We start from the raw sequence: 67,810 nt of genomic DNA, 5'->3' as shown, positions 1-67,810 counted from the left end.
ATTTCTAATTATACTTTTAAGGCTACAGCTTACATCAGATTCACTCTGTGGCATGAACAATCCCTGCAGAAGAGAGATTTCAACAGGCAAACACTGCATGCCCTTAAAATTGCTCTGGCAGCAAGCCTCCGTTATTCCAAAGGAAATTATTGTAAACCTTATATGCATGTATAACAAACATTTGTAATAGCAAAGTCAAACATAAGTAGCCAAAAGAGGTCCTTTGTAGTCCATTCTTCAAGCCAGATTCGTAAGCAATATGTTCCGAATTAGATGAGGGTCTGCTCCGGGACGTAGCACCCCCCTTCATGCGTAGATGTTGGCTATACGGCAGGGGGAAATGGTCTCCAGAAAATGTGTGACAGGCCTGCGGGTGACTCCATCTGCCCCAGGACATACGGCTGACAAAAGCTCCAGTGTGACTAAGGCGCAGGCTGTGACATACTCCGAGAGGGAATCTGAAGCCCATCCAGCGCGGGAAGCGATTTGGGACTGGAGAGGCTTGCCTTTGTTCAGTACACAGCTGCATCTGTGACACAGCCCCGCCGACCAGCAACTGTCGTCTTCTCCCTCTTTGTTTTCAGATCTTTATCGACACAATCCCAAACATCATGTTTTTCTCTACGATGAAACGACCGTCCAGGGATAAACAAGACAAAAATATTTTTGCAGAAGACATTGATATTTCTGAAATTTCTGGGAAGCCAGGTTCTGTGCCTGTCAACTTCTACTCCCCGCTTACCAAAAATCCAGATGTGAAAAGTGCTATAGAGGGAATCAAATACATTGCGGAAACGATGAAATCAGACCAAGAAGCCAGTAATGTAAGGCATTTTTTGTGCATGATTCATTTCTTGCTTTCAAATTGCTACATCTTCCCTCTCTCTCTCTGTTTTTTTTTCCCCCCCTCCTCCCCTTCTTTTTTTGGCAAAATATCCATGCCTCACAAAAACACTCCAAACCCTGTTTTGGCTTTAGCAGGGGATAGCCTTCTCCCCTTGATGCAGTCAACAAGGAGCAACAGATAATAGTCACAGATGGCAATTGAATCTTGGTCAAAAAAAAGAAAAGAAAAGGAGAAAAAAAAAGTGGCAGTGCTAAGGTTTTCTAAATGTGGTGTGTGAAGCCATAGAGATGGAGTGTCTGTGAGTAGCAAAGCAGTTTCAAGAGCTGTAAGCAAGTTCCAAAACACATTCCTTCTGTCTCCCACTCGGGCATCTTCCCCCTGCGGTAAGCAATCTCCTGTCACTTTTGAAAAGCCAGGAAGCAAGCCGGCCTCCAAAAGGCTAGTAGTTTTATCTGAGAAGTGTTAAATGTAATTTAAATTAAATGATAATTCCAATTTCAATAAGGTTTTGTTTTATTCCTGAATGCTACAAGTAGTCCCTGCAAGTTAAGCACGTCATGAGCTACTCTGATTACTGACTTTTTCCACATTGCAAGCCAAAGGAAGGATAAATGCGTGTAGAGTCACATATGGCAGTGTTCCCCAGGAAAACCTAGCTCTCCTCCTTCTAGCCATTCAATGCAATTAAACCCCCTCTTTTATTTCAGTTATCACAGCTCACGCGGCTTTTGCACGGATAATTCAGTACTGGTAGTTCACCTGTCTAAATGATGATGATGGACCTTTCCTGCTGAGCTGCAGGCTAGCCTGAAGACGGGGAGAGAGTCCTCCGGGACAATAACTTGGCCCGTGCTCTCGGGAAGGAGGCGCCTCTTTCCCACGGGCAGAATTTACACCACGGTGTTTGTTCCTGTCACCAAATTCCTGGAGCATGTGGAATGGCTCTGGCTGTAGTCTCATGTTCCCCGTGACTCCTATGCCTCTCTGCAGATAAAGTGTTACCCTCAGCAGGGCTGGCGTGGCTTCAGCATCTCTGGGCTTCGCTTCCTCCTAGACTTACAAGGAGGGTCTTCGGGTTACTGGCAAGTGCTCCCATCGGAAGTGGAGCCCAGCTGCTTGTGTCATCTGGGCTCTGGTGATATCACTTCCAGGGGGTTTCAAAAGTCAAGTTCCCCAAATAATCTGAAGGTTGCGTCTTCTGAAGGCTGCCACCTCATTGCATTCACTTATGAACCACCTCGGAAGAGTACTGATTATCAGTGTCCTCTAGATAAATTACAACAGCCTCTTCTGCTTGGGGGGCAACTAAGGCAAAAGTAGAGGGTGCCTTAGGCCAGTACGTGTCGCTCCGTGAGGCAGAGTTACAGGGTGGAAATCCAGGCCCTGCTGCACTTAGCACCTCGCACTCTGCTCACTCTTACGGTGCTGGGTTCCCAACAAAAGCATCCAGTGAAAAGGCAGTCACAGAGCAAGTGGTTCATGGTGTCCCACCACTGGAAAAAAGACTAAGGGAAATACCAAGAAGGTTTTCCCAAACCTTAGAGTGTATACTAGGCATGGAAAGCAGGGCTAGAGCTAAATTAATGGAAATTGCTTAGATATTTCATGAGAATGAAAAAGCCATAGAAAAACAAAAGCCAATTGGGTCAAACTAAGCATTTTGTTTTCAACATCTTAAACTCTCTTTCAAAAGCAACCATTTGCCTAAAAATTAAGCTTTTCAACATTTCTTTTTAATGAAATTGTTCACCAAATTGCTAGGGTTTCTAAACAGTTTAGTCTTGAAACTTGCATTTCTAGGTTGATTTCTAGGTTGCTTAGGCTTTCTGAATCACTGACCTGCTTTTGAGAAGAAAATGAGTATTTTTTTGCATAATAATAGCAGAACTTAAGGAAGAGCCTTTCTGTTGTTCAAGACAGTAAATTACAAGAATGCCCCTAACAAACATGGCTCTGCAGAGATTTTACCATCTCCTTTGTTTCTTTCCCAGGCTGCAGAAGAATGGAAGTTTGTTGCGATGGTGGTTGATCATCTTCTCCTTGGCATATTTATGCTAGTTTGTGTTATAGGAACATTAGCTGTATTTGCTGGTCGCCTTATTGAATTAAATCAGCAAGGATGAACATCAACTGGAAACTATTTGCTACCCTGGTCAGTATCTGAAAGCATCTTAACTATCAAAACCTGGCCAGCCTCTGAAAGTTTCACAGACAGGAATCGGTCCCTGCTGGGAAAGAGCAGGAATAATAAAATGTAAGGCTCCATACTTAGCACTTCTGAGCTGCTGCTCAGTGGCATTTCGTTGCCAAAAAGAAACACTTGTGTAACTGGTAGACTGAATGGCTGCCAGCCAGGTTTTGATCCATTTTACCATTTATTAAAAATGTTAATGTATTAGTAAGACTGTCTGACTTTGTAACCCACGGATACAATTCCAGTGAAATCAATAGCAGTGTAATAAGCGTTAGCTGAGCTGTAAATCTGTATCCAACTTCAGCGTTCAAGCTGGTTTCAATATCTGCTCTGTGGTTTTTGTATTGGCAGAGTCACAATGACTCCTCTTGTAACACTAGATGTAACCACCAGAAATATCTCCAACTCCATGCTTAAGCACTGGATTTTCATGCACAAACCTGAAATGGCTGTCATATGTGACTCTACCTGTAGAAACTCTTGACACAGCAAAGAGGAGAGACTGTTCCTTACTGTGGGAAGGATCCAGCCTCAGCCAGTTGGGTGCCACTGTTATTTTTTGCTATCAAGTCCCATGGAGGGGGACTTGTAGAGGAGGATTTTTTGCTCTGTTTTATCACCGAGCCCTGCTCTGTGACAATTAGGCATGCCAGTGACTATGTTGCAGTCGCTGCCCTCTTATTTTTACCTGGTAATACTCATTATAAGAAGCCCCACATTCATTATGTATTAATGCTCAGGGTTTTCAGTTGTCAACGTGTTCTGCAATTGCATCCTAAGGGAAAAGTTTAGGCCAGCGGGGAAAGGATGGTATCCATAGGATAATCTCTGTACTCAGCCTACTCTGCTCTGGGAAGGTTGGTTTCCACTCTCCATTTTGAGTGATGACTAATGCGGGGGCAGCTTCAAATTTGGGGGTGCTCAGTATGACATCTTACACACAATTCTCTCTGTTCCCTGAAAACTGTCCCCTGCCCTGCTGAAATAGATCATGAGCATTAAAGTCAGACACAGCATCACAAAGATCATTCCTAGGGAAAGTGTGGATCTCAGTTTTCCTCATGTATGACAAAATGACAGGACACCTCCTCTTCCCAGCAACACAAATAATGACCCAAACTTTATTCAAATGTTGAACAGCAGCTCGCTCTAGTGGCTAAAACAAAGTAGTGCTGCTTTTGGTCAAAGACCTGTAGTAAATACTCAACATAAGCAACAAGCCCATGTGTGTTTCAATAACACGGCATGGAAATACTAGCAGTGCTGCCTATTTTTCTCAAAAATAAATAAGGAGAGGTGAGGCAACTGATACAAGTTACTTATCTTTCCCGGCTGGTTGTGAAGCCCATAGGACTACTTTGCTAACACCCGTAAATAATTTGCTGTGAGTTTAATAAAATAATTTGTATTATGTAAATGCTCTACAGGAATGTGTCATGTCTGCAGAGGACAGACATTTGAAACGCTCTATAGGGAAAATTAGGCCCTTGTGCAATACTTTCATCATTGCGTAGTGTTTGCTGGACAATGTTTTGGTGAGCTGCAGTCCTAAGCAAAGCAAACAGTTTGTCTGGGGCAATCGATCACTTGTAACACTCTGCTCAGCTCTTACGGTTTAGATGATGGCAATCTTTGCCTCCCTGGAAGATCATTAACCCTGTAAACGATTGCTGAAGATGTATGCTGGGCGAAACCTCTGCTGACAGATGGAGTGCTTGCTGCAGCTCTGTTTATCTTCAGTGTGAGTTCTCAGCTCTCAGCCCTTGGAGGGAGTCACGCAGCTCCCTGGCTCACAACGAGCTAAGCTGCAGCCTAACGGTGCCTGGGACTTAATTTGGGAGACTGTGCTTGGCACTAAAATCGACAGAACAATCCTCTTAGAGCAGCATGTGGTTGAAACTTAGCATTAAAAATAAACATCAAGTAACAAGATTCATGGTGAACATCCACAGTATCTTTGTTCAGCTTCCCCAGCTTCCTCAAGGCAGTTCTGGTCTTGGCCTCCAAATTCCACCTATTTGTGTGCCGGGCTGCGTGCGTGCACACATGCGTGCCTGCCTGCTCGCTTCTCCAGCTTTCTTCATACACAGCTAGCTACCACGTTGCAGTGTTTTCCTTCCACTTCCACAGAAAAAGTTTTGAAATTATTTATTTGAAAATTTTTATTTGTGATAGTTTGAGCTGTCTTATGGGCACAGCAAATCTTCCGCCTTGCCATCGCTCTGAGTCTTGATGAACTACTCGCATCTCAAAAGATGTGACACCAGGCAAAAATAAATGCTAACAACTTCACTTCTTAGGTTGTAGAATTTGGGCATTGTACTCTGACTCTCCAAAGAGATGGTCCTCCAAACACCGATAAGCACACTTCAGGAGACAGTTCATCTTTTTTTTGCTTTGCTTTGAATACTCAGACTGTCCCAGTCATCTTTATTCTCTGTTCCTAGCTCACCTTTGAGTGAGGATTTCTTGCATACCACTAACATTCCGTTACCAGTATCCATCTACTGAAAGGGAGTACCCTTACCTACATACAGACTATTTCTTCTTATCTGTTACTGTCCTTTTAACATGTCAGCACATCCGTACACCTGCTAAAATAGTAGCTTTGGAGGTTGTAAATGTGCTGCCTCGGTCACTGTCAAAGATAATTTGCTGTCAATGTGTAATCATTGTCTAATGATTTCTCATTTACAGCACTATAGTCTCTCCCTGCAATCTTAACAGTAAACTCTCCTCGCTCCTAGGCAGGTAGCACCAGCAGCCCCAGGGAGATGGCCCTGGGTAACACTCGTGCGACCTGCACGTGCATCTCTGCTGCCTCGTTGCCTTCAACAGGCAAATTTCGGCTCTGAGCTTCGACTAACAATCCTCATGACAAGCAAAACAAGAAACAGGCCTCACACACTCATTGTTAAATTTCTCTAATAAGTATGAAAAATAATGAAATGCAAACACCGTGGTGCTGAAGTAAGCAGACCTCATTTAAATGAAGGCAAACCAGGGGCCTCTTGGTGAGAAGGTGTCGCTTTTATAGCGATAGTACCCTGAGCAGTTAACCTGTCCCTCTTTTAACTGCCATCTTCTTGCTATTCAAGCTGCTTTTGTTAACTTTGAGCTTGTTGATAATACCCTATTTATGTCCTTAATAGAATAGCTCTCTGGAACATCTCCATCTTCAGTCTGATTCTCTTTCCAATGTTTAAACACTTTGGCAATTAACTTTCCCCTTCCCATCCCTTTAGCTGACCTTCAGCTACTTTCTACTGTGCCAGGGATATTTTGCTCTCAGAGATGCAGTCACCCCCAAAACGCTTTCTCTTTTGGCACTTGCACTGTTCAGGAGACCTGACCCTTCCGAGGGGATTATTTGAATTTTTAAAGTCCATTACCTTATACCAGCTCCAAGGGAGCAATTTTACCTCTGTGTGAGTCTGTAATCAGAACAGACTGCTGCTCTCCATCGTCACCAGGCAGATGAGCTGAACTTGACGGCCTTATTCTGTCTATTCAGGCAGTTGGATCTCAGCTTTGTAAAACATAGTTGAGCTGATCAACAGAGCGAGCAGAAAAATGACATTCCCTGAACTCTAAACGTTTGATCATGAGCTTGCATATGCCAGGTGTGATAATTCACCTGCAACTACTGCTCGGGTCCTAAAGCCTCCTTCAGTTTGAGAGGTTTTAAGAAATCAGATTGTTGTTTCAGGCAACTGTAAGACAATTTAAGTACTCATTTTTTCTCCAGGATATAAGTTGCTGCCAACCTCCTTGCTGTGGCCATCTCCCGAGAGAAGTGTGAAAGCAGTGTGAGTTTCATCAGCGTGCTGACTCAGCAGTTCCTCTTTCCACAGCTGAAGCAAACCACAGTGGGTAGGGACAGCAGGGCAAAAGAGTATGTGTAACACAGGACCCGTGAAGTGCATAAACACTGTGTTGCTATTGGAGAAAGGAGGCACATTACCTCCCTGGAAAGTTTGTTTTCTGGTATGGTGGCATGCGAGATGTCACCTTTAAAGTCACCAATAGTTTAGCACATCAGAAATGCTTTTGACTTTGGACACTTTTCGAAGATTGCTGTGCTTGCACCCAGTCGCAAGACCTCACATTTTCATGTGCGTATAGTGCTAGATAAAGTCTAGCACAGCCTCCAGGCCCCTAGGCACGCTCCTGGGTGTAAATTCCCTCCCTCCCTCTTTCTCTTCCTGAAAAATTGTGAAATGGGTACGAAGTCTCCCAAGCTTCTCTCAGATGAATGTTGCACAGACACTGACTTCTAACAAAGCTCTGGAGTACTTTCTCCCTTTCTGGAAATCAAGTCCCCACCACAGACAGGGTGATCACGCACTGCTTTGCAAAAGAGTCTCTAAAACAATTGTGCTTCAGTCCCTAATAAAGTATAAAAGACTGGCAGAGCTATGGAAAACAGCCAACCTGCTAACAACCATTTCCATGCTCATTGCGCGAGCCCTGCTGAGTGCCGTCGGCTGTAGGTGGGTTATCTACAACAAGGACAGGACAATTTCACTTGTTACCATGAGACAGGCCAGACTGACCAGCAGGCAACAGCCCAAAGGAGTTTGTAGGCTACTGCAGCGCAGTGGTGATGGGCACTTGGTGGATTCACCATAAAGGGAGAACTCTTTCCTAGCAAGGGTTGTCACCGTTTCCCGTCATCCCAGCACAGATCCCCCATCGCAGCACATCTTCCCAACTTCTAACAGCCAAGCAGATCTGTATCAGTGTTTTCTATTTATCCCATATGGAGCCTGAAATAAAACACACCACATGGTATTTCCCCAGTACGTAGACAAGAGGAAGCTGTTTGCCTCTACATGACATTTCAGCTACCCAATGACCCAAATGCGGTATGCTGTGCTTAGGAGCCTCATGTGGATTTGTGACCCTCTTTAGGGAGCTTTAGGTCTGTAAAGGCAGTAAACACAGAGTACCTGCAGTTTTTCCATTTGTGAGCTCCATAATTTTTGCTTGCAAGCTAATCTAGGTTGCGTGCATGGGTCAGGAGAGGGTAGAGAGAAAAAGTTTAACATGTTTTTGTGTCCATCTTGTAATGCTCCAAGCATGCAATGACACAGAAACAGAGAAATTACCTACATGAAAGCCTGGCAAGGTTTGAAACCTTACACTGAAGGCAAATCAGTAATGCCATTGCTCTTAAGGCAGCATGTCTCACCGTAATGCTGTCTTTGGGCAAATGGTCATCTCCTGGTCAAAACATGAAAGTAAATTGTTAGCTCAGGTTAGCTCAGCACACAGGTTACTCAGTCTTTGACCTTGCTGGGACATGTTGCTACAAAGGAATCAAGAACATATTTAAGTTCTTCAGGACACCTGTCCCTAACATTCATATATTTTAGACAACAGTGTTATGCAGCTGCTCAGCTGGACCACGTCATGCATGGAGTAAACAAAAAACATCCAAATACCTCCAAAATGTGAAATCCTGAAGCGACAAAAGCACGCGGGATCAATGTGTTGGCTCACATAGGCACTCAGGACACAGTTCTCGCCCTTCAAACCTTGCTCCTATCTGCCCAAGCTACTCCCTTTCATATAATTTGGACATTTTTCCATTCAAGACCTCAGTGCTGGACCAAAAACATTAACAGAAGTTTTGTTTCTAGAAAACTTAGTCAAGCTGAGACAGAAAAGGAAGCAGAATCTATTGCTTGTCTGGCAAGGCAATCTCTGCGTGAGTTAATTGAGGTAAGAAACACAAATGTCTTTTGGGGCATCATGTAGAGAGGGGTAATTGACCTTTCCACACCTCTGCATACTGCAAACCTTAAAAGGGAAAAAGCAAGTACCTCTTTCCCACTGTTTAATTACGCTTCTACTCCACCGTGTGTGTCTCTGCCTGCTGCCTTGCCATTCCCCAAGCTCCACGACTCCTCTCCTGCTCCCCTATCAAGGCCATTAGAAGCAGGTAGGGAAAATGAAGCGTGTTGACAGCTCTGTGGACAAATAGCGCATCGGGAGCCGGGGGGAGAGGAGACCCTGCTTAACGGCCTTTGGGGCTTGCGGCTTTCCCAGACGGCCGGGACCGTGCTGAGCAGGAGCGGGAGGGCGCAGCGCACCTCTTCCGCCGGCACTGCCTGCCAGGGGGTGCAACGGGGGCCAAGAGGTTACAGCAAGCGGGGCTGCCGGTGCAGGTAATGGGTACAGCCAGGGAACCGATGGTGAACAGGATGAATCCCTGGAAAAACTACCAACATTCACAGTTCAGGTCGTTAGCACCCGGGGACCTGAAAACCTTTCCCTGTAAGGTGGTTATCTCGTTAACGCTGACTGGTTTTAACTTCCACTGAACACCTGGGACAGAAGGACCGCAGGTACGGGCGGGGGGCACGGCCTTCACCGGCACCCCCACGCCGCCTGGGAAGGACCACCCCGCGCCGGCCGGGCCGGGCCTGCCAGCCGGGCGCGACGACCCCGGGAGGCGGGGGAGGCGGGGCGGACACCCACCTACCCACCGCCGGGCCGGCCGGCAGCGCCCCCGCCCGCCCCCCGCTCGGCGGGGCCGGGGCATGTGCGGCGGCGCGGCGGCGGGGGAGCGGCGCCCCAGAGCCGCGCCGCGCCGCTTCCTGCCGCTATAAATAGCCGCCCGGCCCAACATGTCCCGGCCGCCGCAGCGGCTGCAGCGCCGGCGGGAGCTGCCGTCCCCTCCCGCCGCCTAGCCCGCCCGGAGCGCGGTAAGGGGGCGCGGGGCCGGCGGCGCCCGGGGGGGAGGCGGACGGGGCTTCGCTTCCCGCTCCCGGCGGGGCGCGGGGTCTGTGCGGGGTGGGCAGGGCCCCACCGGCGGCGGCGCTGGGGCGGCTCGGCACCCCCCGGGGCCAGCGCCCTGCGGGTACAAGGGTCGGGGCGGCCCCTGCCCCGGCAGCCGAGTCTCGCTTCGTGCCTGTTTTCTCTTTCTCTTTCTTCCAGACTGCTCTGTCTCGGGCTGGGACGCGCTCCTCCTGCCTTCCGAAGCCGTACTCCCTCCCTGCTTCCCCCTCGCTTTCCCGCTTTCCCCGGGGTTGGATGCGTGCCCGGGATGGAGAATGGCGTTGGCCTCTGGACGCAGCCCCTGGTCCCTCTTGGCAGCTCAGACCGTGCCTCTCCCCGGACCTCCAAGGAGGTGGCTGGCGGCATCCGTGTCCATCCCTGCTGTGGTACAGCCAAGGCTGTGAAATCCCAGCTGGCATGGCAGGGTGGGGAGAGCCACGCTGGGGCTGTGGCACACACCGCTGCCCACATGTGTGGCACCCAAGCAAGGCGCCATTATGGTCGCTCGTTCACGCAGGTGTTTGTGTTGCAGCCTTCCTCCCTTAAGTGCTTTCATCTGCAGCAATTGTTGAGGTGAACCTTGTAGTTAGGCTTTATGGTGGAGGCAACCGAAGCAGGTCTCTGCCCTCTGAGCGGGCTCTTGGGGGCTTTTCAAAGGAGTCAAGTTTGGGAACCTAAAGTAAACAGTCTTAGAGTTTTAGCTTGTCTTCCCCTTTGTTTGCCTCTGCTACTCTAATGGCTGCGCTTCATCTTTTAATAAACACCTTCTGCAGTGCAGGACTATACCCCTTCTCTGAGAGTAGGTGTTCTTCAGCTGCTGCCACGTGCCCTGCTCAGGCCTCTCATTTAAAACAAAAGTGATACAGCACTTGTCTCTGGCACTAAGGTGTGCTTGTTCGGGAACCCACCGTGAAGTACTTCTAAATGGCTTTTTTATTCTTGAAGTGCTTTCTCAAAGAGACGGCTGTAATAAGCAGCTGTTCTCAGTTGTCTTGACCTCTGACGGGCAGTGTTTTGCTCCTTGTTCACACCCGTTTTCACTCTCTTTCTACTTTTCCCTCTCTTTCTTCTGTCCGTTAGCTCCTCCAAGCCCAATTTGGGAGCACAGTGCAGACGCCCAAGAGGCCATGTGAAAAAGAAGAGGTCCTCTCGGAGCCTGTTTGGCCTCTGCACGTTACCCACAGCGTGCCCCGCCTGGGAGCCTTGCCTTCAATAAAGGCAGGAGGGATGGCAGTGCTGCCGTGGAGGGGCCCGCTCTGGCAGCGCACCTTTCCGAGTGCTGTGAAGCACGAGGCAGGCTGAGCTGGCGTGTACTTTCCCCTCTGCCGGAGCGGGCGAGGGGAAGGAGCATGCGAGGAGGAAATACAGCTGTTCCAGAGCGCTTCATCCCTCCGTGCAGCGGGAGCACGTGAGGGGAAGACAGATGCAGAAAGGGAGATTCAGGAAGAGAGTATGAGAGAGAATTGAAGGGGGGGACAGAGGAAAGCTACAAATGGAGAGGAAAAGCTTTTTATATGTGCACAAGTGTTGTTTAAAGATCTGTTTGGCTAGGGCAAGAGCAAATATCCTAAAAATATGAGACTGTATCTCTTGAGTCCCTGTTATTGTTCCTCCGGAAAGCGCTGCTTTTCATTCCTCAAGTATTATGTGTGTCATTCTGCCTCACTCTTCTAGGCTCTTCAGCATCCTCTGACCTCAAGCTGAGCAGGACGTTGCCCTTAGCATCTGCCTGTCAAATGTGCAGTTCTCCATGTTGTACACGGAATGATTATTTCCATAGTTGGTTAAGGCAAGTTTCCGAGGAATGTGAAGCGAGAAGCACGCCAGTTCCTGTGGTTGGCTTTGACTGGAGTGCGAGCTCTTCGGGGCAGGGGCTGTGCCCTGGAAGCTGCGGTTACTCTATGCATTGCCCTTGGCAGCTTAGGGATTTCTGCCTCCACTCCTGTCCCCTGCACCCCTCTCTTATTGCTGCTCACCTGTTCTTCCCCCTGTGCTGCAGCTCATTCAGCCTCTCCCAGTTATCCATGGGGTTGTGCTGTAAACTGAATTGCTGAAAGGTTCAGCAATTGCTGAAAGGTTCAGCAATCTGGGTCAAAAATCTCTGGAAAAGGAGAGAGGGGAGGAGGAGCAGCTATTCCCTCTGTCTGTACAAAAGTCCCCTATCAGCCCTGTGCTGCCTCTCCCCTGCCTCCTGCTTTGAGCTCACTTACCCCAGCAAATGGGAATTAGAACAATTGAGGCTCTCTAGCTGTGTCTTAACTTCCGCTGCTGCCTTAGTATTTCTACTGAAATTACACTTTTAACTTTCTACAGCATTACATTACTCTCTGAACGGCATCAGGTAACAAGATGCTGTCTTTGGGGGCTGCATTGCTGCAAGACTATTAGACCTGTCTCTTTTTTTTTTTTTTTTTGTAAAGAGAAAGCCAGAGTTATCACAAAATTGCATCAGGGCTTCAGTGCTTTTACGCATGCAGTAGAGTCAGAATTGAAAGTGTGCATCTAGGAAAAGGTATTAGCTATAGAAGGAGCAATTTCCCAGCTGTGACAACAGGTATGACCTTTACATCTGATGATCTCCAGACCCTCTTCAGTGGAGAGACCGCTGAGGAGCACGAGCAATGCTAATCTCTTTGCGAAGGGAACACGCAACTGTGTTGCTCTCCATTACCTACAGTGCATAAAGTTCTAACAGCTATTAGTTTTCTGCCTTGCTTGTATAAACACCAAGCTTTCCTGGAGGGAGAAAAGAGTGTATGTTGGTGTTGACAAATGTGACATGAGGACAGGAATTCGTAGGTTTCCTTTGGAGGCAGATACATTGTTCTTGGTGTATATATACAACTTAGTAAAATGTCTTTATGCAGCAGTCTTTAGAAATGTTCTGTGCTTTTAATTACATTGAATCTCCATCTGGATAATGGACTTATGTATAGAAACCATGAGAAATAGTGATGCAATGGAGAGGGGAGGATTTCTTTAAAGTTTGTGCTTTTGCCAAGGTACACATATCTTAATTGTGGCTTCTTCACAACAATGAAGTGTTATCAAAATTCAAATCTAATTAAATGCGTTTGTGTTCTTTCTGCTGACTTCTCTTATTCTTGGCTCTAATGCAGACACTTTCTCCTTTTCGTCATGTGGTGCACTCTAAGACTTGGTCTGTTGGATCTGTTATAAAAAGGAACTGTCGAGTATCTTGGTTCAAAATCCATGGTGCTAGCTGTATTTGAGTAGGGGTGGGGAGAGCGTTCTTTACATGAAGAGATAGTTAAGTTTTGGGTTGGTGGAACAGATCTTGGTAGTCCCGAAGATGAGGATACTGGAAGTGGCCACAAATCTTCAAGGCAACTGTCTGTTCTGTGTGCCATTGGGTGTGCAGTTAACACCTACTTGTTGTTTAGCTCCTTACTTCAGAGATATACGTGAAAATCTGCCTGCTATTCAATAATAACTGCTGAACTGTTAGTTGGCAAATAACCCAGAAAAGGGATTATTAAAAACTAAATTAAATAAAGATGTCTAGAATTGTACTTTAGTAGAAGGTTTCGTTTAAAATATTTCGGATGCTTGTGGTGACCAGTATGATAGCAGTGTAATGCTCTCGTGTAGCACCAGCTACATGTATGCATATGTCTAGGTATCTGAAGAAGAGGAAGGGGAAGGAAATCAATGAACTGTTTACTACGTTAGTACTCTGTTGTGATTCTCTGCAAGCACTATGCCACCGCTGCTGAGTTGTAAGTGAAATCTGAATTGTGTAAAGATTATTTTTTTCAGTGGAGATAACCCTGAACATCAGGGCTCTGAAACATAGTGCAGCCGCTCTTCAGCCTTGCAGGCACACGGGTCTGAAAGAGCAGCTGTCCTTGGGCCTCATCCAGCTCGGTTCCAAAGATCGGTGAAGAGTGTCTCTAAGGCTGGAGATGCAAGTGGTGAGGGAGCAGTTTCATCTAAATCTGAGAGATCAAAGGAGTTCAGAACAGAAAGTTTTTCCTTATTCCTGGAAGGAGATAAACGGGAAGCACAAGGAGTAGTTCAAGAGTCTGTTTTGTAACACTTAGCTCTGCTGTAACCTCGTTTGTGTTCTTCTACAATTGGTTCCAATTACACATAAGTACACTTTGAAGTTAAAAGGTACAATTTTGTAACTCCTTAAGCTACTAATGTTGCAGAAGCAAAAGTTCCTAAGATTTAAGCTGTTTATGTGGCACCCCTCATCTTTAATCTCCTCAGTGTGTGTATGTGTGCAGCTCGTGCCATTTCTTTCCCAGGACTAAGTTCATGTGAAAGCCCCTCCTCTCCTCCAGTGCATGTTTTCATGAGAGGGCTCTCCTTCTCGTTTGAGCTAAACTTGAGTACATATCTCCTGCTGAAGAAACTATGGGATATTCTTTAATGGGAAGTAATACAGAGGTTAAAATAAATGCTCTCAGCAGCTTCAGCAAGCCCAAAATAGCTTGTGCATGTTTCTCTTGTGATAACTTCAGGAAGTGGGGTGATTCCGTCTTCCTCCCTCTCTTTAATATTTTTGGTAAATGCTGTGCTTGAGTGCTGACATCCCCTTGCCATGAAGAGCAGGCAGCGTGGAGCAGGCTTCTCTCTGAATTTTCCTGGACCCTGACTTAACAGGACCAGAAGTGAGCCCTAAGAAGAAATTGCATTCCTCAGCTCCTTGTACTGATTCCTATGAAAATTGCCAGTAAGGTCCTCAGTGGTGAGGGTGGCTAACCACTGAAACTGGTTGTCCAGAGAGTGTGGAGCCTCTGTCCTTGGAGATGGTCTAAAAACTGGACTGGACAAGGCCCAAGCAATCTGCTTTAAGCCAGGTTAGTCCTGCTCTGAACTAGATGAGATCCAGTGGTTCCTTCCAGCTGGCTGTATGCTATGTTTCTGCATTACTGGATAAGCATGGCTGCTTTTGTCTGTCCCCAGAACATCTGGGAATAAAAGTGCTCTCAAAACATCCAAAAATGGCCTTGAGAAGTCTGAATAAAGACTTCAAAAATTGGACTGCATAGAGAAGCATAGTGTGGGGAAGTGACTTTGCCCAAAGTCTCATAGCAGCAGGTCAGTAATAGTGCTGGGAGAGGATCATAAATCTCCTGACTGGCAGACTAGTGCCTTAAGTAGCTAAAAGATGTTGTCTTTAAACATAAAACCATATCCTTTCCCTACTCTACTTTCAGATCACTTGGCAACAGACACTACTTTTACCCTCCGAAAGATCATTTTCTGTTTTTTTTTTTTTTGCTTTATCTGTCATATTTGTAAGTTTTCTTAGTATTAAAGAACAGTTTATTGCATTGACTTTTTCAGGAAACAGTGAGAACATCAGATCTGGAAAAGAATTTGGTGAAATAAAGACAAGAGCTGCAAAGGAAATTTTTAGAAAGTGATGTTATTCCCAGTTTGCTGCATAACAATTAATCTCTTATTTTTAAGAGAGGAAAAAAGCAGAGGAAGCTGTACACTGAATCCAAGTTTGAATCTCTCTCTGTTTAAAAAAATAAAAATCACTTGAAGAAAACTTTAAAATCTGGAAGCTGAGAAGAACACAGATCAGCATTTTAAAGAGTACCATGGAAGGAGTTAAGCTGTGAGTTAACTGCATCTGTGTTTCAAATCCAAATGCTATGAACAAGGCACCATTCAGATCTTCAGTTATAAGTTATGCTGAATTCGTTACGCTGTGTTTGTTTGAATTCTGTTGAGAGGAGAAAAAGAAAACCATGGCAGATTAAAAAAAAAAAAATCACTACTCTTGTTTTGGTAGCTTGTTTTTGAAGTAATGAAGCAGGATTCTCCTTTCCCATCTCTTTTTTGTCTAGCACTTATGCAGGTCATCTGCTAATTATTAGCAGCTGTGACACTATGGAGTTACATAAGCATAACTAAAAGTCAGTGGAGCCTTGCATCATTCAGCAGATCTGTCCATCACTTATGCACCACAATAACAGACCGGTTTTGTAACTCACTTGACATGAGTATCTAAATATGAAGAGGGCATCAGCAGGCATGGAAAGTTGGGAAATCCTTTAAGTCATAGAAATCAGGCAGGATAATGTGTTATTTTATTGTCGCCACAACCTGTTGTCCAATTATACATGTGCATTGCTGTTCTGTGAAGAGAGCTGTGTGTCAGAGTAAGGCCCTGTAACAGCTGAGCCTGCCAGCTACAGAAAGCTGAATTGTCTGGGCAGCTTTGCTTGGAAGATAGGTATGGGTGCTATGCCTGGCTGCAGTGGAAGCAAGACAAGTGTGAGTGCTTGTGAACGGATCCCAAATTAGCCATGCTCAGTGATATGGCTGAATACAACAAACTCTCTTAAATGTTAAAAAAGGCGTCTTTACAGTGGGACACGTAGAGCTGAGAGCTTGAGATTTCTTGGCAAGGGAAATACCTGCAGCACACATGAGAGCGTGCTGGCACGGACAGCCCACGGCTGGCAGGTCCAGACTCTGCCCCCAGGTTTATAACACTGGCTCCGCACACCGCAGGATTTGGTTAGCAGCATGAGTTTCTTCCCACTGAACCTTGAGGGTATATAAAACTTAATCTCCTGTAGTTCTGAGTATTAAATCATAGAGTATGTAATGAATTTTCTGATCCAGGCTCTGGTTTTGTTTTCAGGTTATTTTTTTGTCTTGTCTTCTCTTCTGCTAGTTTAAAGATCTCCATAGGCAAGAGACTGTGAAAGGGTGAGTGCAGTGTTATCAAATGTGCAAAATATGATCCTTAAAATACTTCTTCTTGGGAATTAAGAAGGTAAAATGAATTCCAGCAGATACGGTGTCCCTCCAGGCCAGTCTGTGCACCCAGTGGCTCAGAGCTGTGCCCTGGCCCCTTTTTCAAGAAGTGAAAGAGGAGTTTGCCTGAGCTTCCATTTTTTTCCCCCAACTCTTTTCTCTCCTTTTTTCTTTTTTTAAAAGCAGTGATGTGAACAGTTAAGTTTGAGAGCTGCTGCCCTAGATCAGTGGTATCTCTGCTATTTCTGCTGGGAACAACAAACGGTGCCTCATTAGCTCACCTCACCGGCAGGCTCTGAAAATGGTGGGTACCTTATAGCCGCCCTCAAATTACCCTGGTCCCTGATGAAAGATATAGGTGCTTGGAAGCTTGCAAGCTCCAGCTGCTGAGGTAGCACTCCAGAGATGTAAGAGGGTGGCATGGATCGGGAACCTTCCTTTTATGAGTAGCCTAAACAGGATAGGTTTTGTTACCAGTTCAACAGCTAGGTAGCTTTTTAATAGAAAGACATGGATGATGAAAAATATTGGGGCGGGGGGAGGTGTGGAAGGGCAGGATTGCTTGTTCTACCTCTTACCTCCTACCTGAGAAAGTGTTCCTCAGCTAGTAATTCAACAATGCTACTTTGATACCCTTTTAGATCAATTTGGATTGCAGTTTGGCAAACAGGGACAGCATCATCCATGCAGTACTAAGCTCTACAGTCCTCTCTCTAATTTACTCCAACTCATCAGTCCTCCCATGGCCATCACGTCGGTCACTGCTCTCCTCATGTCCTGGTTTACCCAACATTGACTGACCCACTTTGCCTAACATATTTCCAAAAGTTTTTTTTCTGGCATGGAAATGCAAAATAGAATTTTCATTCTTACTTTCACATTTGAAGCTACTGAAAACAGTTTTTAAAGGAAGTATTAAATGTAAACCATAAAGGGTGCTGTGTGTCGCATATGTTGCAATTAAAGAAACCACATGCTCATGCACATAAGTGAGTTTGTATGACTCAATGTATTGATCTCTTTATATGTATCTCTATTTGGTCAGGTGCTCCTTCTTGTTTTTTCATATGGTCATGTGTCTTGTCTTTGATTTTAAGACCTTTGAGATAGGGAATGCATTTGACCAATGACCAGTAGAATACATTTGCTATTCCAATGGGATGAAATGAAAAATCAAATAATGGCAATGTGATGGTAAGGAAGGTGTGCAAGTATGACTATTTCAGTTTTAGAGAGAATACTGTTCATCTGAGGCCACAGAGGCAACACCTACCAGTATATCATCACTCCTTTCTGCAGGTTGCACTTTCAAACCACTTCAGACTAAAACTACTTTGAAACGGAGAGAAAGATATTCCCTAAAAGTACAACTTTTCCAATCAATAGTTCTGGTGCCATCTTAGAACCTGAAACTCTCAAACGGCAGCAGACAGCCCCAAAACCTTGTTTTAATACTAGGCAACAACAAATCACAAGGAAATTATTCTCCCTTGGACCTTCCTACTGTATTTTCAAGTACAAGTTCTGCATTTGATCTGAATAGGTGGCTTAGGGAGGGACAGAAAACTTGTTTCATGGCACAACTTACTTTGAATATCATTCTTAATTGAATTTACTAGTGTCCCTTGGGTGTAAATGAACAACTCATGTTCTTGTCTTGTTTAGTTTTAATTTCAAATAAGATGGTGCTTTTCAAAGTGAAGCATCTTACTCTGAAGAGTTGCTGCATACTTATACTTGTCCCCTTAAGTGGAACCAGAGCAATATTTATTTCCTCACTTATTGGTTATCCTCTTCCTAGCAGCTCTCTGCAGGATCAGTGTCTCCAAGTTTTATTATAGCTTTTTCTTTTTTCATTTGTGCGTCCTTAAAAAAGTGTGCATGCTGACTGGAGTCAAGAGGAAGACAAATTAACTTGAGCTGCTATAGGGAACTAGAAAATGAAGTGTTCCATAACTGACAAACAGCTTGAGATGACTGGACAAGTTCCCTCTTTATTCATCTAAAAAGTGCCAGTTGTTTAGCAGAACATCCCTGATAATGCGAGTGAATTGCAGGGTAAAACCCAGTTGGATGTCATCATGTGCAGTACTTAAATGAGAACACTGAGGGATTTTGTGCTTCTAAGGGAAAGAACTGTCGTTGTTGTCTTCTGGTTTGTGTTACTTTAAAAGTTCCCCAAGAAAGTTTCCTCTTAGGAGGAATAATGGAGTTTATAGTTGTTTACAGTAAGAGTGGTATATGACTGCTCTTTTTTGCTTAGACTGAAAGCTTTTATTCTTCTCACAAATATGTTTGTTCACCATCCACTCACTAATCAGCGAGACTGATGAGGCATTAAAGAAACCATGGTAATGATACCACATGGTATATAATACCACAGCATTTACAGCTTCCAAGGTCTTTGCTCCAGGCCATCTGCTGTGAGGGATGGACAGAAGCAAATGAAAATAGAATGGAAAAACCCTGCAAGAAGGGAAAGTAAAAAAAAAAAAAAAAAAAAAAAAAAAAGGATATTTTTACCTTCTTCCCTTTATCTAGAGATAAGGAAGTGTCCCACTGCCATTTCTTAGCTAGACATGACTTTATGCCCTAGGAAGTGAGAACAGAGACACACACCAAAAAAAAAAATCACTCTGGGCTAGCAAAAGGGCTGGTAGGTGCAACCCTGGGTCCAGTCCTGCCCTTGATGTAAGGTAAGGTTGCTGTGGGGGATCAGTGCTGAGAAGAGAGCAGTGGAGCAGGATTGCTCCAGGCAAGGTCAGGATAGCGTTTCCCAGGGCTTTCCTCTGGGCGGTTTTCCATTAGGTTTCTGGAGGTGCTCCCTCTGTTCTCTGGTGGACGCTGCTGGTTATTTTTGGAAATCACCATCCTGAAGGTAGGATCACTCTTTCTTCTTCTCTAAAGCTCCAGTGCCCTTGACATCTTTCTTCTAAAGTTTTGGAGGGTCGCTGTGATGTGACTGTCCTGGGGAGGAAAAAATCCAGAGTATCTACAGTCATGTTTGGTGCAATAAACCTCAGTTCTGTCCAGTGAAATTGTCACAAATTGCAGCCTCACTTCTCTGTATTTAACTCTGGCATGTTCAGGTCCTGGTTTCTTCATTTCCCAACGGAGCACGTGACCCCTGGTATCACTGTCATTTTCTGTAATGTCCATCAATGCAGGATCTCAGACCCTGTCACTAAGGAATCCTGTCTGGTATAAAGGCAAGTATAAAATAAGGGATTTTTAAAAATAGTTCTTAGGGATATAGTTATGGAAATAGCCTCATGGACAATCAAAGGTCTTCAAAACCTTCAAAATGCAAGGTGCTGGCTCTGGCATTAGAAGTTGAGAGAACAGTCCTTGTCCCATTTAGCAGCAAAAAGCCCAAAGTTAAATATGTCACAAAGTTTACTTAAATCCGAACTATTAACATGATGAAACCTCAAGTAGGTATAAACAGCCTGCATCACAGCTGGTGTAGCTGAGCCCCTGCTGGCAGCGCATAGCGACAAGGAAGCGGGTGAAGAAACACCTTTAGACTCCCGCAGCGCGTGGGGATGCTTCGAGGCGCTGCCCACGAGAGCCGGGGAGTATCAGCTCGCGATTCATCCTCCGTGAGGGACCGTGCTGGGATGTGCTGGCTCTGCTGGGACGTGGCCCACAGACCAACTGGAAGCATTGGGCTCTACCGAAATGCCCGCGACTAATCTTCTTATCTCCCCCAAGGGGCCCATGCTGTAGTCTCCCCCTTACTCTGGGGTAGCTGTAATTTTTCAAGCCAAGCAGGAGGGTTTTAGAAGGCCCCTGCTGCTTTCCTCTGCACTGTTCTCTTAGGTCACTGCCACGGCGCAGCCTCGCAGGGGAGCCAGCCAGCTTTGCTGAATAGTCTGGAGATTGGACTGTAAGGCATTTCTGCTCTGTTAGCAGCAACTTTTCAGATAGCCATGCTTCAGAATAAACAGAGCCGGGGCTTTCTGTTCTGCATAGGTAACACCCTCAGAGCCATAAGCCATATACTTAGCTATAAATTTAATTATTCTGTTTACGGAGTACCTGGCCTTTTGCTATTGGGAGAGGAAAGAAGAAACAAAATGCATGCAGAGTGGGATACAGACAGATGATTACAAGTTCAGTTATATTCTTGTGGAACTTCTGCTAGTGAGGGAGACCTGGTGCCAAGCTGTTTTGAGCCAGAATATCATACTACTGCCTCCACTCCCAATCTCAACCTGCACATTTGGGGGCTTATCCTGATTGCCAATTCCCAAGCGTGTTATGGGAACTTGCATAGCCAAAACAGCAGAAGCCCAGCTCCTTTTATTTTTCTAGCTGGGGGGACAACAGGGTGTCCCCGTGCCCTTTTGAGGTAGAGGTGTTGCTTTATGTCCTGTGAGTGCAGTCTCCTGAAAACTGACTCAGTTTCAGCAGTTGATGGAACCAAGTTTTGATGATTGGCAGTATAGGGCATTTTATTTCTAGATCAGCAGTTTATCTCTAATCCAGGTGAGCTGTGACTAAACATTGCTTTCTATCAGGTTTAGTGTAGTCTAAGTGCAATGAGCCAGTAATCCTAGGTCTGCAAGACAAAAGTTCCTGCTCAAAATGGCGTTGAATGACTTCCACGCTGAAAGCCATCACAAAGTAGTCAGATTGTGAACAAGGATTGAAACTGTTCCCTGATGGCTAACGAGTGGTCCTTTCAGACCGGGGGCCAACACTGGGCATAGTGGTGTGAGCAGACTCGCTTGGATGTGTCCCATGAAGCTACCCCTCACATGTGAGTGAGACGTAGGATCTCTCAACAGGGATGAATTTTTCTCTGTCTAAGGAAACAGAGACCTTCAGTCTCCAAGGCTGTTATCTGGATGCTTTTCATGGACCCTGCAATTCCCTGTTACTTTTTTAACTACTGCTCCCCTAATTCATAGTAATTGCATAGATAATTAAATGAGAATGTGGCATGCAGTGGATATACATATTCATATACCGAGCCTCCCTTTGTCCTGTTTATTCTTGGGAGAATATGGTTTTCAATAAATATTAATGATAGAAAAACACATGATCTGATCTCGCACATGATCTGATCTTGCTCACCTTACTCAGACGTAGTTCCAACCAGTATGGGATTGCTGGCACTTGTACCTAAACAAGGAATAAAATATCTCATCCATTATACAGCAGAGAAGCTGCTTCTATTTTATAATCGCCCAGCAAGTATGCACAGACTCCGATCTGTGGCTATATTTGGCATCCAGATATTCCTGATGTGGAATATATCACCCACAGGAAGAATGCAAGAAGTGGACTAAAGTTCCCACTGGTTGGGACTTATTTTCCCTTTAAAAAAAAAAAAGTAAAAGGGCATGAGCTTTGGATAGGATGCCCCTACTATAAAATGGTGCACGGCTCTTTTGTCTCCAGTGAAATCATGCCAATATATACTCCTGTATTATCCTGCTTGTAGCTAGCTCCCTTTCTGTTTTCCACCTAATCACAAGTTTTCAGTCTTTCCAGTATGAAGATTCAGAACGTAAAGGAGAGAGAAGCTAAGCAGAAGTAACAGCTTGAAACTGTATGGCCTGTGTCAGATGAAAAATTGCTCTTGTCAATGAATATTGGTTTTGTGGCTTCAAATATGTGGATGTTGTGGTAGGTCATGACTTCTAAGGTGTAGATTTGTTTAGCTTTGTTCGTGTGTACATATATGTATGTGTGTGTATATATATGTACACAAATGCTGATGGGAAGTTTGAATATAAAGTATTATTCAGATTTAAGTGTGATCTTTCAAAAATAGTTGATGTTTTCTACTGAAATAACCGAGTATATAAAAATTCTTCATCAAATTGTTCATACCTGAAACTTTGTAAACTTTAAGACTCATGCTAATAGCTAAAGACAAATTGCTCAATAATAAATATCTTTTAATATCACCATCATAGCAATGCTCATATATTGAAAAAGGTACTTGAAGACCAGGCATGCCATTGGCGAAGTATTAACAAACACTGCTCCAGAACAGCTAGGCAGATTTTACTGGGCAAAAAGTGTTGAAAATACTCTTTAGAAGGAAAGCATACATTGTTTCTTACGTTGGTGGACCTGTTGAGTAATCCCATATTCTTTGATCAGGTCAAAGAGAAACTGTGTCTCCAGCTTATTGTATAAAAAGCTACAAACTAAGAAATTAGGTTTTATGTGAAATTAAGTATTGTAAGCAATGACCAGTGCCATTCCTTTTAATAAAACTTCCTTTTTGGTTCCTGAGAACATATTAAGGTTATTAGAAATATCTCTAATGATATGAAGAGACTTCCACAAAGATGGAGTTCTCCTTTTAGAAATATATCTTATGATATATATCGTAATACATGTGCAGTGCAGAACTTTTCTTTAGGAGTCTGTTAATGTCTATATTATTGGGCAGGGAGGACAAATAACTTTCTGAGAGCAAGGTTTGTCAGTTCAGCAGTTTTCACTCAAGTCAAGACATACGTAGGCGTTTCTAGGCATATTACATTTTCTTAGTAATGGCTTTTATTTATGTGACTGTCCTCTGAAAGGGTAACCTGTGGCTAAAACCAAGGGTGATAGCTGGAAATGTAATGTCTCATATGCACGTAGCTGTGTAAAGGGTTTTGTCCCAGAGTTTGTTGGTTTTGGTTTGGTTTTTTTTCCTGGTTTCAGACAGGACTGGAGCAGTGTGAAAACCCTTCATCTTCCACACACAAGTGACTACAGAGAGGGAATTTGCCAGAAAATTTTTGACCATCAGGTTTTGTTCATGTCCTGGATGAAGGACAAGGTAGATTCTCTGTTTTATCTGGTATGATTCTCCCACCCCCAAGGAATGTGTTCATATTTCATAGTTCTGAAGAAACGTAGTGAGCAACATTAAATATTTACATCTCTCTACGAAGTCGCATGGATGCCACCAGGATACCTAGCTCTACATCACACATGCTCTAATTCACCCCAAACACCCGCTGTTTACTAATCTTCAGCCCCCGTCTGTGCTGATAATGAGCAAGAGGAAATGGAAACAGCAGGGATTATATGCTACTGAGAAGTCCCAGTTTCCATGCCTGGTTGTAATTCTTTCAACAAACTCTTGCCGACTGTGCTCCTGCTTTGAAGTTTGAACACCTCTGTATTAGGGCTTGGCTCTGGTGATTTGGCAAACAGATTTGGTTGGGTGTTTTTTTTTTTGTAGTTGCATTTTAGCAGCTCCACAGGATGGTTTACTCTTGCACTCACAATTGTTGTGCCAACGTGAGGTCAGGAGCCGTACAGATTGTTTTGCCCAATCACTGAGATGTTAATTGCTCATATTTGCTGGTGACAGGTACCAGATAGAAAACAGTCCCCACCATATCCACTATTCTCTGTGTGTGTGTGTATAGTCTCAGCCATATCGGTGAAGGGGGTAAGTTTCCCTATAATGAATAAACGGGGCTCGTTTTTATAAGGCAAGTGGTATGTGTGGGTTTTGAATGCTGGGATTCAGCATGCTCCGTTAGCCTGGATCACCATGTCCAGTATACTCAAATGTGTGGATGTAGGGTAATGCACGTTTCTAATCTAAACCAAAAACTTCAGAACCCGTGATTGCCTTTTTATCCCCATAGCACAGGACAGCAAATTATTTGTGTAAATAGCTTTACAACTGTGTCTATTAACATCCCTGTGTAGCTTATCTGTCAGGCCACAGAGCAACTTGTTATTGCTGGCGGGGTGGTCCTTCATCCATAAATCAAACGCGGTTTGATCTCGTGGCAAGTGAGGGGAAGTCGATTTATGGTCTTAAAAACAACTTAAAAACTTGTGCCATCCGCGGGGTTACTAGCACATGTCTCCATTAGGTACCCAGGTGTACATCAGGAAGAGCTTCAGCTATGCTTTCCACTCAGACGATAAAGAGATGGTTTTGTCTTGTGTATATACAAGGTGAGATACAGCATTAGTTACAAGCAGTTGGCTTATCACATAAGATTACTGCTGAAAATCCCATCGAGGCTTCAGTCCTCTGGAAGGTGCCAGTCAACAGATGCCTCATCTGTGACAAGGATGGAGAAATAAGCGGTTTGTTTACAGAGGACAGAATTTATCAGGCTTCAGATGTTTCCCTTCATGTCTTAATGGTCCGTGGTCAGAGCTGACAGATCCTCTGGTGTCCATGGTGGCTCAGCAAACCCCGCTGTGCGAGAGCTCTGTGGACACGGCGAGTCCCCCCGGTGTCACGCAGCTGCCTTTGCTGTCCCCGCAGTGCCTTCTCCATGGCCCCGCTGAAGGGCACGCCGCTGCACTCTGAACTTGGCCGAAGCAACACCCTGGGAGGCTGTTTTCCTTGGGCGTAGCTTAAAAGCGTCCGGGAGACTGCTGCGAGTTACCTGCTGGGCAAACAAATTCCTCCTGTCTTGAACAACCCCAAGTATCTGGGGGGATATAAAAGTACATTTGCCCCACCAGCAACTCCAAGCACAGCTCTGGCACGGCGCGATATACGCGGCTCGATCCTCACACGGCGGTTGACACATTAGAAGTGACTTCGTAAACGTAGCCCCTTCTTAAAATGGAGAGAAATAACCCGTCTCTTGTGAGGGATTTGGGCTGTCTGAAAGCCCCTGGGCGAGCAGCTGGGGGGAGGACAAAGAGGCAGTGTGCTGAGAGCAAACATGGCCGCCTCCTGAACTCTTCAACTTCCCCTCGGCGCCTCTGAAGCTCGGGGTCCAGCATATCGTGTCTCTGCACGCTTACCGAGGGGAAAACGCTTAAACTGCGTGCATCTCGCAGTGCTCTCGAGTGTCTTCCAGTGTAAATAATACCTTGGCCATTTGGCCCAAAACTTTTCGTGGGGGCAGAGCAGGTGCATCTGCGGACATGTGTTTGCACATGCAGCCCTGCTGCAGCCGCAGGAGCTCAGACGTGCACGCGCAAGCAGGCGCCTGTGCGTCCAAAAAGAGCCTGATGCAAAAGCATCCATTTTGTGGCCTGCCCTTTTTTTCAGTCATGCGTGTATTTCCTTTTGTGTGGGTATCCTCTGTATGTTTACACTTAAAACACTTTTATCTCTTACTAGATGGGTGTGATTTGTTCAATACTTAGCTGCTGAAGTTCCTTGAATTGGAAAGGTTTGTGCTGCTCTCACCTCGTCAGCCTGCACGGATCCTCTCCTTTCCCGAGCTTGTCCCTTTATCCAGCAACTTTTTATACTGTGTCTGCCCGCTTCCAGGGGCGGTAGGGCTGTCCTTGTGCAGTTACTCTTGCCTAAGCACAGAACTTGGCAGCCGGCGACCCCGGCAGCAGGCACGTGCTGCTCTGCGAAATCCTGCTGTTTGTCGCTGCCTCTCTGCCAGAGGTCACTGCTCTTGCACCTCTGTGGGTAGGAGGGATCCTCGAAACCATTGCCACTCGATTTCCAGTGGGATCAGTCAGATTACTTTAACCCACTGATAAAAATTATCGGAGCTAATTTGGCTTGTTTGATGGTAGTAAACTAGCGAGCGGTGGTGGGAAGCCCCGAGGCAGCAGACGGGGAGGTAATCCCTGGCTGGTGGTCACCGGGAGGCTGCTCACAATACTGATGGCATCTGGCACAGTTTAATTCAAAAGATGACAGTTTTAGTGGAAACCTCTTAATTTACATAGAAATTACATAGAATGCATCAACCAATGGGCAAAGACGACGGTCGCGTTGGTTTGCTCTGGGCCTCTCACTGTAAGCTGTGGTTTTGTGTTACAGCCTGGGTAGCAGCAGAGCCAGCTTCATGCTAGCAGTCGTCCCCTGCTGCCTGAAAGTGAGAAAAAGAAAAAAAGCTAATCAACCTTTGAACGCTAGATCAGTTCCTCAATACGGTCCATGTCACAGGCTGTGGAACCACTGTGCCAACACACCTGAGAAAGCCGTGGGGCACGGTGGGAGAAAGGAATGGCGGTGGGAGGACAGCCATAAACGAGTGTTGCTGCTGAAAGCTTTGCATCCCAAATGTGCAGCATCACTGTCTGTTTGTTCACTCTCTTCCCACCTTCGGGTTCTTCACACCCCCGCTTAGGTGCAGCTAAATCCAATCAGAGCCCCAGCACAGATGTTTGCAGTCAGTCTCCAAGGGAACCCCTCTGGCTGTGCAGCCCAGCCACCTTCACTCAGTCCTTGCCAGGCTGATCAGTGCCCCAGGCATTGGCTGTTGTTCTTTCAGCTCTCACTAAATAAAGGGACGTTTAATTGATATCTCCTCCGCCCCCCCAGCCTAATTGAAGGGTGTTTAACATGCTCCACAAGAAGCATCTTCCAGCAGAGCAGTATCTCCTTGCTGACCCTGGTAAGACCATTCTGCCTCTCCTCTGACATGATAGTCTTCAAACTTTATTTCCAGGCTGTGTCAGCATTCTTGGTGTTGGTACCACTTAGGATTAGATTGCCTTTCCAAAATTCACGTGTCTTTAAAAAAAATTCTGCTAAAGCACCACCTATTGACTAATCCTGTAAACACATTCTTCTAATCCAGCACTTTACTGTCCTTCCTCTTGTGACCTATGTTCAGGCCTGTTTGTCCCATCACTAGAGGACAATGTATGGGTGCACACTGCTACAACTGAGAAGAGAACCTCTACTCTTCTGAAGTCATAAATTATTTTTCATAGGACTGAAACTGCTGTGAAAGCTGTTTGCCATGTTCAAAAGAAAAATATATCTGAAAATTGCTGATAACTGCATCTATTCGAATACATCGATTCAAATTGAAAATTTGATTAAAAAAAATCCTTGAACTGAAATTTCCCACGCCTGCAGCGTAATTGTATTCTCCACTATTGCATTTGTTTCCTCTTTAAAAGAAGAGGAGGGGCCCTGAGCATACTGTAACAGAATCACATTCAGTGTTTGTTTGGTATTAATACAAAGAAATAGTATAAAAAGGTCCATTGAATCATGGAGTGACTCAGAAGGCAATAGAGAAGGGCTCTTTGGCTATGCAGAAATGTCAGTGGTTCAACATGAGAGTAGAAAGCTCTTAAACATGCTGTAAGGTACAGTTAGTTTCTTCATCTGGTTTTAAAAAGTAAGCGAAGCGACTCTAGCAAGGTGCGGTGAGGAAGTGTGGTGTCACATGCAGCTCCACAGGAAACGAGATTGAAGCTGCTGAGGAAGTTCAGAACCGGGTGACCTCCAACGGATTCAAATAGCACAGGTTAGTCCTCTTAAAATGTCTCTTTAACCGTCCTACCGGGGTCCTGCGTACGTATTTTCACAGATTTGTGGCGGGGGGAGGGGGGGGCATAAGAAGTGGTCAGTATGGCACTTGTGTAGCAGGTAGCGAGCAACGGGGGCTTTCACAGCAGGACCTTACGGCGCAAAAATAGGAAGCTCTTCTGTGAGTTAGCTTGGTTTGTGAGAAGCTTGGAGCCTGCCTTGCTGTACAACAGCAGTGTGGACCTGAGTCACGTTAGAAGTGTGAATGAAATCTTCTCAGTCTTGTTAAGACTTTCATATAATGAGCAAAAGGCTGGATTTTTCATAGAAGTGTTCAGTGTTAATAAATACCAGAAAGTGCTTTTCCAAGCACAGGTTAAAGCTATTGACTATAGTGAGAACTTCACTTTGTTTGTTTTGGCTGTACCAAGTATATAGCTGTTCTGTTTGATCTTACTGGTGTAGTCTCTTGTTACGGTTTTCTCTCATTCCTGGTGATTCCTGTTGAGGAATTCCATCCCAGCTTTCCTGTGCTGGAGGGTTTTGGCTTGAGAATGTGCCGTATCAGGAATGAAACGGCACCAGTTTGGTGCTGGAGAACTTGGGAGCTCTCAGAGGGAGGCTGTACATACATCAGAGGGAGGATGTACATTTTGTATTGCTGCACAAAAATACATGTGTTACTTTTAAATATTACTAGGCAATTGTGATTAATTAAAAATTTTGAATGCAAAGTTGGATTGAAAGTTAAAAAGGAAATAAACTTTAGCATGATAAAATGTAGAATATTGTAGTAGCGCTTAACAGAGTCTGAACTAAAACTAAATCCCAGCGTGGGGCGCACGTGGCGCTGGGAGAGCGTGGGGAGAAGAGGAGGTGATGGCTGGCAGCGGCGGTGGATGGCAAAGGTGCTTGCTCCATGCAGAGACTCCCTGGCTTGCTAGGGGAGGTCACAGCTTGCCAGGCGGAGGGGCTTGGACAGTGGAAGTGGTCGTGATCTAGCACGAAATGCAGCTGTTGGGGATGACAGATGCTGTACCAAGGGCATGCCAGAGATTAAAATCAGAGATTTGAGTGTTGGGCAGGTATTCCTAAAACTGTCCATACTTCTTCCCAAATCTTTTTAAAAACATTTCCCTGATTCTATAGAAAAACAGACTAAGTTGCACTGCTGTTTAACCCTCCTCATGCCGCCTAGTGCATTCATCCTGATCTCAGCGTAAAAACATCTACACAAAATGAAGGCAGTGGCTGAGGAAGGACCAGGCTGCGCGAGCGGGGAGGTCCTCACCTCCTCCTGCCCGGGGAGGTGGATGCTGGGTCTGGCTCTGCCACGGGGCGCTGAGGGTCTCAGCAATTTGGGCATAGCAGGGCCCCGTTTCTGGCCGTTTGCAGCTCTGTGGCTGTCACTCTCTGCAGCCTTGCAAAGCTTGCTCTCAGGTTTTGAGCTTTGGAGTTTCACGTGCAGAAGGCTCTGGCCTTAGCTGGGTTTCTCTGCTTCTGTAACACTGGCAAGTTTTGCAAAGAAAACCAAAGTTCTGCCCAAAGTCGGCCTTTCTGCTTTATTAGGGTTTATAGCCTTCACCAGAGCACTGTGAAACTCAATTCTGTTTAACTAAGAATGTGATTTAAAACCAATTTAGTAAAATCCCACTGCAGACATTTTCATTTCAGCCTAATCCTGCCTTATAGCGGCTCATCTCAAATAGATTAGGAGTTGTTTTAAGCTAAGTATAATGGCTCGTAAATAATATATTTGAGCCTTCACGCAGTGGCTTGCGCCAGGTGTTTGAAATTGAATCGAAAAATAAACTGATACACTTTCCTAAATAAATAAAGCCTAACACTTTTACTTTGCTACCAGGAGTGAGCACAGGCAACCAGTACTGAAAGAGGAGGGAAAGAGCGGGAGAGGGTGTAGGAGAGGGGGAATTTCTGAATGGGCCTGTTCCACCAGCTTGCATTATGAAAACCAGGGAAAGAATGTTTCTTTCCCTAACAAATTAAAAAGGAAATCTGCAAAAAGAGGAAAGGGAATAAAGAGTATAGACTAAACAAAAGGAAATAAATATGGATTGGAATGAGAAAGAAGGAAACCAAAAAAAGAAAATAGTAAAAAATGGAACCAGATGGGGACATATTCTGTGCTCAGGGAAAAAACCCTTCTCTTTTACTGAACTCCAGAAGGAAGAGAGACTGTGTGTATGTGTTTGCACATATTCATCACATCTATGGAAGAAAAATTCATTTTTCTGTTTTTTTTTTTTTTAATTATTTCATTGGTTTCTTTCCCTTGGGCAGTATTAGTATAAAAGTTTGTAAGTTTGAGAGAGCTTCAAAGTTAGATGAAAGCAACTTTAAAGTATCCTTAATTCTGCAAACAAACAGAATAAACCACTCAGAATGCCACTTTAGTTGCTGGCCAGTTTTGCTCCCCAAAAGCTACTCAGCTGCATGGCTCTGTTGACTTTGTGTCCACTGTGCACTTGGATCCACGGCACAGGGTTGTCCTACTCTCTGCAAGGGAAAAAATAGGAGTTAAGATGTGCAACACCAACTAATGCAAACCTGAACTGCATAGGCCAGCTTCAGAGAGTTTATAGGAGGATCCCCTTGTGGGTTTCATTTTGCCACATAGTGTATGCAAAGGTTTCATACCAGGGACGGATTGGAGTCTTGAGACTTTGATCTCTCAATAGAAGTAAATCCATAAAATGCTGAATGGTTACTGTTCTTATATTTTATTTTAGATTGACTGGATTGTTAAAGACATTTTGTTGTTTTAATATTAAATACATCAAATGGACAAGGGTATCTTTTGCTGGACATTATTTGCAGCACGTCTCTGTCACGTCTTGCTGCCATGCCCTCCCTCTTCCTTCCCCCCACACACTTGTATGCAAGTTCTGCAAATCATTTCTGTAATTAACTGTTAAAAGCATCTAGAGATTGAAGGATGTTGGTTTTACTTTTGTTTTGTTGATTTGTTTCAGCTTTTGCATGCATTTTTCTCTAGCCGAAACTATAGAGACCTCCTTATTACAAAGCTGGCTCTTTTAAGAGGAGCAACTGTAGCAGTGGATAACTCCATTCAGTCTTACCGCCACATCCATCCACACAGGTTTTTAGGCTTTTCTGCTTTCATTCCACCATTTATACTGGCTTTTACTATGCTATGCTGAAGTCAGGGGAATTATCTTAAATTTGTTTGAGAACAAATTGGGCCCTTTGGCCTCAGGGACTGATATGGAGAGCACAGTCAGTGTATTTTCCTGTTCTGATTCCTCTTTAGATGGAGGCAGGCTGCTCTTTACATGCTGCCAGTTTCTTGTGCAGAATTTCTACTTGCACAAGGAAATGCATAATAGATACGTACCCAGGCTCCGTGGTCCCCAATGTTTCGGTTTTGCAATTAATAGTTCTTCTTTTTTTTCTTTTTTCCTTGCAGGAATATGCAACTTGGAAAATGTTATTGCGATCTAATTAACTTCAGCAAGTGTATTCTGGACTGAATTTGCCAGGCCTCCTATTCTGTGCAAGCATCTCTCCTGCTGGTGACGAGGTACAGAGCCCACGGGGTTTGCACCGGGAGAGGGATGGGAGTGGGGAGGAGTCACTGTGTGAGCAGCAGCCCAGGGAAACATGTCTCCAGCGTGTGTCAGCCCTGGCCCATAACAGCCACAAGGCACAGAGCCATCTCATGTCTTGATTTGCAGTGTGACAATATAGGAGTCATTCTCCTCTAGGGCAGGATTAACGGCAATGCCAGTTTACTGACATGCGCTGATGTGGCACACCTTTCCTAATGTCAGATTTAGGTGCCTTCGGTTACATCAAATTTTCTGTCAAATCCACAAGCTTTTAACACGCGCAGCAGGGTTTTTTTCATTCCAGTAGCACAGGGCTAACAGTGGAGGGATTTAAGACTTCACAAGTAGGTCAGGAGACGTAAGATATGATTTGACCAGGCACTGTGAATTTGTAGTTGTCCTGACTTAGAGCAAATGACGTTACACTTGAAAACTGCACAGTGAAGGCTGCAACTTTCAGAGTTTGGTGCTAATGAAAAGAAATAGTATGAAGAGGTCCACTGAGACACATAGTGAATCAGAAAGAAAGAAATAACAGCAAGTATACTTTTTAATTTTTTTTTTTTTATTGCAGCAGAGGGTTACACAGAAAGCACGTGCTTTAGATAGGCTGCAACGTGCTGACCTAGAGCTGGAGCAGTCCAGCAGATCAAATATTATTTCCTATCTCAAATGCACTGTGTTGTAAGCCCTGACTGTGGCTTCTTTGTGATTAGTGGGCCGGGTAGAAACTGATGTTGGGAGGGTCCCAGAGGCACTTGGGATTTTGGTTCTCTGCAGACATGAGCACAAAACCATTTTGGGCTTCTTCTTGATAGGGTCTATTGCTGGTCCATGTGGGTTGATGCTTTGGTGTAGTTTCAGCAGTGCGCTTGCTTTGGAAACCACAGTCTGGAGAAATCTGGGTGCTGGGCTTGGGAGATGTGAGAGGGAAGAGATAGCCCTAGGAGCAGACAAATGTCTTGCTTCATTCGTGGCTCCACAACTCATACCAAGCATGATGAACTGCTGCCAGGATGAGGATCGGTGCAAAGCCTAATATTTGGAGAGTTATTCCACATCAGAGGACCAAAAAAGATGGTACTGCTGTGTGATCAGTAGCCAAACACACCTGTTTGGACACTGCGGGTTAGAAAGGATGGCCTGTTTACCGGAGGGACACGCATATACGGGAAATATGAGTATTTTTAAATTGACATTTATATTTTATTTCAAATCAGTAAATTGGATGCTGTAAAAGAGCACACAATGCAATACTGAGATAAAGATGGTGAATTGTGTCACGCTCGCCCATTTCAAATATGATATGGGATTACGGAATGTCCTAGGAACAGCAGTAATGATGAGAGATGGACCAAATACAGCCCGTGAGGAAAGACTGGAGGAAATATGATTGCTTAGCCTAAAGAAGAGAAGATCAGAGAGGCATGTAAACAGTTTGCAAATAGCCATGAACAGAAAAGGAATAAATTATTCTGCACATCAGTTGTAAACAGCATGAGAAATAGCAAATGAAATTACAGCAAAGGAGGATTAGATTAGATACTGGGAAAAGCTTCGTTAGCTGTAAGGCTAACAAGTAGATGACTGAGGGATATTGCAGAATTTACATCACTGGAGATTTTTAGGGAGAGAAGAGATAAATACCTGACAGGAATGATATAATCGATAGTGACAAAGGGGAAGGGTAGATGCCCTCTTCCAGCCCTGCTGTCTATTGTTCTGTATTTCGGTCTCCTTGTCGACAGTGACTTTAATTTTTTCTAGTTGTTGATGAAAGCTGAATAGTTATTTTAAAGGCAATAAACACTTCCATATGTGTGGTACAGCATATCCCGTATTCCACTTTTCGGGGAGGGAAGGTGGCATGCTGTTCCTGAGTTTCCTGAGGAGATTTTGCTCTTCTAATTTGGGAGTCAACAGATAAAATGAGTGCATTATACTGTGCACTGTGGGAAAGTATTGAGTTGTTATCATTAGCAACTGGCAAGGTAATGACCAGGTCTGCTCCTGGCGTAAGAGGGAGATCTGAAAAGGCAGCTGTGCTGCTTTCTCAGGTGAATAGTTGTGGGATGACAGTAAACGGCTCATTTTTATCATGAATCTCAAAACTCTGGTACTAATGGCAAACTTCGTATTCACGCTGGCTGTGCAAAACCAGTTTGGTCTGCATTGAACAGCGTTTCTTAATAGAAAATTTTGGTGGATCAGGTCTTGCCTGAAGCAGCGTTTGGCTGCAGAGTTCAGGCTTTGTTCACACAGCAGCCCTGGTGCGGCCGTACCAGGCGCAGAAGCAGGGCTTCTTCTCTGCACGGTGGTGCCTGGACCAGCACCACCTGTAACCAGCCCTCTGTGAGCCAGCCTGCTTGCAAGGGCCTTGGCAGATAGAGAAAAAAACAGTGATCCTTGCACGATCATTTGTTTGAGGACTGCTAATCATCAGGACTGCAGTTTAAGAGAGAAAGTAGACTTCATGAGAGTAATGATGTCTTATGACCCGATAAAACCAATGCAAAGCTTCCTTTCAGCTGTGGGTTTGATCCAGATACAACAGCTTTCTGAGTTCGGAAAAAATTTTCTTTTTATCTGGAAGCTTGTGGCCTCAGATTTGACGTGGTTTTAACTCTCCGTTTACCAATTCTGGTTTTGAAAGCAGAGATGTTAGAAGTCGTATCTCAGTCTGCCATATGCTAAACTTAGTCTTCAAACTTACTTAAAATAAATCCAGTTTGGTTTTGCCCTTGCAAGCTAGCCAAACCGTTCAGCCAGTTTGATCAGGATTTCAGCCGTATTTACAGGATTCAGCAGATGTGATGCTAACTTTAGCTAGGGTTTAACAACTGTGACAACCACTCTTATTACAAAGAAATCAAAGGGGAAATTGGCTGCCACCCTCCAATACCTGCTGTTTCAGGGCACCTGCACTGAGCACTCCAGCCTGCAGTGACCGACTTGTTTTCTCCTCTGAGCTTTTGGTAGATTGGCATTAGCAAGGAGAAATTTGAGCAGTCCTGTGGAGTGAGAGGACTTGCCGATGAATGTTCTAAAGAGGAAATGCAAGTGTTGAATGATGGTATATGGCTGCTTTTGGTTTTGTGGGTATGTTTTTTTCATGGAAGTGGTATGCTATACATACTTTTTCTTTTTAGATTAAACAGCACCAACCTACTACTTTTTATGCAAAAAGCTGCATTTGGAGTACCAGCAGGAACTTAGCTACACCTGCTGTCTTGCATGGGGGCAAATAACCTCCAAAACCAGCTGCTCCATGGGCTCCCAACGAGCTCCTGCACGGCCTGTGGAGCAGGCTGTCTCAGAGCTGCCAGCTAACACGAAGATGCGATGCTGGCTGGGCACCGCTTCCAAAAACCTGGCAGGAATCAGGAGCCGCTGCCGGCCCCGGAGCAGCTGGCCGGGGCACCTTGTCTATCCTCGAGCAATTGCTTGCAGCTCCCACCGAGTTCAGGCAAGACATGGATTTGTCCCTCTTAGCGTATTCACCTGCCTAGCACGTCTGCCCAGGTCTGACCTACGCAATCAGCTAGATATGACCTCATGTGTGATGTCACTACAGTCCCCTGAGCCCCCTGGTAAACCTGTGCCCTCCACATGACACATTGCCTTTGGCTACACTTGCTGCATGGAAACATTTGCTTGTCAAAGGTGGAAAATGGTTGGAGATAGAAATATTTAAAATAAAATGCAGATAGCTGAATGGAATCGCTTGGTTTTGACTAACAAAAGCTTTCTTTTAATGTGTGTGGACTCGACCAGCTTCACAAGTAGAAACTGGGGGGGCTGCACGTTTCCTCAGGTCCAGCCCGGGTTGCTGCAGTAGGCAATGCGGCTGTGCTGTTGTCCTTCTCAGGAAGGCGACGCAGGACATGCCGCCTCTTTGCGTAGGGGAAGATGGACTAGTTCTTCTGCTAAGCCGCGAAAGACTTTGCCCTGCCTATTTTTTTGGCAGAATCCATGAATAATCATTCTTTCCAGCTTCTCTTCTTCTCTCGCTAGCTAAGTGCTTGTCATGTGCAGCTGTAAAAAGTTGTTTCCAAAGAGAAATAAATTGGAGCAAAGACTTCTGTAATCGGAGACGTGGAGGAAAGCAGAAGGGCGTTTTCACTTTGTTGTCCTTGGTTGCTTTTGGTTTGATTTGTGCCATGCTTTAAACTAGTCCCCTATACAGGACTTCGGGCCCCCTTGCTTGTCCGTATTTGTGTCCTCGCAGTCTTAGCTCTAGTGGCACCGACTCGCCCCGTGTCCCTCCTGGGACCAGGGGATGATCAAGGCAGTCAGGAGTCAGTAAGAGAGCCCTGTGCTGGGCCAGCAGCGCCATGTCAATACACTAGCGAAGCTATGAAAACATAGGCCTCTGGCAATAGGATTTAGATGCCTAAGCTGGAAAATTTCTGTTTGGATATCAAAGTTAATGATCGCAGTTATAGTTTTTCATGACATTTTTATTGAATAGCTTTTCTAATTAAAACCTTCAGTTTATCAAAACCTTTTTTTTTTCCCCCTGAGATCAAAGGTGAATTTGGCAGAAAATTTAAATTTCAGAAATTAGAAAATTCTAAAATAATCTTTTAAAAGAAATTTAAAATACCTAAAGCAAATGTAGGCTCTGCTGAAATTTGCGCTTCTAAGAACAAAACAGTTTTGGGTATTTTTTAATTCCTGATTAAGATAGAAATCTCTTCATGTCTCAAACTTTGACAGGACATAAAATTAGTTTCCCACTTCTCTCTATTTTTTTTTCCCCCAAACCCACATTATTAAATCCCGTAGTATACCAACATACACAAATTTTAGTGCCTCTCCAGGCAGAACAGGGAATCTAAATTCCTAGACTGAGTTAGTCCTTCATATAACATTAGAATTGCTTTGAGTTTAAAAGAACCACAGACTGATGCAAAACAGAACTTGTACCTTGCCATCTATTAGATAATTGCCAAAAGAAGTAGGGAAGCTAAATGAAATCTTCAGAAGCTATCTTTGCTTATAGGGCTTTCAACTGGACAATGAAAACCTTAGATTAGGTATGGACAGCTTAACTATGTGCCCTTACTGTAGGTGTTTAAATTGGCATCATCTGCTGCAGATGTGTACTGTGTGCTCAGATGCATATGTGCAAATTTCATAGTCCCAGTACCAACGCTGGAGTCTTCAGCTAAAGTGCCAGGTGTAAAATCCGAACCCTCTGTTTCAATGTTATCTCACCTATATTTCATAAATATCTATATTTCATAAATATCAAGTCCTTCTGCAAAAGTAGATGAAACCCCAAGATTTATGTAAAAATGGCTTTACAAAGATATTTTGAGTTGAATTTTTGTTGTAGCTCTACTCTAGCAAATGAAATAAAATGTAATTTTATGTGGTTGGTCAATCTCCGCTTGGCTTATAATGGTATAAATATGAAGAATATTAGTATTGCCTGGATTTTACTCTTTGCATTTTGGCAGCTTATTTATGAAATAATTGAAACATCTCGTAGCTGTACCTTTCTTTTCCAAGTGACTTTTGCCATTTTTTCTTGCCAAAAGGCAGCGTTGGAAATACTTAACAGAAAAATTCATCCTTGTATTACTCAGGATGTTTTCCAGATTGGACCAAATGGAAATTGTCAGTGATAGGAACAGTGCATGAGCACCGTGGGTGACTTGCACACATGCAAACTCAGATGCTGAAGGCTAAGGTCTCTCCCGTTATACATGGAGAGGTATTCAGTGCACTGAGGGTTAGATTTTCTACTGCTTCACAAAGAGCCAAACTAAATCCAAACAGAGGAGGCAGAATTTCAGGTCTGTCCTTCCACTGCTCTGGCTGCGAATGGGAGGCTGAGATAGCAGCCACCAGGGCGTCAGGCTCCTTGCCTGGGGATCTCTCTAAACACCAGTCCACCAGTTCCACCTCCCTCACGTCGTTTCGATTCAGGAGGATAATCTGGAGCTCATCTCCAAGCCTGGCCAAAGAGTGAGGGTATCTCCAAGCACCCTCCTGCCTTTGCTCCTCCGCCCATCCCTCCGGTTGGCCCCTGGCTTGGAGGTGACCTTCTGCAGGGCGGTCACCAAACCACTAATTTGCTTTGGAGCTGCTCTTCCCAAGAGCCTAGAGCAGGAGATCCTCTGCACGGTTTCTACACATATTTCCATCTTTAGGTAGCAGTTTGTTTTCTCCAGCAGCTGGTCTTGGAGGTGGGAAGTGCTGGTCAGCTCAGAATGAGGCATGTGGTGGATTCAGTGGTTCAGTATCGCCGGAGGAAAAGACAATTCTTCGTCTTCCCTGCTAGTAGTCTGCTTTGGCCCTAGAGCTTCAACTGGCAGCCCTCGTCATTTACCATGCCGATTCACATTACTACTTTTGGACCATATCTTCCTCTGGTAGAAGACTTAGTAGGTCTGGAGTGAAACTAGAGCAGTTCCTATCAGTTCCTAAGGACAGCTGATACATTTTTTACTTTTATTAAAAAATTAGACTTTTAAAATTAAGCTTTTCTTGCTGTAGTAATAAAGGCAGTGGATCAACACAGTTAATATGGGTATGTTATAAAATCTATGTTTTTTAAAATAGAGAAAAAGATGGTCTGATTGAGTAGATTTTATATATGATACAAAAAACTAAACAATATAGAGATAATGGCAACCTTCCATCTGCTTTACTTAATGGTTATCTGGTCTGTTAGTTTTGTACAAGCCATCTAAAGATAGTTTTTGAGTTGTCTTATTGGACAATTTTTAATAGCAATAATGTCTTGCTTCCTCTATCTGTTTCTCTGAAGTAAGTTGCAGGAGAAGTTTCTTGCTGGATTTCAACCAGGCAAATAATCTGGTGGTGCAGGAATATAACATTTTGGACTTGTTTTTAATATGGATTAGAACAAGACATTATTTGCCAGTATTGCCTGGGTATTAGGTGGTCGTGTAAATTTGCATGTGAAATAATGTGCTTTCAGTAACACTGTTGCTTTTCTTTGTTGTTTTTAAATCTCAAACCAAAATATTTACAGTAGGATATTTAAGATTAAAATGAATATCTTATCCTTAATTCACCTTGGGTTTGGGGGATATTTTGTATTGCGTTGGAGGCAGTTTCTGAAGTTTTGTAGACCCTTTTGAAAAGATGACCACCTTTTGGCCATAGTATCTGAGTAGTTTGGGGTGAGCTAAGGTTGGCTCCAACATGAAGAAGGGGCGATTGAAGTCCTGGAGTTTGGGGAGGGGAGGGGTTGTTTGCTGAAGCAGACCCTGTGTTTGTTTCGGATTACTTTTTGCCTCCTCTTTTCCCTCCCCTTTATTATTTCCATCCTGATTCCAAAATCTCTTCTGCAGATTTGTTTTTATATTGCCGAGAACCTTTAAAAATAATTACTGAAACCATAGCAGCCCATCTGAAAGCTTTCTGAGACGCAGTATGAACTACACAGCAGGCCAAACCTCAGAGGGCAGAGGCCCTCTTCCAAGCCAGCAAGAACGGATGCTGCGAGTTGCTTTGATTGCTTGTGCAAATGGACACTTTGTCGTCCAACTCCCTGCATGTGCAGACACCCAGTGTAGATTGCCCAGCTTCACGTACCTCAGCGTTTTCGGGCTTTGAAAGTGATATTCATCTTTAATTACTGTAAGCTAGTTATTACTTAAATTATGTAAGAAGAGTTTAATTTTGTAGCTATTCTCAGAGGAGGATCTACGATAAAATACCAATCATAGTAAATACTAAAAACGCTTAAGTATGCAAAGTAATGGCATATTTTTTGTATATTCATTTATACCTCAGTAAGCTGAAAATTTTCCATTGCTTTATTTGCAAACTTGAATTAATTCCTTTGGGAATGTGAATTATAAAAAAGTAATTGTTTTGTAACAGCCCAGCAGAGTCTACAAAGAACTTAACTTTCCCTGACCATGTTACTAAAATAAGCATTTAAACGGCAGATCAAACGCTATTTTATAGCTTTTTGCATCAGAGGTCAGAGAAGGTTTGCGAACACAGGGGATACAAGTCATATGCAGAATGAGTCCTCTTTTAGTACCTAGTCAGTTTGTAAGGTCTGACGTGAGTTTCTGTTCAGTTTGTGGTCTGTGAGCAGGGCACAGAGGGAAAGTTACAGGGAGTTTTTCGATAGGTTGTGGTCCTTTGAGACAGATGACAGTATATCTAGCTGGTTGCTCTCCCCAGGGTCATGAAGCAAGGTGCCAGCAGTGCTGAACACAAGTGATGGCATCTCTGTGCAGACTGTGGCTGTGGTCCTTGCTCCACCACCCTTCTGCATCCAAAAGACAGTGTTGTGGGACCTGACGCCAACCTTGATTGCTGACTGTGACATTCCTCAAGTTCATTACTTATGTGCAAATATGATTCAGTGCCTCACAAATGATCTGGTTTAATGACTAACCCTGAGCTGCAGTGCAAATCCCTGCACAGCAGAGAACATCAAGAGACTTTGCGGGATGTACTCTTCTTAGCCTTTAGTCTGATCATCCCAAATAATTCAAACACTTTCAGCAAAGTCATAAGGTACAATGGGTCTCATCCAGCCCCCTCTGAAAACTGGCCAGAGCCTTTCCACAAACTCTAATGAGAGTAAAATCAGACTCTCCGTCTCCACCCATTTTAGTGGAGGTTTGGAGTCTCAGCACTTTGCAGCCTCAAATCATCCAAAATTAACTTTCAGAATGGAAAATAAGATTTTTTTTTTTTTTTTTCTTTTTAATTAAAATCTCTACCAGACCTGGTTGCCTGTTTCTCACAAAACTGATTTATGGGCCTTGCCGCACTGAAGCGAGGCTTTTATTGACAGTAACCTGGCTCTGAGGTGGTATTCGTTTTTCTGAACTGTCTTTGGCGGAGCAGGCTGCCTTACATTATGCAGATCTGGGGTTGGGTTTTGTTTTGTTTTTCCCACACTCTGGGCAGATCAGTCTTTGATTGCTCCTCTAATGACAGGTATTCAATTTATTCTCTAATTCATGTCAACACCTGGGCTGTAAAAACTCCAATGCACTCTTGCTTGTGTAGTTGCTCTTTCCCTGCTGACTGCCCAGGCCACTTAACTTTTTGTTTGGGCTTTTGATGTGAAATCTGAACTAATCTCTGTGCACTGTAGTTTTTCAACATTCTTATAGGAATATTGCAATATTTACAAGAGAGAGGGATTGGAAAACGGTGTTTTAAATTAATTCCACATGTCTGGCCCTTGTATGCCTCAGATTTCCCCTTTAGAGGTAGTCGCTATTTTAATATTATTTTATAGATGCTGGCTTTAGTAGACCAGTCACAGTTCACTGCAGGTTTAGTAAGACTTAGTTGATTGTGATGAAGAAAACACTTCATGTTAAAAAAGCCTATTTGAATGCTGAAGCCAACTGAATTCTAAACCTACGCCCACTGAGAAGTAAAATACCCTGACAGTGTGTGAGATCCTTGATCCTTTTCTGTATGCCTTTGTTATAGTAAAATGCTTTCGACTGCAGCTTCATGTTGTCCTGTTGGTCAGAAGAGAAAGGTGAATGATGACAGCTTCAGCAATGGAGTTACGCAGGTCACAACGTTATTAATTTAGTGCCCTGGACATGGAGCGGATGCGGTGTGGCGTGTCCTAGAGCTCCCATGATGTAACCCATGACTCCAAACAGACTCTCTTCATCCCAGCTTTAGGATTTGCGGAGGAGAGAAGCTTCTCTCCTTATAGCCACCGCTGTGAAGGGGACCCACAACACACCGGTGGGCAACCATGGTCAGCAGAAGTCCAGCAAAATCCCAGGGCTTGCTCACCAAATTTGGTTCCTATGAATTCTTTCCACGCTGGCTGAAAGTTGCAATAGCGCAAGTGTCCAAAAAAACCATTCAGACTAATTCCTGATCCTTTTTGGCCTGTTGTGCCATAAAACAGTGGAGGCGGGGGGAATCTTCCAGACTTCTGTCAATTTGATTCAAATGGCAGAATTGCTTTCCTGCTACAGAAAGGAAACAAGTGGTCAGACCCGTAGCATCCTCAAAAAAAAACCATGGAGCAATAGGTGGAAAAGCAAAAGGCGGGGATGCTAATACGAACAAAAGTTATTTTCCCATGGTAACAAGCTGGGGGCTCCGAAGGCCAGCCCATGCCTTTCCGCCTCTGGGTCACCAGGTGTGGGGTGTGGGAAGCATCCCTTCCTGCCCTCCGCCTGCCCCTCTGCGCAGGCTGCCTGCCACCGTCAGGCCACCAAGGGCCCTCTCCGGTCGGAGAGCTGAGCAGCGCCGCGTTGTGAGGATGAGCTGGTGGAAAGAGTCCTGCCCTTCAGGACTCTTTCCAACTTAACGCAATGCTTTTTTTTTTTTTCTGATTTAGGACTGAGTAAGCTGGAGGCAATACTCAGAAATCCTTAATTTCTGAACTAGTCTGTTCACCCTACCAACAGCTCCTAGAGCTTAAGACGGCTGAAGTTTTGGGGAGAAAGCTGTGCAGTGAAGCGCATGCTGCTGAACAGCCACATGAGACTGAGTGGTCACCTCTGCAGTAATGAGACACTGGAAAAAGCAGCCGCATCAGAGAGAAGCTCTTGGGCTATGTATTAGGAGCAGTATTTTGTGAACACAAAATGTTCACGGGGAGGAACAGGCAAAGGAATAAGATGGAGAGAGACATCAGGTCCTTGTTCTCCTGGGTATGTTGTCCCTATGAGGAGGGGTTGTCCCTACAGTCTCTCCAGAGCACCGTAACAAGGGTCCCTTTCGTTAGGGCTGCACGCTGAGGCCGCCTCCGGCCTGGGTGAATCCCTCGCTGGCTGCGTTGGGCAGCGTGCCCAGGGTGACAGGGCCTGTGCGTTGTTTCAGACACTCGGGTTGACTAAAGGTGATTGAATACTGCAGGCAGCTGTGCTCTGGGCAGCTGAAGTAAGAGCTCAGGCACAAACAGCTTGGTCCTTAACCATCACTTCTGCCTGGGAGAGAGGGGGAAGCTGTTTGCTGTAGGGCTTTTCTTTGTGGAGGGGTTGGGGGAAGGGCGTTTCATTTTTTGGCAGAGAGGGAAGGGTGGGGAGGGAGCTGTAGGAGGTTGCAGTGTCTCAAGTTGTGTCCTCCTGTCCCGAGGGCTGGGATACAGCCCAGTAACTCTAGATTTCTCTGCTGCGTTTGGCCCCGACCTCCTGCTGAGGAATGACACGCCTGTTTGAAAACACCGACGAGACTCCCTCCCGTGGTGCCTGGCGCAGGGGCTTTGCTCCAGGCGCCATTTGCAGGGCTGAGGTCCCGCTCCCCGGGGCAGGGTCGCTGCGGCGGGGGGCGTGAGCCAACTCTCAGAGTCTGAGCGGACAGGAATATTTCTGTACATCCCCTCTGAAAGCACTGGCTGAAAGAAATTATAGGAGCATGGGTTGGATGGAAGCAATTTCTGCTTTCAGGGAGTCGGAGAGATACTTTCTGCCATAGTGTATTTGCTCTTACATTACCAGCTTTTCTCAAGCCAACATCCAAACACTTCAACTGACCAAAAGCTTTGCTGCTTCTTCCAAATAGTGATTATATTGGTGACTGGAGGCAGTCCTCCAAAGCTAGCCATTGCCTATGATCCTCTGCATGTCTTGAAAAATATGTCACTGAAAAGGAAAAAACTTTTTAAAAACTTGGATTAAAACAACTTTCTGACACCGTAGCAGCCTATTTCTTAGCTGTGATTTTCCATGGATGCAGCACTGCTGGATTTTTGCCATATAACTCCTGGTTGCCTTTGACAGATGAGGTTTGCTGGATGCAACTTGCCGTGGACCACGAGTGCATCTGGCTGTTACTGCTCTTGGCGCCCCGCGGTCGTGTGCTGGCTCAGTGGTCTGACAGTTCACTTGCCACTGACACCCCACAGTAACCTGCTTTGTTACTGTTTTCCTGTGATGGTAAGAAGTAGATTGAAAGTGTTTAGGGGGGTTTAAGACTCTGGGGAATTGCCCAGTGTGCGCTGCAGTCAGTGCTGCCTGCAGGGTCACTGCGCTTGGCTGGGTGCTCGGGGGTGAGGGAGGTGAGCGTGAGGGGGGGAGGAAGATGCCCTAGAGTTGGTAGAGCGTGGGTGCCTGGGATAACACACAGAGAGACATGAAAGCACCTCACAGCATCCTCTCATTTTTTTTGTAAGCAGTCTTGTGCTTTGTTTGCTATTGTGGTTATTTATCTTACTGCTCCTCACTAGCCCCTCAGCACCTGCACCTTTCACATAGCTCAGTTATGTTGTTGTAAGAGGTAGAAGATTAAAACTCTGCAATTTATTGAAAAGGGTGTGTCTAAAACAAAACAGAACAAAAAAATACATCATCTCTCTGCAGCCTATGTAGGGCTGAAAAAGTGTTCACTGTGATACTGGCTTGACATGTGTTTCTTCCCCAAGAACAGCCCCATCCACTCCTGCCAGAGACCTCCAGGCTCTTGCTTTCCTCTTCTCTCCTTTCTTGCCCTTGACCGCAGCAGGATGGCATTGCATCCCCGAAGTTGGTCACTGCCACTGTACAGATGCAGTTCTCTGTGGCAGATCTCCCTGTTATTGCCAGCTCCCGTGTGTCATTCAGGTTGGGGCTAGGTCCTATTCCCGGGCCACAAAGGCCTCACCCGCTTTACGCATGTGCCCGTGAATGAAGGCCGCGAATCATCCATCACCCCTCCGACGGCCGTTCGTGGAGAGAGAAAGGAAGCTCTGACTCGGGATCCGGGCAAGAGCTCTCCGGCATCGCTGGTACCGGCCACTTTCTCTGCCCTGGCATTTTGCGTAGGGGGTGGCATTTTTCGGTCTGGGTGGAAAGTCTACTCATACCACTCATTTCAGGTACTGTGGAGAGTTTCTCTGAAATGCAAAAAGTCCCAAATAAAGTTGGCTTCCTCTCTCCGGCAGCAGCAGCTCCCCAGAATTTCCCTGGGTCTCACGCATCCAAAGTAACTTCTCCTCTGTTGGTCTCTCTTTTGGCTGTCCGGTTCTCTGCAAGTGGTTTTAAGGGTGAAACGTTAGTGCCTCCTTTCGCTACCACAGCTTCCTCCAGACAGGTTAGGACAATTTGCATTCTCACACCTTTGTCATGTTCTTTCTCAGGCCACACAGTCTTGTAATCCCTGCACCAAAAGGAGCGTCGTTTCAGCCAGAAGCCATCCTTAAAAGACCAGTCACTGGTGTTAAAAGACCCAAAAATACTGAGAGTAACGTTTTAAATGTCCCTTTCCTCCTCCTGAGCTCCCGGACTTCGGAAGGTTTATCCCAGTTAGGAGGAGTGCCGAGTATAGGGCGGTTATACAGTGGCCCTGTGGTGTCTCAAGTAGATCTTGTATTGGGTTACTTCAGTGCCTGTCAGAGGCTTTGCCCTGCTCTGTGTGAGTGACTGAGGCCAGAGAGTCTCCTAAATATCCTTTCTTCACCCTGTAGGGGAATTCCTCTTCAGTATATTCAGGTAGCTTCATGCAGCACTGGGTTTGGTTTGGTGTCCTTGTTGAACTCTTTAGGGGTTTAAAGCCATCTATCTTTATATTTATTTATAGTTTACTATGTTTTTGGAGACTTCAATAAAAAGAGAAGAAGAAAAATATCTGATATTTTTCCGATGGGACTTACTGGCATGGTGTTGCATGGGAGGAGTGTCTTCGGCATCCTCTAAAGCTCTCGTTCACACCTTGCCGCACTCCACACCCGACTCTCTCAATGCAAACAGCCCCTCTGGCCTTTGGGGGATACGGTGGTGTAACATGGGACGCGCAGACTTACTAATGACTCGGGTCCACCAAGGAACATGGGAGCAGGGGGACTCGAGCAAATTTCGTAAGAAAACACAGTAACATTTTTTTATCAAAATGGTTTAATAGTTCTTTACTCCATCAAAAAACAGTTCATGAAAAAATATTGTGGTCTGTATGAAACTGATTTTAAACAATTTTCCAACTACTTTGTAATGAGTTTATAGTTAGTGGTCCTTACTAAAGTACTCAGTAACCTAGCCCAATTTCTTCAAATTCAGATTTTTACAATTCTCCTTTCTTTCATTAGCAGGAAGTAATGCATTTTTGAAAAAAACAAATCGATACTGGTTTGGAAGTTAGGTCCTTTTGCTTAGAGGGCCAATCAGCGTTTTAATTGGCGACTTTGGGTATTTTTCCCCTTGAGTTCTATCACTTCTATTTTATTTCTACAGTTGTTTGTTCCTTCCTCTTTTTTTGTTTGGAAATTAATCATGCAGGAAATGATTAACCACAGTGAGCTGTCTGTCTACTTCTGACTCAATATGTTTAAGAGGGGGCGCCTCGAAGCAGCTCAAAATGGCTGACTAGATGCAAACAGTGCACTTGCAGTCCAGTTGCTCACACTGTCCATCCTACGTTAAATGTCTATTTCTTTTCAGCATTTGTAATGCTCCTGAATGTAATGATTTCTGAAGTACCAAATTAAATCTGAAACGCCCACAATTTGTGTTTCACAGAGTTCAGTTTAGTGCCACTTTTGCATATTGCTCTTTATGGACTACTTCACGGAACAAGGGGGTCTTTGCAGAATCCATCATATACTTTTGGTTTTGAAATGAATTTTTTTTTTTGTCACAATGTGTTGCATATCATAATATTTTAATACCATTTCTGATAGTGACTGCCGGGTGTGCCTGGTGGCTTGCAAAAATCAGAGCTTCCTTACGTGATCAAGTGATTTACCTGGGATTAGGTGGGCATCTCGTTTGCGGGGGGTGGCTTTCTTAAAGGGCAGCAGACGGAGGCTGTGTGCACACCCCTCTCAAGAAGGTGGCCGTGGTCTGCAGGGAGGCTGCCCTGGCGCCGGGGTTGTAGCTGAGGCGGTGAGGAGGGTGGTGGGGTGCCGGCTCATAGCGATGGAGCCCCCATCGGGGCTGGACCTCCGGAGGAAACGGCGGTGTGCGGGGCGCCGCTGGCGCCTGCCTCGCAGCGGGGAGCAGCTGCTGCCGCTGCTGCCAGCTGTGGAAATCCTTCTTTCTTGCTGACAATACAGACCTTTGTGTTTGGGGCTCAGGGGCCGACGCTCTGGTGTACGTGTGTGGGTTAGTTACCGTAATCCTTTCTGCTGCACCACCAATGCTCATCTAGATATAACATCTCATATAGCTTCTTAAAAGCTGTGATAATTTACACCACTGCCTAGAAAATACGCAAGGACATGCGTCCTGGGTTTCAAAGTACCGATATGCCTTCAGCCTTGGTTTTTTGGAATTGGTTCCTTTTCAACACCCTGCAGCACCGAGTGTTATAAGCAACTTGGTTGTTAACAGATTTGGTAGGTAAAATTTATTACTGGGTGGATCGGTTACTATTTAAGGTATTTTATAGAGTCAGCTGTTAGCAATTGAACATAATGTCCGTTTCTTAAATCTAGCTGTTTCCCACCGACCAAGAGCAAAAAATGAACTGAGTCCATTGCTGAAGTGTAGGACAGTAACCAAGCTTTCCTCTCATTGCAGAGTTACGCTTAACATCTTAAGACATCTCTATGCTCTGTACAAAACAACGATCCTGTGAATTAGTGAACAAAGCAGCTGCAGAATTCAAGTTCAGCGTTGTGCTGACTCAGCTGCTTTGCTTCTGCAGCCGAGAGGTGCTGCTCATCCCAAGGGTCAGCCCCAGCACTGCGCTGTGCTGTGTGGGCAAGCCCCCAGGTCGGTGCACCTCTTCAATACATTATTGTTCTTCCTACAGGTTCAGAGTGATCAAATTTAAAAATCCAGAGCGCGCCTTTTTTTTTTGCTTACAAAAAGTCAGACAAAGAAATAGATTGTACAAAATCTAACAACTGAACAGCAAGGGTGAGTTAGAACTTCAAAGACAGAGGTGCCGTTTCTTGCTGCAAAGTTTCAGCTTGAGTTTCTGAAATTCTCTTTCTCAGCAGCAGGAGCAGGGTCAGAGAGTGACAAAAGTAAGAGTGAAGCAGTGTCATAACTTAATGTTTTAAGCTAAAATTTGACAAACTGGGATGTTTTACTGGCTCCGAAGGGTATGCATTATACTTTTGTGTGTGGGCCTGCAGGTTTCTGAGTCATGCCATATGATCTCTTTTCTGATGGCTCCTAAAAGAAGTGTGTGCTCTAGAACATCATGAGTAAACAACTCTGCAGGATGCTTGCATTAAACTTCAAGCCAGTTCTGCCTGAGTTTGGCCTATTACAGAAGGTTGTCCTGTGCTTCCAAAATGTCATTTTTCAGACCCCCCTGGTAACTGCCCTGGGGGCTGTAGGGCTTGTCCAGCAGTAGCTGGATGCTAAGCTCACCAGCGTGCAGCTGCGTACCTAATTTCTACTCCTGTCCTATTAAGAAAGCCCTTCGCTACCAGAAGAGCTACTAGCTAGTGTGCATCTGGTGACCACAGGTACATCAGAGGATGTCATCCCTCTGGAAGGTGGAATAGGGAAAGAGGGGACACCCAGTGCTTTTCTCCCCCTTACCTCTTAGGAAATAATGTGTGCAGGGCGGGTTTTGGAGAGGCTGGATGTGTCTGTGGTAGTGGCTTCCCCTCAGAGAACTCAGGTTTTGAGCGTTACCTTGCTTCCCCTCTGTCCCCACTAATTCCTTAAGAAGCTGATCTAAAACAACCCAGTTCAAAGGAAAAAAATGTAGAACGGACCAGCACAAGCACACAGAAAGCAATTGCTTAACTGACAGGGAGGTAGACAAGTTATGGCATTTGCAAAAATACTGCTTTTTAGAGAAATCACTTCATTGACCAGGTGGCTCACTTGCTGCATTCAGGTCTAAGCTGCCTTAAAAATTCATTTAAAAGTCTGATATCAAACCAAACGTTATTCTGCCTGCTCCAGAAACTTTCCCATGGCACATGGAGTGCTGAGGAGACTCACGGTGCATTATCCAGGCTGCTTTGGCCTCTTATCAAAGCAGTGCAGAGAGCAGAATTTCTCTTTCTCTTTTTAATCAGTTGAAGGAGTTAAAAGTTTGGTGAAGTAGCCTAATGGCACAGTTACACTAGAGACAACTGCAGCTGTGAAAAGACTGTGTTAAGAAACAGGATGGTTGTGGTCTGCTGTAAGAAATAATTTTCCTGTTGACTATTTTTTTAAACAGGAAGCTGAAGAACAAAGCAGCATTAGTCTTGGTGCTTTTAATAGGCTTCAGATTTCAATATTGCATTTAGGATAAGCAGATCGGGAAAGGGTAGGGCTTTGTGCAGAGTTTTATGTAACGACTGAGAGCTAGAAATACGGAAGACAGGGATATAACTGAATTCGAGCAGATCCTTGAATGTGAAGCTGGTGTTTCTCTGGAGACGCCGTAAGATGCGCAGCAACGCACCAGAGGACCGATGAAGCACGCCGGTCCATTTGCAGGACTTTGTGAATGCGCGTGTTTGCACAGCGCTGCGTAGGCTTGGCTTCGCACAGTTTCCTCTTTGTCAGTCAGTCTGTCCGTCCGCCAGCTTCCCCTCTGCTCTGCTTGCGCTGTCTCAGTAACCGGAAAGAGAAACAGTTTCTGCAGTACGGGAGAAGAAAACCTGCAAGCACTAGAGACTCTAGTCTCACTTTGAACCTGAAAGCCTCACGCCACTTTGAACTCCATGGTTTTTTCTAGATAGTCAGCCAGAGCTAGGGGTGATGTGTCGACTCCTTTCCAAGCCCTTTCCTCCCTAAAGATTTTAGACAAAATCCATTAAGTCTTATTTCAGAAAAGCTTTCTTCTGAGGAAGGTAGCTCAGCAAATTTTTTGTGTGTGGGTTTATAGCCATATTCTAATTCTTTTGAAGCATGAGCATCTGACGAGATAAATCCGTACTTCTAATCGTATCATGGATCATCTCAGAGCCATTACAGACTTTGTAGGCGGTGACTCACCTCAAACCCTCACTGCGAATGCCATTTTGTTCCATTCAGAACATTTTCCTAATGCTCATTTAAACCGTAAAGGGTACTGTACCTAGCATGAAGTTGATTTGGCAGATACTGTGCTATTACACTTCTCCTTGGTTTTATCAAAAACAGTTAAGTGACTTCAGAAAGTAAGAGCTGCGTATTCTTGTGAGTAACTGCCCTGGGGACCTCAGCCGATAGCCTGGGGTTGTCTGCAGAATAACCCTTATTCCTATTCCCACTGTGTTTATCTGTCTTGTGCAAACATTATATAAATGGTGGCAAATCACTGTTACTAAAGCTGGCTCAGGTGAATGGGCAAGAGCAAAGCACATGCTGAAACACCATAGCACCACTAGAAAAGCCCTGGAGCCTCCGATAGGCACTGTTCCAGCGAGCAGCGTGCCAAAATGCCACAAAAAGCCCTTGTGACTTGAAAAAAATTCCTCGATGTTTGTCCTTTCTTTTTTTTTCATTTAATATTTTCATTGCAATGAAGTTCTGCATCTCAAGTGTGACCCTCCTAGGATTGCCCTAGGTTGGAAGTTCTGCTTGGGGTGGGGAAAAGCAGGAGCCTGGTCTCCGGCAGGGAAGCTCGGGGAAGGCTGAGCTTTGGCAGCCAGGCTTTTCCCTCTGCAACAGCCTGCGGCTAAGAGGCTGGGCTGCCTGCTTGCTCTTCCTCCTCTGGGAAAGTGCACGGAGCATGACTGTGTGTGCTGCTCCTGAGGAGGAGGAAGGTGCATTCGGAGGTGATGATGGAGCTTGGAGTCTTCAGAGCAAGCAGGGAGAAAGGAAGAAGCATGAGTCTTTCCTAGAGCCCTGCTGTTCCACCCTACCCATAATAGTGTGTGTGTGTGTGTGTGTATCTTCTAGCAGTTTAGGGGCTTTAAAAGGTCAGCATCTCTTTGAGTATGATCTTAAAGAGAGGATGCCTTCTTGAAGTAAGTGTTGATGGTACAGCTATGGCAGTATCCTGAAGCACTTCCACAGGAACAAGGTTTCAATTTTGTTATTGCATTTTTGTGCATTGCCATAGCAATGCATGTGTTGTGTATGTGTGCAAAACTGGATATGTCTGTCTGTGAGTTTGTATGGCAATGGGGATCATGTAGGGAGTCCCCATTTAAAGATCTAGTGCTTTTTACAGATTATTTAGACTTAGAAAATGTAGCAGATAAACCTGTTAGCTGCAAGGATGTTTTTTAGCTGAGTAGAAATTTATTTATTAAGATTTATTAATCTCTGGGTCTTTATGTGTTTCTGTGTTTTGCTGTGCAGGTTTCTTAGCAAGACTAGACGGAGCTCAGCCTTCCACCATGCCCGTGCCTCCCCCTCCAGCTCCCCCTCCGCCCCCAACACTGGCCTTGGTAAGTTTTACAGGAGGTAAATGTATCGTATACACTGTCCTCTGTTGCTGCTTGTCATGTTGAACAGGACGTCCAGAGGCATTGAGGTGTGGACGAGGGTATGCATGGTATTTGGGGAAAGCTCTCTGACGTTTTGTTTACGGTTGATGATTGATCCTACAAGAGGGACCATCACTTCCGCTCCCTTCCAATGCCCATATGGATGTCACTAGCCACACTGACTCTCCATCCTCCTCTTTCTCCCACACTGGTGGTTTGATCTGGTGTGGGGATCCTGGGTGGAGAGGCACAGCTCCTCAACAGCTTGTCTAAGTTGGGGGAATTGAAGTCTTGCTCTCCCCTTGCCTTTCTCCAGCCTCGTACTCCCACCTTCTCCCTTGTTCTACTCTAGCACTTACATGACCCGAGTTGGAAAAAATCAATCCTGTTATTTAAATTTGGTGAGGATAGTTCTTAGCCAGCATAGCTCCCTCATCCAGCCTGTGGTATCAGAGCACAGGATCCACTGCTGGCACAGCATGGTGAGTGAGACTACATCTGACCTGACTGAAGTCAGCCTAAGCTGGAATAGAGCTCGTGCTGTGTTTGCCCTCCGACAGTCAGTCACCTCACTGACAAGAAAGAAGAGACTTCTTGAAATGCTGTTGTAAAGATATTTTCATAGCAAAGCCCTAGCAGGTTACACAGATAGGTTGGGCTGTGCCGCTGAAGAGTCTTTCCCTCATTTTCCACCACAAGCAAGATACGGACTCTGTGCTTGGTCCCTCCATGGCAACTCTCACCACCTTTCAGGCAATTTCCATAACACTGATCTGATAAGTTAGAAAGCTTTTCAGGAACCACCCTTTCCTAGAAGAAATAACCATATGCACATGCGTGTGTGTGTGTGTGCATATATGTGTATGGTGTTTTTTTTTTTTTGTTCTTCCTTGAAAAACTGTGTCATCAAAACATAAACTGAAAAGAGAGGACCATTGAGAGAAACCTCATGCATCTAAAGGTTTTATTGCGTCTATTTGAAGAAGTCTATATTGTTGAAGTGGTGATTGCCATTTTGAAGTATTTCTATCAAAACTAAAATAGTAGATAAAACTCCATCTTCCTTCTGATTTATCCAGAATTTGTATATTAGAAGTTTTCACTGCAACATTCAAGAATGTCCACCTTTTCGTGTAATCAAATTATGTGTGTAGTCTGCTCTTGTTCAATCTCCAAAATGGCAATTTGCCACAGATGTGCCTTGGCTTTAAAAAATCAGAGACTCTAAATCTTGAGTTAAAAAAATGCAAATTCACATAAAAGTGTTCTGTTTCCAGTGAATAGTGTGGGTTAGAATAGCAGCAGTGTTTGGGGCCTCGAGTCAGTAACAAGGCCGGCTACCTATAACATCATTCATAAAACCAGACGTGGCATGCTACCCGCTCCAGTGCTGTTAAAACAGAAATTGAGGTCTCAAGTAACTACCATATTTGAGCAGAACTTTGTAGCTAGAAGTTGAGGTTTATTTTGCCTCCTCATTTTTAATTTTATTTTGCAGGCAAATACTGAAAAGCCATCCCTAAGCAGGTCAGAACAAGCAGGGCGAAATGCTCTATTATCTGATATTACCAAAGGAAAAAAGCTAAAGAAGACTGTTACTAATGACAGAAGTGCTCCAATTCTAGACAGTAAGTATGATTCTGCATGCTGGAGTTTCTGTATGCGTGAATGGTTCTACATATCTGAATGCAGAAAATTATTTTACGTATCATCAGATGAACTGCCATGACAGAAGAAGGTAAAATAAAATGCCAGAAGTTGGCATGCATAAAAATAAATTCTGTTCATCATGGATTAGTTCAGTTGAGAAACCAAGTACTGCTTATGAAATGCGAGTGTTAATTTGCTTGCTTACTCTCATAAAGCAGTTCATTTTCTCGTTTGCTTAAATCGGAAAACTATGCAAACCCTACTAGCAGCTCTGCTGAGGAGCTGCAGCAGATCAGGCAAACAAAGTCCCCGTCAGGACTGAGGAAAGCACAGAGAATAAAGCGGAATTTCAGACCCTACTTTTGCATAAACAGTATAAAAATAAGGGCACCCCTGGCACAACACCATTGACTTGTTAACGGCCCCGATACCACTTAAAGCAAAACCAGAGCCAGGAGCCACAGCCCCACCTGTGTGTCACTCTGCTGCACACAGTTTTGCCACTCCTGGGGTGACTCAGGAGTGTTATCTTTTTGGCTGAGCCTTGTTGCTCGGCCTGCCCGGCGGTGCTCTGGCACAAGGCAGCAGCTCCACTTACCTGAATGGAGACAAGGTCTCCATCCAGCTGTGCTGCTGCTGTGTCTCACTGTACATCTCAGCAGGTGCTGAGAGGAGGCTGGAAAAGCCCATGCAGCAAAAGTATTGGGAAGACAGAACAAACAGGATAAGAGCAAGGAACAAGGGCCAGCTACGTCAGAGGAACAGCGTTATTGCCTAGGGAGAGAAGACACTTCTACAGACTGATTAGCAAATGCGTGATACAACTCAGTCCAGCTCTGGCCATGCAATTAAAGGCTGGACTGCGATAGGAAGATGATGAGGAAAGAAGGAAATGCTCAAAGGAGTGTGACCAAATAAGAATAATAAAAAAATAGATACAGTCCTGCAGTCAGCCAGGTGCATAGTTTTTAAACACTTGAGTATTATCTCTGAAAGCAAAGTTACATGTTCTAGCTATTGTAATGAGCTGGAGAAAAGCATTAAGGGCATTAAAGAAGGGGTAAACAGTAAGGTTAAAATGATGCGGCCTGTTATCTTGTTTACATGAATTAACAAATCATGATGAAAGACTAAACCATAGTAGCAGCATTTCTCCAGAGGTTCACACCCTATGTGAGTCAGAGCTGAACTGAGCTAACATGCTTAAGAAAAGAGAAGGATGATGTGAAACACACCCCCCCCCCCCCCCCCCCCCCCCCCGAACACATTCTTCCTCCTTTTTTCTGGGTGGGATTATTAGAAGTGCTTTTCATCCACAGGTTTTAATTACTTTAAAGTCAGTGAAATTTTTACCCACCCAAAGTTGTGGAAATCGAGATGCCAAGAATTAAGCAATTGATCCTCAGCCATGTAGCCTACCATCTGAGAGCTGATCTCCATAGATATCAACCTGTGGGCCTGCTCATTTTGCAGTGTATTTGTAGTTGTGGAAATACTTTCATTTTACTTTTAGCATCTCAGTGTTGTCACAGCAGAAATATTGACATTAGAGAAATGGGAGAGGAAGGGGAGGGCTGATAAAATAATTCCTGCCTATTGGAAAAATTAGCAGCTAATGATCCTGTCACTGCATTTCTGGACCTACAGGAAAGTAATCAGAAATGAAATCTCTTTCCCCACTAGGCTATGTTTAAATAAGTAGATATGTTGCAACATCATCAATAGTGACAGCATTCTGTGCGTTCCCAGAAGTGATGACCAGAGACACCTCCAAGAGGAAGGACACCTGTGTCTTCCTCCTTCCTTCCTCATTTCCCGTGAGATTGCCCTGTCTCTCGGTTTGCTTATGGAGAAGTGGAGGGGAAGGATAAGAGAACAAAGGTATGAAGAAATGGGAAGCTGCTACAAAGATGCTAACAAAGACAACATGATATTCTCAGAGGTCCCATCCAGGCTCAGTTCCAAATTGTCCATAGTGACTGTTTCTCTGCTTTCCAGTCCAGAGCAGGCTAAAGAAAGTGGTGGCTTGATAAAACACAGTGGCTATGTTTATTGCACCACCTCTTCCCTGGCGCAGTAGTGTTGGTGATGGTAGCTGTGATGATCCAACCTGAACGAGGACTTGTGTGTTTCGAAAGCTTGTCCATTTTCCCCCAGCTACAAGCATTGCCTAATGAAAGAGATGACTTTGCAGGATCAGTCTCGCTTCTCTGCCTAACGTGGGGGATTTTTTTCCCACAGAACCTAAAGGACCTGGTGGAGGTGGCGGTGGCAGCGGTGGCTTTGGAGGAGGTGGTGGTGGCAGCAGCGGGGGTTTTGGTGGTGGCGGTGGTGGCAGCTTCAGTGGTGGTGGACCACCTGGCCTTGGAGGCCTTTTTCAGGCAGGAATGCCAAAGCTCAGATCTGCTGCAAGTCGAGATGCCGGTAAGAAAGACCTTGCAGTTCCAGTGTGAAAAAGTAAATGAAATGTAATTTTCAGCTTGAATCTTGTTTTATTAATACTAGGTTTTACGAGGCAGAAGTGAGACTCCTCTTTCCACCCATCCTCCTAGTTACTGATGAAAACTAAAGATCTCAGCAATGTTGAATTGCTACCTGCAAAGTACAGAGGCAGACTAGGTCCTGCCTTAGCTGTGGGTGTGCAGGACCAGAGGGATTCCAGGTTAATTCTCCCTTGTGCACCAGGAAAAAGGATCTACTTTCCAAATGGAAAGTACATCTGCGTCAGCTCCACAACAGCGTGATTTACCACTTAGAGAGTGCACGAGGCATCCCAGCTGGCTGGTATGCACGCTGCAGTTGGAGGCTTGTCTGGGGCATGCACTGTATTCTTCTGGCTGGCAAAACAGCTGCCCGAAGCCTCGTGCCCCTTGAAACGATGGATATCTGGGGCCAGAGAGTTTTGTAAGGTTAAGAAAGTAGGATTTCATGCTTGTTGAAGGAGGACTGGGAATGGGGGTTGTAGAGTGTTATGAACGTTACATATTTTATAGACTAACGTAATTTTTCAGCACATGTGTACAAAACAGTCTCTTGGAGCTGGTATTTTCTATTGTGTCACAGTCTATTTTGGGAACTTGTCTTACTACAAAAGTTCCTGGCATCACAGAAGAGTACTTCTTCAACTGCAAGGCTGGCTGCCTGACGTGCAGAAGTACATCCTTAGATAACAGCTACTAGAAAGGGCTGAAAAGAGCCTTTTGCTGGACTGTTGTTGTTAAGTATCATTTAAAAGCTAAGATTTCTTTGCTTTCAGGTTGATGGTATCAAATACTTGTTCTTCCCCACTTCTTCCCTCCCCGTGTCACTGCTTGCTGTGTGATGGCAGCAGCAGTTGTGTTACCTGGCGGCCACTTTGGTCTCTCACAGGCCGTCCCTCATAAGCATTGTCAGGACGTAACCCGCTACTCTGCAGCGGTTCCCCAATGCTTTCAAAATTGCTGCCGTTCCCGGGTGCCAAGCCCTGAAGGCTTGCGTGCCCCACGCCGGGGCTCACCCCCGGAGCGTTTGCAGTGCCCTAGGACGCAGCCCGTTAGGAAAGCGTTGGGCGAAGCCCCTGTCCGATGGATGCTGACGCCCTCTCCTGTGTCCGCAGATGCCGGGGGAGGCCGCCCGCCCGCCCTGCCGCCCGGAGGCCGCTCCGCAGCCGCCAAGCCCTTCTCTCCGCCGAGCGGCCCGCCGCGCTTCCCGGGGCCGCCCTCGGGGCCGCGGACCTCCGCTCCCGAGCCGCAGAGGAGCCGCATGCCGCCGCCGAGGCCCGACGTCGGCTCCAAGCCCGAGGCCGTGCCGCCCCCGGTGCCCAGCACCCCCCGGCCCATCGCCTCCAGCCTGCACAACAGGGGCTCGCCGCCGGTGCCGGGCGTGAGCCGGCAGCCCAGCCTGGGGCCCTCGCCCCCGCCGTTCCCGGGCAGCCGGAGCGCGGGGCCAGCCGGGTCCCTCCGGCAGCCCGGCCCCAGCGCGGCGCCCCCCTTCTCCGGCCGGCCGCCCCTGCCGCCCACCCCGGGCCGGCCGGCGGAGGACAAGCCGCCGCCCCCGCCGCCCCCCGCCGGGCACAGGCCGCCCGCCGCCCGGGAGGCGGCTCTGCCTCCGCCGCCGCCGCAGAACAGCAAGCCGCCCGTGCCCTCCGCCCCCCGGCCCACCCTCGGCGCCCCGGCGCCCCCGCCGCCCCCCAGCAGGCCGGGGCCGCCCCCCGTCCCGCCCGCCCCCGGCGGCAGCGACGAGATGCCGCGGCTGCCCCAGAGGAACATCTCGCTGGGGACCTCCTCGGCGCCCGGCGGCGGGGGCGGCCGCTCCGGACCTCTGCCCCCCCCGCCCAGCGAGAGGCCGCCGCCGCCCGTCAGAGACCCCCCCAGCCGATCAGGTAGGGAGCCCGGGAGGCGGGGGGCTGAGGGTCCTGAGCTTGGCGGGGGTTGAACACATGGGCACGGCGGGATGAAGTGGCGATTCCGTATGGAAAGGGGAAATTCTCGGTTTGCCCAACGGTGGGCTGGCCGTGCCCCTTGGAGCGTAACCCAAAATCTTCAGCCGTCCTGCCCTGATGCAGCCCTGCAGGTGCTTCCCCTGCTGTGACCCAGGAGGAGCAGCATCGGATAGCTTCGGCTGGGGCGTCGCTTTTTCGCCATGTGCGGTACACGGAAGCGCTGGAGGAGCACGATGCGGCGTGGGGCAGCGCCTTCCCCCGCGAGCCGCTGCCATGCACGCACCCGCTTTGCATGGGCAACAAGCGGTGCTGTTAGGCACAAGGGATTCTGCAGTTGGAAATGAGGGTTTGTGGGCATCACGGTGGCTTAAGGAAAGTCACTGTGCATCACCAGCCTGTCACGTGTGCTTTTGCAGATCTCAGCAACTTTCGTTATAATTACCGTAATTAAAAATGGTTGCAGACAAGGGGTTTCCCCATTATGTTCTTTGATGCAAAGAAGCTGTTGTACCTAGCTACTGAGAGGTGACAGCATTTGCCTTCCTGAGTCAACCAGCGTGAGTTAATGGTGGCATTCTCATGAATGGAGGTTTGCAGAACCCGACCTTCTACGTGTTGGGAGACACGAACACTTACAGCCAAATACAAATTATCTTAATAAAAGACCTAGCCAACAGTTGTTAAATATAATGGCAGTTGTTACAGCGTGACTAACTGTTGTTACTTACCATACGCAGATTTCAAATGAGACTAAAACTGGAATTGTCTCCTTTGAGTTATTTCATAATATGTCCTCTGTGACAACTGCTGTTCGTAACTTTTAAGAATTGCACATTGTAACTTAGCTGTCTTAACACCTGATGGTTCTCCCTTTGGAGATGAGAGAATTTAGGCACAAACAGCAGGCCCTGTAGCACTGGGAAGGGAGAAGCATTGCACAGAAGGCAACGCTGGGAAGCTCCGTAGAGTTGCCTTTCATTTCATACGTTGGAATAAAAATCTGGAATCATCTCAGACCTGCCCAGTCCTGGACAATAGAGATGAATGTCATGGGAGCTCCCCTAGGCAACAGCCATCCACGTTGCTTTCCAGCTCCTTGAACCAGCCTGGATCTCCTATAGCACAGCACCTGCAGCAGCTGTGCTGCTACAGAAAATATTGGCCCCGAAACCATGCTTTGTGGAGCTGGTGCCAGCCCAAAGGATGGCACAATGCCAGTGCAGCCTGCAGTAAATAAATCAGAGAAATCTTGTCACGTTTGACTGGGAGCATGGATCAAAGTTGCAGAGAGTGTCTGCAATTATTCAGACGCTTCCAAGAGCTTCTTCCGTGATGGCCTCTGCTTCCACCAGTGCTTTCCTGGTTGGCTCTTTTCTGAGGCATATGGTTTTAGCAAATCTGCACTACCTTTCTGCTTGCTTGATAGGTAGAAGGAAGTTGTAGCAATAAATTATAAACATAAATACTCCTATTCTGAAGCGGTTCAGTATAGATGATGGGGTTTAGGTAGGTTTAGAGAGAGAACAAGCAAAACTATTCTGAAGTTGCTAAATGCTTCTCATTCTTAGAAACCATTCCCTGAAGGCAAACTTTAGTAATTTTAAAAAAAACAAGGGGGGGGGGGAGAAAAAAAAAAAATAGAAAAAAACCCACAAAGTACAGCATGTTTCTTGAAGCATGTTTCAGTGCTTGTGGCTGGAGACACAGTATCTGCTGCTCTCTTTTTCAAAATGCACATCTGTAGCTAGATTTCGTCAGGACAAGGAAGCATTTCATAAAAATGAACATAATTGTCAGTTGCCCAACTGTGCCAAACAGAGGTAGCGAGACCTTTGAACACACATAGCCCTCCACGCCCTCTGCTTCGTCTCCTCGTGTCCTAACCATGGGTACCTCTCTCCCTGGCAGCAGCAGCTTTTTTGCCTTTTTTTACAGGTTTCTCTCGGAGAAGCGCCCTTCCCCTGCCCTCAGGACAGTCCTGGTCCTGTGTTACATGGGCCTTCGTATTTGACCTGTCGTGTCACCACCCCAGTTACTCAGATACACAGACACTGGGAATGCCAGTCTATGTGTGAGGTCTGTTTCCAGTTTAACGAGAGGTGGATATGCTCCAACTGCCGAAAAACCTGACATGCAGCTCGTATGTTTATAAATGAGCGAGCTGATGGCATGCTGCTTAACGCTGCCACTCCTGGGCTGAATTCCCCTGTGCGCCACCGCAGACCCTGGCTGTGGCACCCAGAGGGGACCCCCATATGGACAAAGAGCCTCTCTGGGTAGCAGGGCTCTTCTGCTACACATCCTCTTGCCTTGCAATGGTGCATGGAAAGGAAAGGGGCTATGGTTTGGACCTCCCCAGTACCCTGAATTCCAGCTGTAGCTTCTGCTCGTTGTGACCAATGTAATTTAGAGTGGTTTAAAAGTGGCTTCAAGGACCACCACCTCTACAGAGGCTTCTGTGGCTGATGGAAATGGGAATACGGGCACTGAGGTGTATTTATGCTTAGATATACCCTGCTCCGCTGATTTCTACTCTTCAAATCAGCACCTGGAGAGCAGGGAAGTGGGTGTTGAGGGCGATTCCTCCTCAGGGCCGAGGGTCCCAAGCTAGCCCACCCTCTCCAGTTTGTTAGCGGGAGGCTGTGGGACGCAGGCAGCAGCTTACCACCGGCAGAATAACCCCTGGTACCGACAGCGTTTGTGTGCTTGCCTCTTGTCTTGCTCCAGGCCCCCTCCCACCACCTCCTCCCATAAGCAGGAATGGAAGCACTTCAAGGGCTTTGCCCGCTACTCCCCAGCTGCCCTCCCGGGCAGGGCTGGACAACCAGAGAGGTGGAGCACGACCGCCGCTTCCCCCTGACCGGCCGGGCTCGGGAGCACCACCGCCACCACCACCGCCTTCATCAGCTGTCAGAAATGGCTTCCAGGATCCAGGTGATGGTAAGCCATCTTCCCCGTTGTTTGCCTTTGATAAGAGACTGTGTAGCGGCTTTTGGCCTTAATACATCAAAAAAGGTTTGGGATAGAGGCTTTGTTTCCAGTGCAGACCTTTGATTTCTGACCAACAGAGGTGTCGTGTGGGTCTCAATTAACCCTGCCAAGTAAGAACGAAGTAAATATGCCATACATAGAGCAGAACTGCAAAGTTGTCAATACAGTCTCCAAAATAACCCTTTGAAAAATAGCCTGGGAAAAAAAAAAAGTATTCAACGTGCTTTGCTTTGCTACGATACAGAAATAAGGCCTAAGGAGATTGTTCTGACTCTAATACGAATTCAAACTGTAGCTACGCTAAGACACTTTGGAAGTCAGAACAAGTTAGATGATGATTCAAAAACAGATGAGGGAAGAGATTGTCAGAATGCTGCTGAAAACGTCAAGTATCTCTCTTTTTGCTAGTGTTTATTGAAAAGGTGAGGTCCAAGATTGCTGTATTTTAAAGATTCATCGTGCTTTTCTTTTTAATTGTTTTCTATTTGCAAAGGACAGATAAATCTTTCAGCTAATTATGGAAGCTAACATTGGTATTTCTGGCATTTATAAGGTTAGAAAAAGCAAGCAGAAAATAAAACTGTAACTCATGCTTTTGAAGCATCTTCACACATCAGATAAGGCAGGTGGGTCACAGACACATTTTTTCCTACACGAGTCATTTGCAGGGTTCAGAACCTGCAGCTGCTTTATACACTGATTTCTAATTGCAGCCATTGGAAGTAAACATAGAAAAACTGGATCCCAGCAAATAACCGCGTGTACAACTGCCAGGCAAAACTTACTCAGCTGTTCATTACATTATGCAATAAAATATAACAATATTGCAAGAAAGTTATGGTTGCAAAGTCCTGAAGCAACCAAGTGAAGAAATGACAAAGTTTCTTCCTTGGGCCTCCAAATTCAAGTGCAGAACAGAGCTCCGTAAACATTTCTTATTATTTCAATGAAGAAACTGATCAGCTTGCTTTAATCTTCCAAATCCTATAGACTCAGTAAGTACATCAATAGGGCCCCTGTAGTCTCAAGAGATACAGTTTCAATTGGTGTATTTTTCTATTTTTGACTAGTTACATACAGGTTTCTCTGTCATAAATTTTATCATAATGGCCCCAAATTTTCTTTTTCCTGTATAAAAATTAAGAAAGAAAAAACACCGCCTATAGGTTGGTGTGCTTTTAATGATGCTTTTGAGCTCTGTATATCAATGAAGTATGAATATCAGAAAATTCTATACCCAGGAACAAAATACTGTTCTGAAGTAGGAGACACTATGCATTTCCGGTAACACGTATATATGTATGCGTGTATGTGTTAAAAAAGCAGATCTATTATACATGGAAGGGAACATAGCACTTATTTCAGGGGAATTATGGCCATTTTCCTGATCTGTGTTTTTGCATTAAAATGACTAAGTGATCAGTTAATAAGAATTTTCATGCTCAAACTACCTAAAGCATCTTCTTCCCTGACTTCCCAATAGGATGCTGGTTCAATACTCAGCTATATAAGCATTTTGCAATATAAAACATGTATTAAACATGATGTTAATGTCAATTTACTTTCCTGAAGCTGTGTCACAAAACTAAGGGTAAGTTGCGTGGGATTTTTTTCAGATGAATGGGAAAGCAGATTTTCTTTTCATCCTATATCTGATTTGCCACCTCCAGAGCCATATGTACCCGCCAACAGAAGTTATCCCAGTAAACTAGCAAGAAATGAAAGTAGAGGTAAGTTTGTTCCACCTCTGCTGTTGGAATTTCAGCGTATCGTCCTAAAAACAACGTGGATGGGGAAGAGACTGGATGCTGAGGTTTCAAAACTAACAGCCTGGTTAACAGCTGGTCAGGCTAACAGCCTGGTCACCCTTCCCCACCACACAGAAAAAGCTAAATACAGGTTCGCAGGCACAAGCCCTCTTAAACTTGTATTTGAGGGGGGAATTATTTGGTTTCTAAGTTGGAACACGTATTGTAAGAGACCACCTCTGCCATTATAGTCAGCCCTTCTGCTACAGGAGCCAGAACCACAAAATCCGCTAGGACTTCCTCCTCATTTCCCATCTAAATTCATGCACAACTGATTCATTCGTGTGCCAACATCATCCTTGAGTTTAGTTATCCTCCCTCCTTGGTGTGTTAAACCCCTAATATTTTTTAAGACAACAGTCATATCTTCCTCTCAGCTTTTGTTTTCCTGGGCTGATTAAATCAGGATCTACTACACTCTGCTTCCAAGCTATGTTCTCTGATCATCAGGGTTTCTTCTGTATACATTTCAGTTTGATTTTGTCTTTTCCAATCGGTGTTACATGCTGTTCCAGTTCAGGTCTCAACCATGTCTTCTACAACAGCATAAATGTTTCCTATCTTCGTTAGTGGTATTTTGCCTGATACACCCAAGGATCAATTTACTTCTTTCACAACCAGTGACATCAGTGGCTCATAGTTATCCTGTAATCATCTGTACACTCAGATGTTTCTCTCTCTCTTCTGTTTCCAAATGATGAGGTTTTGGTTTGGAGCAGAAATTCCTGTTAGTCTCTGACCCTTCACTTTGCCCTGTTAGCTTTCATCCTATTTGTATTACTCCACGAAGAGAAGCGAAGTAATACATGCATTTTTTTACGTTTCCTTTCATGAATTTGCAATGAAAATCTTCATATAGGGAAAAACATGAAGAGCTTTGAAATGTTACTCTATTTAGAGCTTGCCACTTTCATTGAAATTTGCATGTGTTGCAAGCAGCACTGAGAAGGTATGTGTTCGCATCAAATAGGAAGGCTAACGAGCTATCAATCTCTTTTGAGAAGGGGACAAAGGACTAAAACACATATGCTTTCCAGACACTTGGGAATAGCATTAGTTAAAAACTTTCTTTTGTCTGAAGTTCTGATGTTGTTTAATAAGCTAACTGGAAACACTACAAGGATGTTTTTTAGTAAAATGGCTAGGCAAGAAAATGAGTAGATCTTCAGCAGTTACTGAATTAATGGCTTGGATGTAAACTCCCATTTTAGAAGAAACCAGAAGGAGTAACACAAAAAACTTACTTACTTACTTTTTTTTTAGGTGGCTCTGGCCGAAAAGAAAGAGGTGCCCCCCCGCTTCCGCCTATACCAAGGTGAAATGGGTTCTGGCCCATCTTTGGGCAACGTCTGTTTTCAAGTTTCCTTCGAGTCAGCTCTCCTGTCCACATCATTGGAAAGTTGTCTGTTTTGCTTTATTTCCACTTCTGGCTTGTCAGCTGGAGCAAACTTCAGTCTCTATTACAGAAGTAATAGATGCAGCTTATGAACTATAGTTGCTCAAAGCTATAAATTTTATTTGCTTATACTGCAGGCTGTCATGAAAGACATTTTGTGGACCATACACAACATACGTGCATCGTGCTTGCCATGTCCAGCCCTGTCCCCTTGAGAGCTCCGCGGGAGGTCTGGCTTTGAATTTAATGAAAGCTGGAACAAAGCTGTTTCATTCACTTTGGGTACAGTGGCTGTATTATTTGAATGATAAAGTATAATCTATTTTCTGTTTAAAAAACAGTTGCTGGGGAAAACCATGTAGCCAAGAGTCCCCTGGATCCTTCTTTGCATGCCTAACTTGGCCCATCTGCTTCTGCAAGCCATAGACCTACTACATGGTGACCAAGAGTTCATCCTAAACCTTTTCACTTCAGCTTAGCCAAGCAAATCGTATTTTAAACAATCCTCCTGCCCTGAGGATGGAGTGTGTCTGGCCTTGTTTTTATCTGCGGAGAATCTTCCAAAGAAAAGCACGAGTGAAGAATTCAGCAGCATAAAAATAGCTCTTTTTTATCCCTCTCTCTTTGTTTTTTAATAGTGTTATGCTTTTAGTCACCTAATTCTTTCCTGCTCTGATGTGGACCAACCCACAGTCATCCGTGTCCTGGATTATTGTAATGCCCTCTGCCTGAGACTACATGCGAAGAGTCCTCAGAAAGCAGTCTTGGTGCAAATGCAGCAATTACTGTAGCTGCAGGCTCCTTCTGTAAAGCATCGCTAACACCAGTGCTCCGCAGACTGCTTTCCAGTTGTTTCTTTGGTACAATTAAATGATGCGTTTTGACTTAAAAAGCTTCCTGGGGCTTAGGTCACAAATCTCAGAGAGATTGTATTCGACTTGTGTTACAGTAGAGCAGCTGAGGTCAAAAATGTGCGTAAGTGAAAGCCCTTTGATGTAGTGAAGGAGGTCTGGGGTTTGTGCGTTCAAGTGGGAGCATCAGCTCCAAAATTTGCTGTCTGCACTGGTTCAAGTGAAATGGGAAGATTTGGCCTTCTGAGTTTACCATGGAGCCTGTCCTTTCAAATTTTGCTGAAAGGAGTCTCTGCAGAGAGCTGCAAGGCTTACATTAATAGAAGAGAGAGTAAAGTATTCTAACATTGTGACAATTGGTTAATATGTTTAATGGCTTTTGAATTTTGTATATGAGAAAAGAGTTCATTGTACGAGTCCATTTTACAAATGGTTCTAAACGCGTATAAAATGCCTTTGGAAATTAGAGGAAGATTATAATTCTGGATTTGAAATATTGCTGAATGATAGCTCTTTGTTAATTGGACTTCTGAAGGTCAGCCCTGAAAAATTTCTCCTCTGTCTCCTCAAGAGTTTCTGTTTCTTCAGCGTACTCTTTGGGATCCCTACCGAGCCTGTATCAACAGCCATGCTTCATAGGGTGTTGCTAAAAAAAAAAAAAAGAAAAATTAGTCATGTAAGGAAATGTTTCTCTAGCATGGGAGACATGATCCTAAGTATGCTGTGTGGCTAGAATGAGGTCAGTCCTTGAAAATCTAGGGAATTCATCCGAAGAGAGTCTGAACCCCACTGAAGCGTTTGTGCATTGGGCTTTTTGCTCTGTCAGCGGGCGTGGAGGGGCAGATCCCCTTTCTGCCCGACAGCCTGGACAGTCACCGTGAAGGGGGTGAGACAGAGTTGGATTTGGCCAGATCAAATTTAATTTGGCCTTTTCAGTGTTTGTTTACAAAATCTTGTTAGCTGTGATAGCGTTTGATTATGTACCTGGCTTTTACATTTTTATATCTAATGACCTATTTTAAGTTACTGTTTATGGTCTTGAACCTGCAATTAAATGCGCAGGCGCAGGGATGTATCTACATCTAATTGCAGGATCGTGGCTGTAAGAGTTTCTTAAACAGATATTAGTGGGACCTCCATGTGACAGGTGCACCTTGGGATCAAACCTAGCGCAATACTGAATTTGTATATGTATTTTATGGATGTCACTTAAACAAAGTGCCTGTCTCTTTGGGATATTATTATGTGAATAGAAGTCCAAATAAGATTTTTAGAATAATAACTTAAAGGATAAATTATTGTATTCATGTTTTTAAACTGAAGCACTTATAACTTTCTAAGGAATGACATTTTGAATTTAAGAATACAATATTTTCAGTACCTTGACCTGCCAAATCCTTATTAATATCCAAATAGCTGTGCAGCCAAAAAAAAAAAAATATCCTCCAGAAACTGTACCTTTTTTGTAACTTACCTGCTTCCAGCATGACTGGTTTACTTTAAGTAAGTCAATGAAAATGCTGCACATTGTTCTGCCAACTCTCTGCATCATTCAAAATATCCTATATTTGATCTTTTGAGCAAGGTTTTCTGATCAGAAATTCTGGACCACTACCAAAGACTTGGCAAACCAGCTTCAGGCTCACTTTAAAATGTGCTGTGTAAAAGGCCCTCAGCCAACAAGCCAAGAAACCTGAGCTGCTTGGGTTTTAGCACTTCTTTGTACTATAGAAACCTCTTCAAGAATGGATGTTTGGCATATATGTAAAATAGCTTAACAATGCAGAAGGAGGTATTTTTTCACCTAACAACAACTTTACTATTTATATCTTTTGCTATAGAAGTCCCTAGATATATTCCAGAACAATGCAGCATTTTATCATTCCAATATATTGCTTCATATATCAGTAGCTAATTAGAATATGATCAGTATTAAAGTATTTATTTCACTATGAAGTGTTAAAAAAGAAGAGTGCAAAACATATTGAATCAGTGGTGCCTTACGACTTTTTTAGTCAACTTTTCTGTGTCTCACTAGAAAAATTAATAGACGTTGCTCTTCCGAGTCCTAATGTAAATAGTGCCAACAGTAGCATTATGCAGTGTTTGAGCCAAGTCCTGCTGTTGTAATGTGCTCGGTCTGCTAACTTCAGACTGAGCTCAGTGTATGGAGAGACTATCAGATCAGTCTTTAGGTGAGATGTAGGTGGGCACTGGTTAACCTCACAATCAATTGTTGGTATTGCTCTGGAAATTTAACCCTTTCCCAAAACCAGTGTCTCACTCTGCTGTCCGTACAGCCCAGCTGACTTCAGGTTATTAGAGGACTAAATTTGATTCACTGCTTGCGTATGAGATTTAGTGGGTTTGTTTCGATGGCATTGTATTATAAACCTTCACACCTCAAACTATCTTTTTATGTCATCACTAAGACTCGCATTGCGTGACAATGGATGTTCATTTTTGTTTAATTCAAGTCAGTAAATAAAATGGGAATAACTTTTGTACCATGTGGCAATAATTTCTGCTCAATATTTTTGGAAGAAAAGCACATGCTATGTCTGTTACGACTTTCTGCACCAGCCATTGGGAGAAGAGGTCACAGTGATTGATGTTCAGAATTGTTAAAGGAAATGCAGCTTGTGATTTAGGAAGCATGTATTTCTGTAAATGAACTACTTCTTAAATAAGGTCGCAAAGTTCTTGTTTGGAAGTCAGCATTTCCCAACACTAAAAGAATCATAAGAATGATTTTTTTTTTTCTGCAAGACTGAACTATTAAAGAAGTTCCTTAAATTGTCACTTGAAAAACTGGATGGTAGTTTCTCCTTGCAGCAACAACTGTTTACATGTCACTTGTAGAAGTAGGTCTCTGTTGGAGCAGAGGATGAGGGAACTGAACTGCTATCGTGCTTCACATATATTGTAACGCAACAATTTTCTGTGCAAAAGTATGCAAATAGAAAGGGTACTTTTTGCCTTGGGAGCGAAGAATGGAGTTGGATGATCAAACTGGGATTGTTTCAAGCAGAATGTCAAATGTCAAGAGACCTAGAGAGGGGCCCCTCAGCCACAGGACACTGGAAAGGAGAAGAATGCTCAAGGAAATACAAACCAATTGGCTGAATGTTGGTATCAACAGTAGAGTACAAATCACGATATAAAATGTGCATGTACGTAATACCACATCGCAATAGTGCGGACACCGTTGTCTCAGTCAGGTGCGAACAATCTGTTATGGCGGTACATTGACTCTGTATAACATATATTGTATGAACTTTAATCTTCCAAACGGTATTCACCAGAAAATAAGGAGAATCTCTTACCTAAGATATCCGGTAACACATTAAGTGTAGCTAGTTCACGGAATGGTTCTTCACGTACATTAGGAGAAAACGGGGATCTTTTCGCCTGAAAGATGGAAGTGTCTGGACCATTCAGTTAAAATGTAAACCTGGAGCACTGGCAAAAAGGGGAGTGTTGGGGTTACTCAGCAGAAGTAGGGCACACGTACATGTTCTCAGTCAGTGAGTATGAGGCAGGTAGGTAGGCAGACTAAAAGAAAAAAATGGAAACCGCACGTCTTAAAAAAGGGAGTAACCCTTCGGTATGTTGCCATTTTGAAATACAGTTCGTCTGTGATAAATGTTCTTCAGTGTAAACTAATGCATGCAAAGGGAGACCTCTAAATCTGGACTTCCAAAGCCACACAAGACTACGAAAGAGAGAGAAACATAACTTAAAACATAGTGTGAGCAGAAAGTAACACGTTTTTATCAGATGCCTGAAGTGTGAGCTTTTTATAAAATATTAATTAGTTTGTGAATATTTTTTTGCTTAACATTTATTTTGTATGTGATTTTGTTCTCCTTATTTTTCTGTCCTATGCCAAATAAATTTTACTTTTATTTAATTGGTGGTGCAGACTGTTACATTGAGAACAACCACAGTTGCTTCCTTGCAGAAACACACGTCGGCTTTAGCAGGAGCATAACAGCGAGCCTGGCGGGAGCTGGGGCGGGTTGTTCTCCTCCCCTCCCGCCTGCCATTGCGCAGCAGCACAGCTGTAATGCTCAGAGGACTTTGGGCCTCCGTGCAGTCAAGATTAGACACCTGCAGATAAGGAGAAATA

At 44.9% G+C, this 67,810-nt stretch overlaps 2 protein-coding genes across 4 annotated transcripts in view; both read left to right on the top strand.

Moving 5' to 3' along the window:
* Window positions 1–4,045, top strand: part of CHRNA1 (cholinergic receptor nicotinic alpha 1 subunit) — a 10,137-nt gene extending 6,092 nt beyond the window's left edge. Inside the window, exons 8-9 of the mRNA XM_075153952.1 lie at window positions 585–824; window positions 2,839–4,045. Of these exons, the coding sequence (XP_075010053.1) occupies window positions 585–824; window positions 2,839–2,970 (372 nt within the window). The 3' untranslated portion in view covers window positions 2,971–4,045. The remainder of the gene's footprint in view (window positions 1–584; window positions 825–2,838) is intronic.
* A 5,628-nt stretch (window positions 4,046–9,673) lies between these two features.
* WIPF1 (WAS/WASL interacting protein family member 1) lies at window positions 9,674–67,591 on the top strand. Of its 3 annotated transcripts, none has more exons than XM_075153284.1 (9): window positions 9,674–9,754; window positions 31,202–31,315; window positions 50,435–50,523; window positions 52,061–52,190; window positions 54,454–54,636; window positions 55,808–56,572; window positions 59,360–59,572; window positions 61,240–61,353; window positions 62,695–67,591. In XM_075153284.1, exons 3-9 carry the CDS (start codon window positions 50,473–50,475, stop codon window positions 62,748–62,750), a joined length of 1,512 nt encoding a protein of 503 aa, XP_075009385.1. In that variant the 5' UTR covers window positions 9,674–9,754; window positions 31,202–31,315; window positions 50,435–50,472; the 3' UTR covers window positions 62,751–67,591. The 3 variants fall into 3 exon arrangements, with proteins under 3 accessions (XP_075009385.1, XP_075009384.1, XP_075009386.1); XM_075153283.1 differs by lacking the exon at window positions 9,674–9,754 and adding an exon at window positions 27,711–27,751; XM_075153285.1 differs by lacking the exon at window positions 9,674–9,754 and having other exon boundaries at window positions 29,566–31,315.
* The last annotated feature ends 219 nt before the right edge of the window (window positions 67,592–67,810 follow it).

The sequence above is a fragment of the Calonectris borealis genome, chromosome 6 (genome assembly GCF_964195595.1).
Source record: "Calonectris borealis chromosome 6, bCalBor7.hap1.2, whole genome shotgun sequence".
Classification (NCBI taxonomy): Eukaryota; Metazoa; Chordata; class Aves; order Procellariiformes; family Procellariidae; genus Calonectris; species Calonectris borealis.
Note: the sequence above shows the minus strand (reverse complement) of the source record. Positions and strands in the feature narration are given on the sequence as shown.

Coding starts and splice junctions, on each gene's coding strand:
- WIPF1 (XM_075153284.1), top strand. CDS start 50,473: ATGCCCGTGCCTCCCCCTCCAGCTCCCCCTCCGCCCCCAACACTGGCC. Junction 54,637..55,807: donor TGCTGCAAGTCGAGATGCCG/GTAAGAAAGACC, acceptor CTGTGTCCGCAG/ATGCCGGGGGAGGCCGCCCG. Junction 61,354..62,694: donor AGCAAGAAATGAAAGTAGAG/GTAAGTTTGTTC, acceptor CTTTTTTTTTAG/GTGGCTCTGGCCGAAAAGAA.